At 39.3% G+C, this 60,725-nt stretch overlaps 6 protein-coding genes and 1 non-coding gene across 8 annotated transcripts; 5 read left to right on the forward strand and 2 right to left on the reverse strand.

Annotated features, from left to right (window-relative positions):
• Positions 1-5,152: 5,152 nt before the first annotated feature.
• On the forward strand, positions 5,153-8,379 carry LOC122825395 (alpha-1,6-mannosyl-glycoprotein 2-beta-N-acetylglucosaminyltransferase). Its single transcript, XM_044106811.1, has 2 exons — positions 5,153-5,237; positions 5,340-8,379. The coding sequence occupies exon 2, from the start codon at positions 5,598-5,600 to the stop codon at positions 6,858-6,860; it is 1,263 nt and encodes a 420-aa protein (XP_043962746.1). The 5' UTR covers positions 5,153-5,237; positions 5,340-5,597; the 3' UTR covers positions 6,861-8,379.
• brox (BRO1 domain and CAAX motif containing) lies at positions 5,218-21,742 on the forward strand. 2 transcript variants are annotated; one of them, XM_044106813.1, is made up of 13 exons: positions 5,218-5,237; positions 10,005-10,138; positions 12,363-12,469; positions 13,043-13,139; positions 13,281-13,376; positions 14,987-15,059; positions 15,222-15,327; positions 15,628-15,717; positions 16,273-16,358; positions 16,458-16,539; positions 17,684-17,834; positions 18,381-18,540; positions 19,407-21,742. In XM_044106813.1, exons 2-13 carry the CDS (start codon positions 10,038-10,040, stop codon positions 19,488-19,490), a joined length of 1,233 nt encoding a protein of 410 aa, XP_043962748.1. In that variant the 5' UTR covers positions 5,218-5,237; positions 10,005-10,037; the 3' UTR covers positions 19,491-21,742. The 2 variants fall into 2 exon arrangements, with proteins under 2 accessions (XP_043962748.1, XP_043962747.1); XM_044106812.1 differs by lacking the exon at positions 5,218-5,237 and adding an exon at positions 9,389-9,538.
• A 536-nt stretch (positions 21,743-22,278) lies between these two features.
• On the forward strand, positions 22,279-24,556 carry LOC122825398 (protein FAM177A1). Its single transcript, XM_044106814.1, has 5 exons — positions 22,279-22,819; positions 22,903-23,070; positions 23,153-23,207; positions 23,283-23,377; positions 23,564-24,556. Exons 1-5 carry the CDS (start codon positions 22,796-22,798, stop codon positions 23,750-23,752), a joined length of 531 nt encoding a protein of 176 aa, XP_043962749.1. The 5' UTR covers positions 22,279-22,795; the 3' UTR covers positions 23,753-24,556.
• A 2,490-nt stretch (positions 24,557-27,046) lies between these two features.
• On the reverse strand, positions 27,047-27,128 carry trnas-gcu. The gene has a single exon. It is a non-coding gene; the product is annotated as a tRNA-Ser (tRNA).
• A 1,333-nt stretch (positions 27,129-28,461) lies between these two features.
• Positions 28,462-34,947, forward strand: mep1a.1 (meprin A, alpha (PABA peptide hydrolase), tandem duplicate 1). The gene is made up of 14 exons (XM_044106815.1): positions 28,462-28,693; positions 28,777-28,801; positions 28,892-28,936; positions 29,014-29,054; positions 29,217-29,292; positions 30,089-30,206; positions 31,053-31,228; positions 31,316-31,537; positions 31,637-31,783; positions 31,870-32,085; positions 33,172-33,636; positions 34,138-34,311; positions 34,401-34,473; positions 34,552-34,947. The coding sequence occupies exons 1-13, from the start codon at positions 28,640-28,642 to the stop codon at positions 34,448-34,450; spliced, it is 1,809 nt and encodes a 602-aa protein (XP_043962750.1). The 5' UTR covers positions 28,462-28,639; the 3' UTR covers positions 34,451-34,473; positions 34,552-34,947.
• A 1,401-nt stretch (positions 34,948-36,348) lies between these two features.
• On the forward strand, positions 36,349-42,664 carry mep1a.2 (meprin A, alpha (PABA peptide hydrolase), tandem duplicate 2). The gene is given in 16 exon segments (XM_044106817.1): positions 36,349-36,367; positions 36,370-36,447; positions 36,450-36,541; positions 36,641-36,665; positions 36,749-36,802; positions 37,192-37,229; positions 37,308-37,383; positions 37,469-37,586; positions 37,746-37,921; positions 38,376-38,597; positions 38,829-38,975; positions 39,081-39,296; positions 39,411-39,857; positions 40,112-40,285; positions 40,368-40,572; positions 42,047-42,664. Coding segments are annotated over 16 exon segments (2,250 nt in total). The 3' UTR covers positions 42,210-42,664.
• Positions 42,665-42,807: 143 nt separating this feature from the next.
• Positions 42,808-56,909, reverse strand: adgrf3b (adhesion G protein-coupled receptor F3b). Its single transcript, XM_044106816.1, has 18 exons — positions 56,782-56,909; positions 54,787-54,844; positions 54,625-54,637; positions 54,294-54,431; positions 53,377-53,529; positions 53,156-53,217; positions 53,016-53,074; positions 52,260-52,390; positions 51,077-51,307; positions 50,277-50,501; positions 50,058-50,189; positions 49,767-49,969; positions 49,308-49,496; positions 47,613-48,926; positions 45,602-45,643; positions 45,404-45,433; positions 45,222-45,304; positions 42,808-43,123 (listed from the first exon to the last, which is right to left on the reverse strand). The coding sequence occupies exons 2-17, from the start codon at positions 54,835-54,837 to the stop codon at positions 45,227-45,229; spliced, it is 3,051 nt and encodes a 1,016-aa protein (XP_043962751.1). The 5' UTR covers positions 54,838-54,844; positions 56,782-56,909; the 3' UTR covers positions 42,808-43,123; positions 45,222-45,226.
• Between the last annotated feature and the right edge of the window lie 3,816 nt (positions 56,910-60,725).

Genomic DNA, 60,725 nt, shown 5'->3' on the forward strand with positions numbered 1-60,725 from the left:
ATGCTTAAAAAAACAAAAACAAAACCGGTTAGTTTTGGCTTGACTTTCTAACCAATATGTTTGACGATTAGGTGTTAAGCTCCATACATACACTGTAAAATGGATTAGAAGATTGTACACAGGTGTGACCACAAGATAACAGATCTGCACATGAGGTAACAGCTGCAGCAGCCACAGTTAAAAACCATGGCAACCATGTTTTACTTAATGTTTTGCAGGATGTACTGTGTTGTATAATAGTAAAACACATTACACAGGGAATTGGACTGTGCCTGGTGTCTTTTGGGTGTTCTGATGCAGATTTAGTCTCAAATGCATAATTGAAATTTAAGTCTATTTCGGTAAAACGTGTCTTAGAAGAAAAGGTGAAACTTTGCTCATCTTTCCTATTCTGGAGGTATGGTGCAGCCATTTTACTCCTGTCATAAAATCTAGAAATGGACAAGAATTTAAGGTCTGTGTTTTAGTAAAGCCAGACGTATGTAGGCTGGAGAAGAAGTTTGAAGAAGTTTAAACAAGTCTCACTGGTCTGGTGTTTATCAAACAGAAACATGTTTGGTAATCATAACTGACCCAAAACAGAAAACGTTTTGTCAGATTTTATTTAAAACGTTGAGAAGAAAAAAAAAAAAGTAAAACATTTAGATTAAAATGTCTGTTTTAGTGTGGTGTATGTTACTAAATGCCTTCCGAAGTAGTGAAACTAACAAAATGTAACAAAATGTGTTTTGCCTGTTGTTTCTCCTTGCAACTGCTCTGAGCAGCTCAACACCAGGAACTTTTCTGATCATTTAAAGCAAAGAGAAATCCAAACAAAGGTCCAAAAACGAGTCCAAATTTATAACTGCAAGTGTCACCAGTTTTACTAAACCTGGACCACTTTCCAGGCTGCAGTCAGCAGACTGCAGAAATCATTCCACTACTTGATTTGATGTTATCCAACGCATTCCCACCCGACCTCCGACTGACAAGATCAAACCTCCTGACACTATTTGCGTGTTCCAACTCGCCATCCTGTGCACAGCAGAGCAAATCTTTCACAAACATTCAGTTGCTAAACTTGATGTAAATTTGGAAACAATTTTCCAGCCAGAGAATTATGCAACTCTCAAATATAGACACTGTGTCCAAAATGCCTCCTTTCACTTCCTTCTCTTGTGCAGATGATCTCTAACCGGACATCCAGACCACCTAACTTTATTACCAAATGAACACAGTAAATATGAATGTCGAATTCGTATGTAAAAAATCCATCCATCCATCCATTTTCTTACACCCTTCTTCCCTAATGGGGTCGGGAGGGTTGCTGGTGCCTATCTCCAGCTGCGTTCCGGGCGAGAGGCGGGGTTCACCCTGGACAGGTCGCCAGTCTGTCGCAGGGCAACACAAAGACATACAAGACAAACAACCATGCACACACACACTCACATCTAGGGAGAATTTAGAGAGCCCAATTAACCTGACAGTCATGTTTTTGGACTGTGGGAGGAAGCCGTAGAACCCGGAGAGAACCCACGCATGCACAGGGAGAACATGCAAACTCCATGCAGAAAGACCCCGGGCCGGGAATCGAACCCAGGACCTTCTTGCTGCAAGGCAACAGCTCTACCAACTGCGCCACTGTGCAGCCATGTAAAAAATAAATTTAAAAAATCTAGTAACAACAGGCCCCTTCTACTTCTCTGGGACTCTTCATTAACTATGAGGTACAGGATAGAGGATAGAGATATTTGCATTTGCTGCAGCTGCCATTAACAAATAAAATGCTAATGTTGCCATAAAGAGGATCCACATAACGATGAAAAACTAATGTCATGATCTGGATTAGTTCTACATATTGAACATACTACACCAGTGCAGTGAACGGGGAAAACGGGGAAAACGCGTAAAATGTGTTTTAGGCGCCTACGTCGTTAGCTCACTCTCGACTTTTACAGCATGGCTGCATGTGAACCTTTGAAATGTGATAAAGCTGTCGTACAAAAGAACACACTCATGCCTGCTGGTGCAAGCGAAAGATGAGCAGAAGTGGGATGGCACATCTGAAAAGCCTTCACGCCTTTCACTACGAATGAATCAATAAAAGCACCAAACACCCAGTGCTGGCAGTCTGACGAACCCTTCACCAGCTTGCCTTTTTGATCTCTTGCCCAGCAGTTATTGCAGTGAATATGCAGAAATGTTAACTGATAAAACTCAGGCGACGGGTCAAACAGGAAGTGGCTCCATGGATTAGTTCTCCAGAAACCCCAAATCATCCAGACAGTTTTCATAATAACTGATAGCTAGAAAACTAGCTCTTTTTGTAATGTTTAGCTTAGTACCATATCTGGGCTCTTAGCTATTGAGAAATTATTACTTCCTGGAGGCGTGGACTCTGTTGTGGTTTTAAACGATTGGATCTGATTTTACCCAATCATACTAACGTTTGGCTTTAATGCACCACCTTGGTTGTGCAAGGCGCTACGCTATGAAGCTAAGTGGAAATTGCCTGCGCTGTAAACAACCACTCGCCAATGTCAAGAGAAAAGTGCCGAGCCGAACAAGATGGCTGTAAATAACCGCATCGTCGCCAGCAACAAAATGTATTAAACAAAACAGACTTAATGGCTTTAAGTTGTCTACTTTGCTAAAATCACAACAGGTAGACTACAGTTCTAAAACAGTGCAGAAAATCGATGTCATCGTTCCTTCTTTTCACTGATTGGTCCTGTTGAAATTCATCTTGAGAAATCGAGTTCAGTGGGAGAAATCACAGGCGAAACAGTGAAGGGTGATGAGAATCAAGTGGAATTATTTAGGAAGCCAATGATCAGGCTACTGAGTAGTTCCACAAGTTAAGTTTTCCTACTGCAGTTTATCAGCAAATTTGTTAATTTAGGAAACAAAAACAGATCAGATATGGTGTTTCTCAAGGCTACAGTACATATGCAGTGGGGAGAATAAGTATTTGATACGCTGCTGGAATTTCCACTTCCAAAAGTGGAACTTCCATCAAAAGTGGAAGTCCTACTTGGAAGTGGAAGATTCTCCACTTCCAAAAGATTGAGAGAGCTTTAATTCTTTTTAAAACTACACCTACTTTGTAGTTTTAAACTACACCTTAACAGTGAGAGACAGAATCTAAGAATAAAGCAGAATATCACATGGTGTGATTTTTGAATAAATCATTAGCATTTTACTGCGTGAAATTAGTATTTGATAAGCCTCCTGAAACTTCATAATTAGTCCAGATATCTTTACAGACGTTCCTGTTGGTTTCAGGTCTGGAGCCCGGCTGGCTGGGCAACCCCGGGACTTTGAAATGGTTCTAAGTTACACTGTCTGTGTGTTTCAGGTCATTGTCTCGCTGGACAAAACCCATCTTCAGTGCTCCCACTGAGGGAAGTAGGTTGTTGCCCAAAGTCTGTAGAGGTTTTAAAATGTATTGTTGGTTAAAAGCGCAGGATAGTTTTAGACCTAAATACTTATGACTTAGACTTACTGATGATGTGGCACCTATCTGGACGCCTCCAGGCCTCAGAAACTTGTCTACTCCATGTGTTGTAAGGGAACAAAGGAAGACAGCATCAGGTTTCTGAGCTCCTGAGTTCTGGGTCAAACTGAAAACATGAGATGTATAGAAACTGTTACTTTTTTTTTTTTGTTAAATATTATTGTTCACGGCAATTTATTTATTTATTTATTTTAAATTCACATTTTATACTTTCTCTCTGTGCAATGCCTGAATCATTTTGTCATTGTTATGTTGTATTTCACTCACGGTGCTATTTGTTGTTTTATTGAACGTTATTCTGTGAAATTTTGAATTGCTAAGTACAAATGACAGACGGTTGTTGCTCTAACATACCTGTCAAGTTACCTTTTTCTCTGAACGGTATAAAAAATAAACAGCATCAAAATGAAACGTTATTAGCCCAATCCCAGAGTTTGAGTAAATGTACTTCCCCCAGGCCTTGAAGCCAAGAGATGATGCAAATGTGTGGTGTTACATGATAATATATTGCAGGACATATTTGCATTTTCTTATCCAAACCGAACAGTCCTGTTCTTAATAATGTCCTTTTTAATAAAATTTTAAAATGTTTTTGTTTTTTCTTTATGCACCAGTGCTTATCTCAGCTCTCCATGCGACAGGATCTTGTTGCAGCATAATACTGACCCAGAATCTGACACAAGTCCCAGCCTCTCTGGTTCCGTCTTCTGTTGTCTCCTCCTGACAGGGGTATCAGGTTTTTCAGGCATAGCCACGACCATGCTAAACCAGCAAGACTTGTGCAAATAAACCCAGGGCCAAAGGGTTTGGATGTTCTTTTATCTTTTTAAATGACATAAAAACAGAGAGCTGTCCAACTTTATTACTCCACAGGAATCCATTACCTTACACTGACATTCTAAAGATTAATATGTCAAGGGGTCCTACAGACTTTACAAGAAAAAAAAAGAAGAAAAAAGACACTTCCAGACTCAGATCTCTAAAGTTTACTGGCGGATGTTTCGGCCCTAAATATGGAACCTGACAATTTCGGAGACAGGAAGAACGACAAGAGAAGAAAGACACAAGAAAGAAAACGGGAAACATATTGAGAGGGGGACATTAGGGAAGATTGAGGGAAGAAGCCAAAAAAGGACACAATGAAGGGCAGCAGTATGAACAATAGGAAGGATAGAAGAATCGGAACACGATGGAGACAAGGGAGAAATGAAAAGATGTAGAAAAGAAATAAATTAAAGGACAAATGAAAGGAGGGACACATTGTGGAAGGACAGAAGAAGCAAAAGGAAGGATAAAGACAAAGAATGAATGAGAGACGCAAGAAAGAAAGTATAGAACAGAACAAGTGTCAATAGTGGGAAAAGATTAAACACAAAGTGGAGCTAAAGACACGTTTTAGAAAACGGGATAAAGAATAAACTACCATCCTGTGGTTTTTTCCATGTATGTAGAACTGGGGGGAAAAAATCAGTTCCATAGTTTTTCTAGTTTACACGTAGGAACCCTTTTTACGAACAATGAAGCGTTATGAAGGTAAGAGTTTTCAAAAGTATCCTGCTCGTTGCAGATTACATTTCCTTCTCATGTTACATGACCTAGGGCAGGACAACGATTGGCTGAGGAGCAGCTCGCGCTCTCTTCTCGTTGGCTAGATTGTACACGTCAGCAGTCAATAACTTGCATCACCGTTCTGTCATTCTCTTCCTGGTATTAACGTGTTGACACTTCACTCTTGGCTCGGGTAAGTGTGTCCACTTCTTTTTTTCGAAACTCACAACAAACTTGTGTGAAGTTTGTTTGGTTGTTTTTTTCTCCTGAAATGTTTTTTTTTCCCCTCCACAAGTTCTTTCTGGGGGCGACTGCTTGGGAAAATGACTCGGTCTTCCAGCGGAAAGACGGCCGTGTTGGAGAAAACGGTTGTACTCGGATTTTGAGAGAAAAGCGTCACGCGACGTTTTGGGGCTTCCTTTGAAGAGCCGCACGAGGAAACGGAGGGTCGCGGCGCGGCGCGGCGGGGACTTTTAACGATGCAGTCGCGCGCGAGGAGGTGAATTAAAGCCATATCTGCTGAAGTCCAAAGTTTGCTCTCAGGAAGGAAAAGATGAGGTTCCGGCTGCTCAGACGGAATCTGCTCCTGCTGCTGGGAGTTATCTTTGTACTTGTGACTCTCTTGTTTTCAACACGTGTGTTGGTAATTTCTGAAGACGACCCGAGAGCAGACAGCTCCAGGAATGTGGACAGTAATGGAAATCAGGGAACGAATTCTTGCGAGGTATTTCATTTCGGCTCTGTGTCAGAATTGACTCAGTCCGTTTACAGTGCCAATTACAAGCAGTGTGTCCACAATGCAGACAGGTTTCCCGGGGAGCCCCAGCTGGTGCTGGTCGTGCAGGTTCACAACAGGCCTGAATACCTCCGGCTCCTCATCAGGTCACTGGAGACAGCTGCTGAGGTCCACAGTTTTCTCCTTATCTTCAGCCACGACTATTTTTCACAGGAAATCAACACAATTGTGCAAGGGATAACTTTCTGCAAGGTACTGCAGATTTATTTCCCCTTCAGCACCCAGCTGTATCCCAAAGAGTTTCCTGGGCAGGACCCACGAGACTGTCCCAGAGACATGTCCAAGGACATGGCTCGGAAAACAGGATGCCTCAACGCGGACCACCCTGATTCGTACGGACACTACAGGGAGGCCTTCGTCACTCAAACCAAACACCACTGGTGGTGGAAGCTGCACTTTGTTTGGGAGCGAGTTCAGGCGATGCAGGGCTACAGCGGCTTTGCCGTCTTCCTCGAGGAAGACAACTACATCTTGCCAGACTTTTTCCACCTTTATAAATTAATGATTGAGTTTAGGAAGACAAGTTGCCTAGACTGCGACCTGCTGGCTTTGGGCAACCACAACGGCGTGATAGATTTCACCAGCATGTCCGATAAGGTGTTGACCTCAGGATGGATGTCGACTAAACACAACATAGGCATGGGCATATCTAGGGAGGTTTACTACAAGCTGATGGGCTGCAGCAAGGACTATTGCACCTACGATGATTACAACTGGGACTGGACTCTGCAGCACCTGTCCGGAACCTGCATATCAAAACCCCTTAAGGTGCTGGTTGCGCAGGGCTCCAGGGTTCTACACACCGGAGACTGCGGCCTCCACCAGAAGGACAACTGCAGACCAGAACAGGCCTCACAAAAGGTACGGGAGAGCCTTCAGAAGGCCAAGGAAGGTCTGTTTCCTCCACGCCTTGTTCTCAGTAGGGCGGAGCCAGTGGAGCACAAGCCGCACATGAAGAACGGAGGCTGGGGAGATGTCCGAGACCATGCTCTATGCAACAATTATTCCAAACGTCTATGAGCTCCGCCTTTTCATTGATAGTCTACAAATGTGCCATCTTGAAGAACCTTCCACGTGTGTCTCGGGGGTGTAAGGGATTTTGGGTTCTTTTTCTCTCAACCACCAAAGTCATCGCCCAATGATTATGGGACAAAGTGCAAATTTGCATGCTGATCGTATCTGAACTTTAATTTTTCATTTCGCCAAAGTTCCACAAGTGCCAAAGTCTTTGCATTGTGACTGCAAGCTCAGCCTTTGGCTTTTCTGTCTGCCTCACAAGCCAAAGCATCCGGAGATGTGATTCAATGTTAGATGAAACAGTATCAAGAGGGTACATTTTACACCGAATGAACTTCCTCTCGAATGAAATGCCTTCGTATTCTGTTTATTTGTAGGTTTCTAGGAACTCGTTTCAGGAACAATTTCTGCTTGTGTATAGCTGCTTGGGGGAAGTTGTTTAAAAGTGTTTCCATGGGCTTATGATGGTACGATTGTAAATGAGGCAAATGTAGAGAGTTGGTTTCAAAAAACGTTTCTCTACCTTCATCAAATTTGATGAATTTTGGGTTTTGCTCATCAGCTGTTGGAGTTCCTTATTTTGTTCACCCAATACAATATGTGTCGGGTAATGTGAACTGTTTTCTGTACTGGACAATTGGAGCATTTTTGTTCTTTTCCTGTTTTATTGAACTCGGGTTAGAGAACCAGAAAGTACTTTTCTCTTATGCTCTTATTTACTTTCTGATAGGCCAAAAAGTGACCTTTTGGAAGCAGGATTTTGGTTCTGCAAACATCAGGATCACCTGCAATGCTGCTTTTCTGTATTTGCACCTTCTATGTTCACAGATTGATTTTTTTTTTTTTTTTTGTTAATGACAACAGAATGGACTAAAATGAGAATTTTATTTAAGAAAAAAAAATCCTTCTGTTTCATTATTATTATTATTATTTTTTTTTTTACATGATTTTGTTTTTGCCTTTAATCTGACCAAAAGTGCCTTGTTTGGAGATTACTTCTTAAAATGTGCTGACTATTAAAAAACTAAGTACTTACACCGTATTGACAATTTTGGGAGACCTTTTTTTTTTCCTTTTGGTTTTTTTTTTTTTGGGGTTCTGGTGGTTTATTGATTCAAATCTAAATGTTGATTTACATTTAAAGCGATTTGGTTGGGGCTTCTTTCCTGAATCTGTTTTGTTGCACCTGATTTGTAGTGATTGTGAAGTGAATTTCTGCTTGTGTTTTTTTTGCTGATAAGGACAACTCGATGTCAACGTTGACGTTGGGAGAGACGGTAATGACAATCCAGTGCACAAGTAATAATTTCCATTAATTTTGTGTGTGGACTTATTAATGACTCCTATTTTTTGAGTATGAATCAACCTTTTTTTTTTGGTCACTTTTTTTCCTATTGATTTGTTTTGATCATCACTTGAAGTAGCAGGATGTTATTTGTTTGTCAGATGGGAAAAATACTTGTGAAAAACATGAACTTTTGTAATTTCTTCAAAAAATTATAATAAAAAGTTTGTAAAGTGATATTGCATGTTTTTTTTTTCTTTTAAAGCACCTCAAACAATAAAATATCTGGGTTCAGCTTCTGGCCCCTTTTCATGAAATTTTAGAAATACGGAAATATTTTATTGCCTAAAACATACTTTATGGAATAAAATATGTTTAGATGGTATTCCACTAGTAAATTTTAACAGGGTCAAGATAAAACTGCCACTTGAGGAGTTTTGGGTAGAATGAACAAAGCAGTTTTTATCTTAGATATAAACTGTTTACATGATTTGTACAGTTATAGCTTAATTACTGTTCTGAATAGATAGTTCTTTTCAGCAAATGGCCTTTTTTGCATCTGTATCCTACAGCTGGTGATTAATCAATTACTTAATTAGTTGACAGTTATTTCAATAATCGATTCATCATGATTAATCCGATTGTTTCAGCTCTATAGCTCAACTGTGCTTTTTTTGTGGCAACACGAGAAATCAAGAAAAGCGAGGATCATGGCACAAAAATGAATGGGGCAAAAATCCAAATAAATTACAATTAACGAAGAACGCTGGTGTGAGCTGAATTGTGAGTGGTGCTGAAGGAAAAATGTTTTGTGAATACAAAGCATGGCTATTTGTAGTGTATATGGCAATGTGGACAATCAAAATATACAAAACTAGTAAGTATGCTGAAGTTAATAACCATACAGACTATGGTTGCATATGTGCCTAGTTGGTTAAAAGGTGAAATTATAAAATATAAAACAAGGATCATGCAGCTCAGCACGAGTTATCTGTTTGGCCTCAGTTTACAGAGAGACTTTTTACAATTCTTCGTTTAATCTTTTATTGTCAATAGAAGATAATGACTAATTTTAGAAGCACAATATCTATAAATACATTTATTATATAAGGTATGTTTAATGTCCTAGAAAAGGAAGAAGGCCTTAAAATTATAACTGTTACAAGCAAAACTCCTGTCAAACAAGAAATGCACTGCGTGTCGAGTTTTACATGTCAAAAGCCGCACAGAAAGTGAGCAAAGATCTGAACTGATTTTGCTCCAGTATGCCACGTGACAAGAGCGCCCGTTTTCATTGGTCCGCCTCTGTTTCGTGTTTATTTCCGGAAGTGAGTTAGTTGTCACTGTCAGACTTTCTAGGCAACCAAATCGCTAACCTACGGCGACGCATTGACAGGTAAACAGTCGAAGTTCAGCTACATTCAGACCAGTTCGTGTATATTTATAAAGCCATCTCATAACTCTGTGTTTACCCTACCGAACTATTCCTGCTTGCGGTTGTAGATTTAGCCAGTTAGCCAGTTAGCTGTGGTTGCTCTGTGTTAGCTGACGTCATGGACTTTTGTCTTTATCTAGTAGGGAAAATAACACATTTGGTCACAGTCCACGACTGGGACAATAGTATGGGTCTTTCTGTGATTTGAAGTATGTTTGAATTGACGTGAAAGGTGTTTTATCAGAATGCTAACACGGTGAGATGTATTCACGACGTCGTAAAAGTAACGTAGGAGCCCTTCTCATTCGCTTACAAATGTCGCGTGTTGGAGAAATAATCAGTGAAACGAGCTGTTTACGAGCTAGTCTCTATCCTAGACACACAGCAAACGTGTTGGTGTCATTAACCTGTTGTCACTGTGTTGTAGCCTTCCCTCTGTAGGTCTGCCCCTGTCCACATAATGGCCCATTGGTTTCACAGGAACCCACTGAAGGCAACAGCGCCGGTGTCCTTTAACTTCTATGGTGTGGCAGGGAGCCCGGCTGCCAACAAGATATGCAAGTAAGTCTAATGTTCACCAGCTGAAACAGAGCGACGTTATCACCGATCATGGTCCTCTGCCATGTTACTGTTATACTTAATATACAACACTTTGGCATTGATTTGATTATACATGTGGGCTGACCACCTAAATGTGGCAGCACACTCAATATGGATGTAAAATAGCACAGAAAACTGAAAGACACGTTGATACACAGACATAACAGTAAGATTTCTACCAGGTTAAAAAAAGCAAAACAAAAACAACAACAACAACAAAAAATGCAAGTGTTTATCAGTTCACTGTAATAATTGCTAATAATTCAAAAATATTAGAGGGAATAATTGTACAAATGTAACACCTTGATAAAAAAAATAAAAAAAGATGAACAAAGGTTAGAAAAAGAACAAATCCGAACTAATGCAACAGCTATTAAAAGCACCACAGTTCTAGAAAGATTAATAGAAATATTAGGGAACATTTAGTAATAAACAAGATGTCTTTCCAGCTGGAAAAAAAGTGACAGGTGTATTCAACAGGGTTTGATTGGTGTCAAATTGTAATGGTTTATCGACTTCCCAGGCTGTAGCGGACCATGTTGGGGTTGCACAACATGTTCTGGATGTGTCATCACCACAGTTTTAAAGCTACAGTGTGTAACGTTTAGATAAAATGTATATACATTTTCCATATTTGTTGAAACTATCACCATGTTGTTACAGTGCGGTATGAGACAGACAGTCTGTGAAAAAATGTAGCTCTCTCCCACTACTAACTAGAAATGATTACCGCTACTATTATAAAAGATAGATCATCTTTTTCACAGATGATCTATTTCATCACAACCTGTCAGGTAAAATGTGGAATATATAGTAATAATTTCAAGAAATATGTAAAACAAAAAAACCCAACACACATATATTTCTTATAAAAGTCACATACAGCAGCTTTAATGTGAGGATTTTTTTAGAAGGCGACAACTGTCTACTGATGATGCAGATTTTGTAAGTTTGCATATTGCACGTCCAGCATCATTGTAGCAAATTACCAACATTATCCTCAACACTGTGGTAAACACGAGACAAGGGGACCGATCTACATCATGCCGGGCGGTTCAGAAAGGAAGTTGGAGGATCCAGATTTATACCCAAAGGGCTCAAACTACCGATCCTGTAAACACAGACGGCTCATTTCAGTAATGGCCAAAGCCGCTCTACCAGGAGCAGCTCAGTTTCCTGTTTCTGTCTCTCACTATATCAACACGGACGTCTTCAGATGCTCCTGTGTTTCTGTTCATCAGACGCGCAGCTTTAAAGAAACTATTAAATTCACACACATTAAGCTGGATCGCAAAATAAGGAAGATGTTTTGAATGTCCCCATACTCCGCTCTGAAAGCACCCTTTATCACGGCCTGTTGAGGTTTTAACCAGAAATCATTTGAATAAAAAAACCCAACCACAAGCAATTGAATCCTCTTCACTTGGTAATGGAAGCCAGTGGGAAAATGACAGTGAAAATAATAATCCTAATATTTTTTTGAAAGGTAAATAATCTGATGTGATAAATAGTGTTGTTGATTTAACAGATGGTATCAGTAGAAGACATCTTCTTAAAAAGATTTCCTCACCTGGAACATAGAATATTGCTTTGTGGCCCCTCCCCTACCTGTTACTGAGCACTTCAGGTTGCTGAAAGGTGGTGATTACATTGACTGTGTTTTTACCAAGTAGAAAGATCAGATAAAATATTTCCAGTTGCAAAAAACAGACGGTCATAGTTAGGGACCTAAAGAAGAGCCATCCATGACTTTTATTAAGCGGCACTGTTTTAAAACCACAACTGGTAAGCTAACACCAGTTAGCTGGAGAGCTGTTCTACATAGAAATCAATCAGGTAATGCATTTTTGTTTTAAAAAGAGTTGTGGTGATGTCATCATCAGTCAATCTGTGCTATTTTTAGATTATTATACCATCGTGAGCCTCAGACCAACCCATGTCTAGTACAGCAGGTGTTTCATAACGCTGTGGAAACTGACAGACATTCTGGCGCTTCTTAGTATTTTTCGTAAAATATTTTTAAGGTCAATCAAATTTGGTTTATTTCTATTGCATTTCAATTCAGTCACAATTGATGGTAGATGTCAAACAGAGAATTTCAATCGGTTATTCATTTTGAACAAAAGTCTGCTGGTGTTTGAGCGACGACATCGTCAGCTGATTTCTGTCCGTGTGACGCGTTTAGTGACCTGAGGACGACCAGAGCGAGGCTGCTGGAGATGTTCACCGACTCCACCTGCACCCCGGAGATCATGAAGAACGCCTCGGATGCGTACTTCTCTCTGCTGCAAGGCAAGTGCACTCACGTCGGCCATGTTGTTTTCAGCACGTTATTGAAAGCTATTGAAGGGAAATAAGCGCAGAGGTCTGTTTTTACCTTTCAACGTTACATGTTGCCCCCCCCCCCTTTGTTTTTTATTTTATAAGAAACTGTAAAAGTACTGTAAAGAAAACAACAGAAACAAGAAATGAAATTGTTTATCAAGTCCTTCAAAAAAGGGCTAGTTGAGACTAAAGCACCAGACTGAAGACTTTTGCCATCTATTTTTTGGTAGAAAGTTAGAGCACGTAACAATAAATTGTGCAAATTAAAATTTCTGTTAGTGCGTCTAAATTGATTTATTGCTTAAAACATGATAATTTTCTGGCAGGTCGTATTTATTTTATTCACATAAAACCATTTCCTTACAGTAGACTATTGTCAGTGTGGGTTGTTATCTTCTGCATATGAAAAGCGAGTTGCTACACAACCAAAATGGCAGAAACGCAAAATTGCCAGATGCTACCCAACAAGCACCCTTGTGTTTCATTCCTCAACTTGCACCTGCCAAACGTCTTCAGTGTTTGTTGTGCCATGACCAACAGGCTTCATCTCGTCCCTGGATGGAAGTACACAGGAGAACAAGATGAGGTTCATCCAGAACTTTAAGTGGACCGACACCTTACAAGGAAACATCCCAAGGTATCAAACAGCATCTTTGAGGAAGCTGTGGAGGTTTTGAGGCCCCTTGTGGACAGAGTTAACCTGCTCTGATCGACATAATGTTCAGATTGTTTTTCTGTAGAAATCCTAACTCCTGGTTTCTGTTTGGCCTGCTGTTAGTGCCCAGCAGGATGCCGTCTTTGAGATGGTCTCTATGGCCTTCAATGTAGCCGTCTGGTACACCAAGTTTGCCTCAAGACTAGCTGGGAAGGAAAAGTAAGTGTTTTTGTTGCTTTTCCAGCTCGTAAAAGCAACAAGTTTTTTGCAACTCTGTATTATTAATACTTCTGTATTAGTATTATTAAAATTGGCAAGTTTTGGAAGTTTATAGTGAAATTACTGCCAAGTGTTGCTTAAGCAGTCTGTTCACCAGCTGGCTACTTTATTAGGTACACCCTGTTAGTACTGCGTTAAAACCCTTTTGCTCTCAGTAAAACGCCCTATGGCTGCATTCACACTAGCCCTGGTTAGCCTGCTTTAATCAAACTCTAGTTTGTTTGTCTGGAATGTCCAGATTGTTTGGGAAGGAACTCTCAAAACAAACAAATGATGATGTAGAACAAGATGATGACAAGAGATGCCTACATCTTGTTTTGGTTGAAGTGAACTCTGGTGCGGTTGCCTAGCGCTAGCAAATGGAAAGGCTTATAGTCTTTTACCAAAGACAAAAGAAAAATCCTCCGCCTGCTAAAATTTGACGCAGTTTTATTCACATTTTGTGAAGAAGGAGGTCGCGCTCAGTGTCTTCTTCAGAGGTTTTTAATTTCCTTCAGTGGTTCTTGGTGTAGCGCCACCACTATGAGGCGAAAGGGTTTGGTTTGTTTGACACAGTTCAGTGGGTGAAAATGGAACAAATGCTCCAAGTCATTCTACCAGATTATCAGGTGGGAAAACACCTCAAGTCTTCATGACATTCAGACAATTAAGTTTTTGAAGTCCAAAAAGGTTATACACATGCCCAAAAAAACCAGGTTGAGATCATTAAATTTTTTTAGCATCCACTTGCCTTGGTGGTGCAAGTAGTAAGCGACAACTCTTGGATAGATGAGAAAGGACCAAAGTGTGAGAAGAAAATATCCTCCACATCATTCGACCGCCACCACTAGCTGAACCGTTGATACAAAGCAGCATGGATCTGTGTTCCCATTTTTTTAACACTGGATTCTGACAAGCTGAAATCCAGACCGGTCGGACCAGACGATGTTTATTCAAGCTAACTACCATTGTCCAGTTCTGGTGAATGTGAGGGAAGCGTGGCCTGTGTTTAATTTTCTGAGCTGACAGAAATGGAACTTGGTCTCCTGCTGCTGTAGCCTGTTTGTTTCAAATTTCAACTAGTGGTGTGTTTAGAGATCAGTTGAATCCATTTCATTTATAACTAGTTTGAACTTCAGGAAGTTATCTAAATGCTTGAATGCACTGAGTTGATGCGGCGTTATTTACTGATTCAGCGTTTTATGTTGATAACCAATTGAACTGATGTACCTAATAAAGTGGCCAGTGAGTGGATCTGTGCAGTAGAACAATGCTGTTGTCACCGATTGTTTTTGTTTTTTAGTGGAAAAAATGCAAACAGAACTTCACACTAGGGGAAAAAAAATGGATATGCTACTGTTAAAAAGTTTGAAATTAATTATTGATTAACAAAATGTTGTTTCTGATTTAAACCTGTGAGATTTGTAATAAACTGCCTGGGCTGTGTGTTTGTTGACCGTTTTGAGCTGACAGTTGGTTCCCCTAATCACCCAAATATGCCAACTGAGCACACAGAAAATGACGAGGATATCCTTGTAGCATACTGACGGCCATGTTTGCCTCTCTGAAAGCATAACGGAGCCCGAAGCCAAGGACGTCCACAAGAGCCTGAAGGTTGCTGCCGGAATCTTCAAAACTCTCAAGGTGAAGCGGATGCACCGCCAGTTTGAACTTCAACATTTATTCTGCTAGGTCTTGGCACCAACTCTGCATATTTCTGAAAGCGAACACGTGACAGATCAATGAGCTGTAGATTGAAAAAAAAAAACAACAAAAAAACAAGAAGTTTTTGTATCTCTCCTGTAGGAGGTCCACGTTCCCCGCCTCATCACCCCGGCTGAAAAGGGCCGAGATCTGGAGCCCAGAGTGATGGACGCGTACATCATCCAGTGCCAAGCCGAGGCACAGGAAGGTACCACTGGACTAAATCACAAGGGAGATGATAAGCCTGACCTTTAATTACTTGGACTGCATCTCAAGCTTGATAACACAATGTTTTCTTTAACAACAAATAAAACTTCATCTAATTTTTCTGACCATAAAATGAAAGCAGTGAATCCGGTCAGTTTTTAGTCACATCTCTTTTGATCCACAACATTTGACTCTTCTTTATTTCGATTTTTTTTTAATATGTAAGTTTTTGGTGCTGTGCCGAATTGTTTCAAACAGAGCCGACTTTTAAAAATCTTAACGTTCAGTTGAATTTTTCCAGTGACGATTGCCAGAGCCATCGAGCTGAAGCACAACGCCTCCCTGATTGCAGCTTTGGCTTTTGAGACGGCCAACTTCTATCAGAAAGCCGGTCAGTGTTTTTATACCAGCAGGTAAAAAAAAACACAAAAAACAACAAAAATAAACAGCATATTTATAACCAGACATCAGCACCTCAGAGGGGTTTTAAGTTCATTTTCCTTGCACTTTACAAAAACACAAAGTCTTACCAAGTCTTATTTAGTTAAAATTTCTTAGCACACTTGAAATAAGAAAACGCTAATTTAAAAGTAACATTTTAGCAACATATATAAACTTGTTTTAAGTCAATAATTTGTCAATATAGATAAAAAACAAAAAAAACCCAGACTTTTTCACATATAAGATAAGTTGCCTGCCCACTCGGTGACATCTACACATCTGACGTGCGGTTACCAATAGTAACCCCACTGTTGATTACTTAGCAACTTTGTCGCTGTATTTTGCAGGCTTTAAGACAAACCCCCCCCCCAAAAAATGGCAATATGGCACTTTACACTGCCATATTGTTTGATAGCGTAAAATGTTTCTAACATTTGATCCTGTGTGTTTATTGTTACTCTGATAGTTTTGTGGTAAAGCCTCGTTTCTATCTGTGCCGGTGCAGACCACACGCTGAACACCCTGGAGCCGGAGTGCAGCAGCAAGTGGAGGAAGTATCTGCAGCTGAAGCAGTACTTCTACATGGCTTATGTAAGCTGACACACATTTGCAGCTCCGCTTTTAGCTGAAAACAAAACCAAAACGCGTTTAACCATGAAATGTCCCAACGGTCTCTGCTTTCCTTTGCAGGCGTTCTGCTACCACGGCCAGACGCTGCTGGCCAGCGACAAATGTGGAGAGTCGATAAGGTCCCTACAGGAGGCCGAAAAATGTACGCGCTTCTTTAGTACTACGCTTTATTGAGAGCATACGTTGTTTGTAACCTTAAGAGATGTTACGCTGTAACTTTACACATGCCATCATGTGTCAGTGAGCTCCATGTTGCGGCGTTTGTCATGTCTGATTCAGAACGAATGACTGCCAGTGATGCCACAGGTGCTTCCTGTGTGTTTCCTTCTTGCTTCCTGCCACTGTGTATTCAAAGGGGCAGTATTATGTATTTTCCAGGCACATGGCGCCATTTTATAGCTAAATTAAGTAACTGTTAGCGTCTGTTGCTATATTTATCAAATTTGACTTAAAAGATATTTGACTTCATAATCTAAAACCTTGAAATTGGGCCGCTGTTGCTTTAAGAACTCCTGCTCTTTTTGAAAGTCCACCTTCAGGAACTCATCACAACACGACTCCTTTATAAACCCTTTAACAATGTTTTTCATCAACTTTATTTATAACGCACACAGCGGAAACAAAGCTGTGTGCTTTAAGTTATTTATTTAATAAATGAGATAAAATAATTTTTATCTTATCAGTAATAAGATAAAAGAAATGATAATAATGGAGCAACAAAGCTAAGCACACAATAATGAGTTAAAAGCTAAATTGAAAACATAATAAAACAATACAATTAAGTGAGTATAATCAATACCAATACAGATTAAGTAAAATCAAGTCTCAGATGAGTTGAAAGGCAATGAATAAAAATAATTTTTCAGACAGGTTTTAAAAATGGACAGTGAAGGGGCTTGTTGAACCAACGTTTCACTGAGAAGTAGCTCCTATAATGAACTCAGCAGATAGTTTGACAATTGCTGCTGCCGCTAGTCTGAAGGAGCTGAGTGGGGAGTCACAAGGGAGGGCTTCTCTGTGAGGCAGAAACTCTGAAACCGCCTCGAAACTTCTGCTAGGTCCAGCCAGATGTTTTGCACAGCTGAATGGTTGCCACGGGAGACTTAAAGGACACGCATGAAAGAATCAAGGCAACACTCCAGATATGTTTTTCTAGAGGGAATAAAACATTTCCATCATACTGCCCTGTTATGTACACATCCAGTCATGAGTCGTGAGAGGTCTTTTCCTCCCTGACCCCGCTGTGCCCCCTGTATGTTGTGGGTTTTAACACAGTGTGTGTTCAGGTTACTCCCGTGCGGAGGCGCTGTGTAAAGAGTACCGTCAGACCAAAGGGCCCGGCACCACGGCCAAGCCGTCAGAGCAGCTGTTCTTCCTCAAGCTGGGCGCGCTCATTAAAACCACGCTGGAGAAGTGCCAGAGAGAGAACGGCTTCATGTGAGTCACACACACACACACACACACATCTTAATGCTGACTCAGCTGCAGTGCACTCTGGTGGTCTGTTGTTGAAACACCTCTGCCTGACATGAACCAGAGAAGCCTGTTACATTTTGAGTTTACAATAAAAGAATAAAAAGTTATATACAAAGAAACAGAATTTCACACAAAAGAACAGAAATGTATATTTTACGTTCAAAGGAGTGGGTAGAAGTATCAACTTGTTTTTACATTCACCCCTCTTACATCAGTAGCATTGTCCATTAAATTATTCAATCATATTAACTTGGGTGTAATATTCTTTCTTAGTATTTGCTCATAAAAGTTTAAAATGTCTAAAATATCTTCAATAGATCTTTGGAGACATTTGAAAACACAATGTTAGTGTTTTAACAATTGTTGCTGTCGAAACTCTTGGCTGTAACTGCAGCTGATTGAACGTTAGTCTGTTTTACAGCAAACAGCTGAGAAGAACGTGAACAATCCAATGTTCTCCTGTTTATTTTTTGTTTATTTAATATTCTCCCGGATGTTGTTCCACAGATACTTCCATAAGGTTCCTGCTGAGCCTCCCCAGCTGGAGCTGAAGGCGAGCTACGGTCTGGCGGAGCCGGTCCCCTTCGAGCTGCCGCCCCTCAGCGAGCAGTGCACTCCTGAGGTCTACGCCACCTTCGACCTCACCAAGGGAGCCAAAAATGACAAGGTGTGCCGTTGGTTTCTGAATCCTTGCAGTAATCTACTAACACCCCGTGTATAAAAGCCTCGCCAGTGTTTTAGTTCCAACATCATTAGAACTCTTTAGTCTTGAAAGGTGCAGTAGGAAACTTTTGTAAAAAAAAAAAAAAAAATTATTATTATTTTGCATATTTGTTGAAACTATGTCACTATGTCCTGAGAGCAGATGAGACAGATAATTTGTGAAAAAATCATGCTCCTGTGTCTTTGCCATGTCGTCCTACTGCCATCTGCAGAAATGTACAGCTCGGTCAGAAACAACCAATCAGAGCCAAAAGGAGGGTCTTAGAGCTCACAATCATCCTCTTGTAAATGCTATTCATCCCTTCCTCTGTGCTTTTTTTATTATTTAGCCTTTATTTAACCAGGTAAATTGATTGAGAACAAATTCTTATTTTCAACATCTTTCTGCTACGCTACAGCTGGTTCCACATAACAGAGTCTGTCAGGAATAGCTAAGAGTAGTTAGTATAGCCACTGAGGATGGCGGATAAACAATGAGTTGTTTCTCCGCCATTAGCAAATTAAGGAGTGTGTACATGAGGATGATTGACAGCGTTAAGATCCTCCTCTTTGCTCTGATTGGTAGTGGTGTATTTCTGCAGATGGCAGTAGGACAACAGGGACTACTTCACATATTGTCTGTCTCACGTTCTGCTGTCATGACATTAACAGCTTTGAGAAAGATGTACAAAACACGTCTTTGTAAAATTTCATACTGCAGCTTCAAATCACGTTATGCTAATACGGCTTAATTCAGACATGCTAAACTGCTTTTATTAAAAGCTGACCTCATACAGTGTTCATGTCTAACCGTGCTCTACTGTCCACCAGGCCAAGCCCAAGGAAGAGGAGGTGAAGCCGGTGAAGGAGCCTGATTTGAAGCCCCAGAAGGACACAGGCTGTGTTCTCTCCTAGAGCCTCCATCTTGGCATCAACCATGCTGAAGAAACATCGTTTATAAAGACAGCACCTGTTCATCTTCCTCCATAGACTTTTTTTCTCCCGCTATTAATCCTTGGTATTTTACATTCATGCTGAAACATGTTCTTTATATTTGGATGTGATCCACTACCAGAACAATCTGACTCGTGTAAAATCTGCTCCGGATGGTATGGTAGGCAGGCCCACAATCCACTCCTATCTGTGTGCTGAAACCTGCAAAAGATGGCAAGTCGAAGCTCTAGTCCAAGAAAAAGAAAAGAAAAGAAAGCCCATCCCATCTGATTTTCCTCTGGAGTTGAATTGAAGGCATGCAGTGAGTGTGTTTATCGTGTGTGTTGTCGAACGGGAATATTGTGGCTTGTTTTGGGATTAGGACTTTTACCAGACGCATTTCACTCTGTCCAAGACAGTAAATTCTCTAAAACCGGTTGAACACAGATGAAAACAGATGGGTGGACCAAACCACCCTGACCTATGAGCTGCAGGAAGAGAAACAAATTTCATGTGTTTGGTTCTGTAGCACGATCCAGAATTTCAACCTGAAGAAAAGCAATTATTGCACTCCCAAGTTTGGAACGTTCATCGCTACAGGTATAATTTATCCCAACTGAGTAAAAGCATACGTACAATCCTTCTGAGTACTACCTGAACACAGAGTATCTGAGCTGAGGGTTTTTCCCACTATGACATTATCCAATCATTAATAATGACAAGAAATCCAAGAGACACCGGACTGTGTATTGATAGTGAATTTACTTTGTTTTAGCTGTAGTCGATGATTTATTTGATTTAGATCAACATGTATTGTAGTTTTTCTTTTTTGTATATGACATTAAGCTGTTTTCTACATGTACTGTTCCTTTAAGGAGACCCTACTATTGCTGGATATGGCTAAATATTACATTGAGGTGACAAAACTCAGACACTTATGTGAGCCTGTTTGATATGTTTTGGTTCTTGAACACTATAGGAGACAATCTAACACTTAGCATAGAGGTCAGTGCAGGTGAAAGGCAATGTTTTTGATGGATATTAGAAATCAGCATACGATGCTAACCGTGTAACCTTCTCAGTAGCTGTTGTCTATAGTAGGCACCTTCTTCTGTAGGTATGAACTGAGCGGGTGATGGTCTGTTACTGATATCACCGTATAAAACAGTCGCCAACATTTTCTATTCAATTACACTTACAGTTTAAAGTCCTTGTGTAGAGAGTTGTAAAAGAATATCCGTAGCAATATTCTCCCTGTTGCTACGCACGGCTAGCCATCTAGCTTAAAAGAGGTTACTGTAAGAACAACTAGAAACGTATCCAGAATTGTTCAGCCTCCAGCTTTCTAATGTAAGGAACACCTAGAGCCAGAAAAAATATCAATTCAAGTTACATGACAACGAGTCAAAATCAAACTGACACTGAACCCATCACTCTTTCTAAAACTAGCTAGCATGCTAACAGAAGCATGTACTGTTAGGGCAGATCAACATCGATGCCCGCTTCCTGCAATAAGCAAACTACTACTGATTTATTTGGGTTGCGTTTTCTGTAATTTTCCTTCCGGCTATGTTTTAAAATATTGGCGGTAACAATATTACAACTTAGAAAGTGGGAATTATTTTGAAGCAGGAGGAGAATATTTTTTAAAATTCAAATCGGTTATCATGCTATGCTACCATTCTTCTTTGAAAATGTAACTTTGTAAATGTAAATGCCGCAAAGAGATGGTATGTTTTAGACTGGGCCATCATGTGTGGCTCTAAAAGACAGAAACAGCAGAATCTGCCTCTGCAGTAGTTTTAGATCTTCCTGCAGGGCAGTTTCACCGGAGTCGCCCCCTGCTGTCTGATCTCTGCCCGCTTTGACAATGAAATCTAAATCAGTAAGTTAGAAACCGCTGGAAACTTGTATAGACTGTAAAAAGCTGCTTCCGTGCACTAACTTAACCCACCCTGATGTATTCATAGCACATTGGACCCTCTCTGCACTTTATTCAGCAGATTTTAAAGTCGAGCTGGTTTAGACACGTAGTTCGTTGCACTTGGAGCACCGGATTTAGCTTCTTGAGGTGCCGAAGGAGTCGACCCAGTGCTAATTGTGCGCATCCATTCTTCGTGAGGGTGCTACACCGTTGCTGAAGTGTACACACCTTCTTTTTCTTCTTCCTCCTCCTCATGTGGTGTCCTTCATGTAAAATGTAACCCATATGGTATTAAACCAGTCAGAAAAGTTGCCGTCTGTAACGTGTTGTCTTTGCACATCTTAATGCAGCCATAATGTAAGTTTTGTTCATAATTATATTGGTTGAGACATTTTTATGACATTTAAATGCATATTAAAGTCACAGTATAGTACGCAATAGTACAGTAAAGTAACAGTTACATACAGTGGTTCTGAAAATGCTACCATGCCCCACTGTAGTGTGCACTATTATAATGTCTTTCTAGTATGTTTCTAACAGATTTATTTCTCAGTTGCATCCAAGAGGTCAATTTTATTTATTTATTTCAAAATGGTTTTTAAAAGCCAGAAAACAAGTAGTCAGTAGTAGGGCGACAAGAGAAAAATAGTTTACCGCTACTTTTCTGTTTGAAAAAGAAAAGGAAGACGTGAACAGTTCCTATAGAAGTGAGTGAACTATATTGTACGTTCAGAGCAGAGAAAAACAAGGTGGTGATCTGATTTGCCCTGCAGACGTCTTGGTTGGAGACGTAAGAATCCTTCACATGTGAGTTAATATCCAATGTCTTGTTTTCTCTGCTGACAAACTGTTCAGACGTTGGCAGCATGAAGAAAATCATGAGATACTAAAAAAAATTAAATAAAAAAAATCATGAGATACTGCCACAAATGTGTCTGGATCTTAGTGACAATGGAACTGATGACATCACATGCACTGTAAGGGCAACAGCTGAATGACCCTCGAATGACTGATTGTTTATGTATTGTATTCTTTTATGACCCCATGTTAAGTCCTGTTCTCATGCCGTGAGGAATAAAAGAGGGTGTGACTCAAACGTACTGTGTCAGACAGAAGGTTTCCAACGTTTGGCAAATAGACGTGACAGTAAACTCTTGACATTCCTCAACGATAAGCCCGGCCTCCAGTGACGGCTCTCGTCATGAGTTAAGGTTCGCTCTGTTTGTCCTCTCGGGTTTCAGGACTCATCCGGTATCCTGCAGTTGGATTTTCTTCACAGACACTCGACGTCGATCGATGCACTCAGTGCAGCTGTGGTATTCTACACCACTCCATAAAGACCGGGCCTCTTATTGCCTGAAGAATGAACACAGACAGCCAGCAGGAAGTGAGTCGTGTAATAAGTGAGAACAACTCTTGGTGTTTCAGTTTGAAATAAAAGTTCATGCAAAAATCTCTCCAATCCGTCAGGTTTCTCCACAAGAGCAGGAGACCGAGTTTGACGGTCCACCTTTGCAAAAGCAGAAGAGGATCATCTACTTCTCCAGCGGTGAAAGTCTGGAGCTGGAGGACTCTGAAGAAGACGAGGCAGAGGAGCAGAAGTCACACAGAACCTCCTTTGAAGAGCCAAAGAAGAGGGTGGGAATCTGTTCAGAGGATGAAATCTGTTTACACATCAAAAGTGGTAGATCATGTGATAGATGTGTTTTCCTTCACTCAGAACCGGCTGTCGTTTAAGAATGTTGCCATTCTAGTTGGGAGGATGTCACTGCTGGGTATGTAGCACTGCAAAAGTCATCAGACTAATGACAGGAAGACTAACGAGGCGCTTTCTGTCTTCCTAAAACCAGCTTGTGATTTCCTTGGAGAGAGACTGGCCGGAGCTCTTGGGCTGAATGGAGCCAAATATCAACATGCGGTAGATCGATATTACCGTGAGCAGAAGGTAACCTGCAGCTCAGGAATATCGGAAATCTAACCAGTACGCAAACGTGACTTTTTTTTTTTTGCAATAGGCCGACACAAAGTAGAGCATAGCTGTGAAGCAGTGAATCTCCATCCGGCTCACCTGATTTCATACTTTATAAAACCAAATGTTTCCTGCAGTCACAGCTGAAAGTCTGTCTCACAGATTACAGGTCACCATTTGGGAGATCAGGCAGAGAACACTCAGCTCTCCCCTGGGCTAGAAGGGGGTCACTATGGAGCCACGGGAGGCGTGAGGAGTTCCTCTGATCCTGGCGAGAGCCGCGATGACGGACATGGAGACAAACACCAAGGATGCCAAAACAGAGCCTATCAACGCGACGAGGACAACTAGCCATAAAGCCGCAGAACTGAAAACAGAGAGGAATGTGAAAACCTGACGTGCAATGTGGATTTCGGTTTGATACTTTAATAATAGCCAACGTGTTTTGAGGGAGAGCAAAGACATTGAGGAAACCGATGTCGGTGGCAGAAATGCATAAAATGCATTCCTAGGATTCTGGAGGTACCAGAGGAAATGCTGCTGAGTCCATTGTTTTCTCTACGTGTAAGGAGAAAAAAGGAAAAAACAATGGCAAAGACCTACCCCTCCCCAACCTATTGCTGAGTGCAGCTGACAACAATAGGACTGTTTCCACTTTTTGGAATGCAGACGAGGAAGACAAATTCATCACATGAAATTAAAAATACGAGAATGTTAACAGCTCGGCCACCTCGGCAGATTGCCTGACTAATTATTCTGCTAATATCAGCATCGCTATGCACAGTGAGCATTTGAAACTTCTACTATATTTAGCCAGATTTATTCTGTATTTTTGCATAAGTTTGTATATTTATTGATTCTTGAGAAGAGGGACACAACATGTCTGCTGGACAAAGGACATACTTTGAATAAAATATATTCAAAATATAACTTCCTCAAATAACTGAATAAACTGACCTGCCAATGTCACCACATCAGTGGATGTATTCATGGTGTTTGCTGAGTGTTTTTTATTTTAAACATTGTAGTAGGTGGATGGTGTCTGTAAAAGTCATTGTCCTGGAGCAGAACTCGATACATTAACATGGTTTAAAAGAATTCTAACATAAAATGTCATGACAACTAAATATAAATATTCAAATAAATAATTTCATAAGTATCAATACATGGAGTTAAAAATCTTTTCATGTGTTTTCAAATTCAATTGAAATTGTTTCCTGAGAATCAGGCATTATTGGAGGGCATCAGAAATTCTGAGGACCCCATGACCACTTCCTCATTGTTCCTTTGCTAAGAGAGCTAGGTAGCTCTGGTAGGCTAATGTTATTGTTTTTTTCTTCTTCTTCATTCCTAAGTTGTTCGTCACAACCATATTGCGTCAACACCTCAAGTGACAATTTACAAAATGTTGATGGAATTTTGTGACATAAATGCTTAACTTTGGTATATTGTAAAGATTTCACGGTACAACATGGCCTCCTTCAGAACAACATCATATAAATGTTTGGCATTTTGCCCACCATCAGATCTTTGACTCTTGGTGATGTGGTTGACAAATTTACCTCATTTTAATGTGTTTTACATAAATGGCAGGACTTCACATGCGTCAAGTATTTATTTTCAAATATGTTTCTGTTTATCTTCAACAACTTGTATAGTTTAATGGTTTAAATTTAACGCGATTTTATTAGTCCTTTAATATTAAAAAGATGTAATTTTTTTCCTGAGGGAAGTGTTTGCTGATAAGCATGTTCCGATTATAGAATCGTATGTATTTCAGGATAGGATGGCCAGAGAAAAGCTATCAGTGGAGGAATAGAAGACAAGAAACAGAGAATATCAGGAGAGAAGGAGAAAAAAAAAAGAATGGCCAGTCTGAGCTGAAGGAAGAGTTTATAAGAAAAGAAAGGAAACGATGGAGAAAGAGAGCACCACTGAAGCTGTTGGACATCATGCCGAGAACTTTGTCAACACTGTTAGACAGAAATAAATTATAAGATTATTTTTTTTTAGAAACTTCATAATAATAATTTTACTATCTGTGGTGTCTTAGTTATTTTAATTGCTGAATTCATACATTTTACAGACAAATGCCTATCAAGAAACCAAATGAATATTTAAAACAAAAAACAACAGAGCAGACAGAGATGACGGTGGCAACGAACTGGCAAGTAAAAAGGAAACACTGAGACACATGAAATGACATTTAAGTTGAAGTAAAAGCTGAAATGTTGTACAGCATGAAGAGAAAATGTGAAATAAACATAATTAGATTTTAATCAAATGAGTATAAACGAAAAGATACTAAGATAATGATAAAGATAATGGTCAGGTCCAGAAAAGATTACTGGACCTGACCATTTTTACTGGTCAGTAAAGAATTGGACCTGACCATTTTTACTGGTCAGTAAAGAATTGGATTACATTAAAAATAACAAATATGCATTAAGAACCTTTGTATAACTTGAATAATGTTAAGGTTTTTTTTAGCAGCAGTTTAGATAAAACCTGAAATTTTCTGTTTAAATGAAAGCATCTGTATAATTAAACAGTTTTATTTTTTTGTTTGTTTTAATATTATAAAACTTTTGTGTTTTTAGTCAATATTATCACACCATTATACCCGTATGTAAATCTTCTTCTTATATGTATTAACTTGATTTTGTCTCTGTTCCAGAAGTTAGCTCATTGTTGAGCTTCACTGCTGTGAAGAAAAACGTCCAAGCTTACGGCTTTTCCAGATCCATCTGTGATACATGAGCACCCTCTTGTGGCCTCCACAGGAAATGCTCAGAATTGCAATAAATATGAGAGTACAGCGTGAAGCCTGATGTTTTCCGTATATTTCTTATTATTTTTTTCACATTATTTTTATGTTTTCAGTAAAACCCGATGGATGTAACTGAGGACAGTGGTACGGGTAAATACTAAATTTAATCAAACCAACTAAAACTGATAAGCACTTATTTTACGGTGACGTCCAAGCACCAAGCAGAAATAGAATAGAAAATAGAAATAGAAAATCTTTGTTCCTCAGTAATCCAAGCCTCCGTAACACCGAGACGCATGTAGTTCATATCAAGGCAAAAGTGATAAACAAATCTCACATATGAAATTTAATCATTTGTAGTCACCAAAAAAAAAAAACAACCTTCCGTATGTTGCACAACGCGACAAAGTAGCGTCTAGGTAACATCTCCGTCCATGAACATACGTGCAAGCCGTACGTAAATTACGTGGTGACATGATGTAATTTGTTAGGACTTTGTTAGGAATTTACCGTGACAGTCAGATTTTGTGACTGCAGAGGGCGCCGTTTAACAAGCTGAACTAAAATCAGTTAACTTTGATACATGCTTTTGAAAGAAATGTGACAGCACAAAAGCTTAAAAGTTTTCTAAAAAATAGTTTGACTTGGATATAGATTTTCATATGACTTAATACAAAAGTCATAAAAAGCATTACGCAAGAACAGGTGAAAGCCGTATCTTTTTATAACTTCTAGCAGATCCTCTGGTTAGCGCAAATCATAGGTACATTCATACATCCAAGAGGCCGAGTCCAAATAATAATTAAAAGATAGAGAAAAAAAAGGAAAAATGTAATTACGATTTAGGCCAAAAAAAAGAAAAGGTTACTGGATTGCGACGAGGATGGGATTCGAACCCACGCGTGCAGAGCACAATGGATTAGCAGTCCATCGCCTTAACCACTCGGCCACCTCGTCTTCCTGGCGACAAATGCATAACATTCAGAATTTTGAAAATATCTTATTGTCATGTTTTTTGGTTTTTCTTGGCCAACTAAACCTAAACAAAACTCTGCATTTTGTTATAGCTAGGCCAGATGTAGCTGGCAGGAGAGGCTAGCATGCTATTCTACTGTGGTAATGCTAGGCTGATCCGGACCAGCTTTTACCTGCGTTTCGTTTGCCTCGGAGCTGGGTTTGGCAGCGTTCCAGTTGCATAGTAGACACTGTTCGCAATACCTTTTGCAAACATCGTTTTAAACTTTGTTTTTCGATCAGCAGACACCGCTTTTAATTTCTTCAATTTGGAGTTGCAAGCCCTGGATACAGCTTAATTAATTTTAGACAAGTTTTTCTTATAATAAAACGCGTTTCCGTCCGACTTCGTAATGCGTTCCAGTTCATTTTTGTGACTGGGAAATCGTAATTTCAAAGTTACGATTGCCCGGAAATCTGAAGGAACACACATCTCCTTCTGCTTCTGTTATTATACAACATTTGCTGCATATAGCAAATATGTACACATTTGCTACATGCAACAAATGTAGCAAATGAAAATTGTGAGGTCATTTGTTGCAACGACCTCGCAATTTCAGCCGGTTGCTTTTGAAAGCAGAGAAGATATGCTCAGTTTCTGAATATTTAATTGGCCATGGAGTTCAGAGCGTTTTCTTATCCCTTTCTGTGTAAAGTTTTGGTGCTTTTCATTTGCAAAAGAAAAAAAAAGCCTCAAGATATGAATTCATATTTATTTAATTGAAAATGGTTAAACAATTTTACCATTTGAAAGAAATAAGAACTGCTTTTCGTAATGTCTACTTAAATGGCCAGACATTCTGAAATCAACAAAAATGGCCTTCTGAAAGACCTGCAAGGAAGATTTTGCAGTCCATCGAGAATGTCAAATGATGATCTATAGAGAATTCAAAGCCTCTAGAAATTCCCAGTGTATTGGGATCTTCAATTCTTTCTTTCACCTTAATTAAAAGGCTCCCGAGTCAAAAGTGAATATAGGAACCATTAGTTTTTCAGTCATTTACTGTAATCTTCTAATCAAATATCTATCCCTTTTCACATTTAAGGCATAGTCATCTGGTATAAGTTTCTTGTAAACTTGCCAATCAAAATCTGCTGAATCTGAACAAACTTAAACACTCCTCTGGAAACTTCACCAGGATTTGCAGTCAGTTGGTGTTTTTTTTTTTTTTTTTATTCACCCTGGAATATCTCATAATCTTCTTAGTCATCTGGATTTATGTTGCTAGTTAACATTAGCGTCCAATATAAAATGGTTAGATTAGATAATATCCTATCGGACACAGTTCAAAAACAAACAAGCAGTTGTGCATGTGAGAACCACTTACTATAACAATTAGTAACAGCGAGAGTCAAAGTCCTTTGGTTCATCGTCATAAACTTGATCCCCTTCAAACGCATCAGAGCACAGACTTAAACCAGCAGCAGCATTTAGTCACACACTTTCTGTCACAATGGAGAGAGGACTCTTTCTGCTGGGACTTGTGGTTTTGACTACATCCTTCACCGTAAGTACTGAATATATGCAGAGTTCATCGTGAGTGTTACTGATTTTAATTGCATTCACTTCCACTGGATTTGTTTTGTTCAGATACCGCGTTCCCGTGAAGTACACGGTACGTAAAATGGGAGAAAACTTCTATCATTCTTTAAAATAACAATAAGATACAATTTGTCAGGTATAAACCCATGTGTATGTATTGCAGAGGTGTACGAGAATGGCGAAGATGAGAACCCCATCCTAAACATTGGTGAGCAGCGATATTGCTTGACTTCATAACATTAACTTTAAAAGGAAGATGTTGAATTGTGGTCACTTTTGCTGCAGATTCTGATGCCGACCTCTTTGAGGGAGACATTTTGCTTCCTGTAAGTTGGAACCAGATGATTTTTCTTTTGCTAAATCATGTTAATGTCAGTAATTACTGAGAGCCATTAGTCCTTGTACTCCTTAGAGACTAAAGGGCAACATGTCTGAGATAAGTGTGTTTTTTTGATTGGGTGTTTTACTTAAGTGACTTTATGTTGCAGAAAGAAAGGAATGCCCTGGTCAACCAAAGATATAGGTGGAAATTTCCAATCCCTTACATTCTTGGGGATGATTTAGGTGAGTTCATATAAAGTGGAGGATACTCTCACTGAATGATTGTGTTTAAACATCATCATCATCATAGCTGATTGAGTTGAAAGAACAGATTTGATAATTCCAGAGAAATAAATGCTGTAAAAGCAGACTAACATATAAATACTGCTGAATGAAATATTAAGTCAACTGGTAGCTTATAATGTGGAGTAAATGGAAATTTATATAGGATGCAATTTACTTTGGATGCAATACCATCAATTGTCCTAAACCTTTAGCTCGAAGATGACCAGCATGTTGTAACTCATTTTATCAGGATAATAATCCCTGAGATGAATGAGGAGGATTATTCCAATTTGATCATTCCGTCAGAATATTTTCTGTTGATTTGATTTCCAACAGTCCCAGAACTCAGAACATCCACTCACATCTTTACTGAATACTTCAGTTTGGCTTGTCATTTTTTAAGCCAGAAAAATATGCCTAAAATTATTTTTAATGATATTCAAATATATATTAAAAAAAAAACAACCCATATTTTTGTGGATTATCTATCTAGTTAAATTTTTACTAATTGGGCAAATGGAATAGAAGCCAACTGGTCTTTTTAATTTCTTTAAAACCCTGTTGACCTATTCTAGAACTTAAGATTGCCTTATCCATATTGACTGAGAACATAAATTAATAAATTATCAGCTTTGAAACATCTATCAATATCTTTAGAGCCTGTGAGTGCCATTAAAGACCATTAATTATTCTTGGGATATGATTGTTCACATTGTACTTGATCATCCTGTCAGTTCCTTTTTCCTTTGTTCAGATCTGAACGCTAAAGGTTGCGTCCACCAGGCGTTCGAGATGTATCGTCTCAAGTCTTGTGTCGACTTCAAGCCTTATGAGGGAGAGAAAACCTATATCAAGTTTGAGAAGAGGGGAGGGTAAGGTAGTAACTCTGTCTTTTCTGTTCAATCCATGTCCAAAATGTCAAGCAATATCCAGAAGTTTTGTCAAAATGGTATAAGCATTACGAACTGTTCCATGAAAACCTAATCAACACAGGCCCAACTATCACTACTGTGTTTGACTGCCTGCATGATGTTCTTCTTTTCAAATGGGTTAGTTTTGAATAAGATGTAATGGGGCACATACCTTTCAAAAATTCACAATTTTGTCACATCAGTCCACAGGCAAACACCCTTTTCATCATACTGTGACAATAGTTTTGTAGTTTTGTGCGCAAAACTTTGTCAATATTTCGCTAATGTTGAAAAAACAATTTTGAAATTGTGGCGTTTCCGTTGAATAAGAAGTCACACAAGTTTGTTCACGCATTAAGTCATTGAAAAAGCTTGCTGGCTCACCATCCTCCTGCCACTTCCTGTCATCTTCTTTGTCTTTCAAGAACATCTGATTGTTGATCAAGAAACTTGCGTGACGCCAAAAAATAACGTTTTGCAATTGTGCGCAAGTGTATGGCCAATAGAAACGCAGCAGCAAACAGCATTGGAGTGACATGTATAGGGTGACCAGACGTCCTCTTTTTCCCGGACATGTCCTACATTTCAGACCTAAAAAATGTCTGGGGGGAATTTCAAAATCGTCCGGGATTTTGGTCAACTGCCCCAAAACACATTACATAGCTTACAGTGCATTGTGCAGTTATGAAGTACCCCTGCTACCCCAACAAAAAAAAAAGTGTCCTCCTTTTCAGAAACCCAAATCTGGTCACCCTAGACATGTATTTATGGGACATTCTGTCTTTAACCAGCTCCCTCTCCTGTCAGGTGCTTCTCGAGCGTTGGTGACCAGCAGAATGGTCAGATCTTGTCTTTGGGAAATGGCTGTGACCATAAGGCTGTGATTGAACATGAGCTGCTGCACGCTCTGGGATTTTACCACGAACAGTCCCGTACAGACAGAGACGACTACGTTGACATTTGGCTGGACCAGGTGACACCAGGTACCTCCGGCACCTGAATATGTGAGGAATGAAATGAGAGTTTGAACATTTTTTGGTTGTTTGACGTATAAATAAAATTCTCCACAGGACTCGAGCACAACTTCAACAAGTATAACGATGACTTCATCACCGATCAAAACACGGCGTACGACTATGAATCCGTCATGCATTACCGACCCTTCTCTTTCAACAAGAATGAATCCATTCCCACTATCACTACCAAAATCCCAGAGTTCTACAACATCATCGGCCAATACCTTGACTTTAGCAAGATGGACACCCTGAGGCTCAACCGGATGTATAACTGCTGTATGTATATTTTGCAAAGTCAGCTTCTTATGGACTTTCTAGCTAGAAATATAAATCCCCAGAAATAAACATTCAAGTTGCCCCTCTCTTTTACCCTAGCCGGCCCCCTCACCCTTCTGGATCAGTGTTCCTTTGAGTATGCAAGCATCTGTGGGATGATCCAGTCTTCTAATGATGATGCCGACTGGGTCCATCTCAAGAGCAGCGCAGGGGATGAGGATCATACGCTCCTGGGAAGGTGCAGAGGTCAGAGTTGAAGAAGTTCACTTCTAAAACCCAACAAAACTGAAGTTCAGACTATTTTAAAAGACTCCTCTTTCACTTATCTCCAGATGCAGGGTACTTCATGTACTTCAACACCCGGACTGGAGACTCTCTGCAGTCTGCTCTACTAGAATCCCGAACCCTTTACCCCAAAAGGAAGCTCCAGTGTCTGCAGTTCTTCTACAAGATGACTGGAAGCGCGCAAGACAAGCTAGTTGTATGGGCAAAGATGGACGATGGCACGGGCAATGTCCGCAAAATGAAGAAAATACATACTTTCTATGGTAAACAGAGGACATGTTTCACGGTTGTTAACAGGAGTTATTTCTTTAAACTCGTCAAAGCCTGTCTAATCTGATTTGCATGCAGACAGGATGAGCCAGAGTGAAACAAGTGCACAGGTGAATTAAATATAGTATTCAAATTAAGGTATTTTAAAAAAACTCTCAAATAGGAGGCTCTCCATCAACCTTTGAAATATTGAATTACCTAGTGTGGTTTTTTTTGGTATGGTATCAGAACACAGTGAACCCTGGTATTCGTGGGATTTAGTTGAGACTCCTCCAAAAAATCCTTCTAACTGCTTATTTGAATAGTTGGGACTGTATAACTACCACAGAAGCTAACATTGACAGTCCTCATTGTCTCTGCTCTTGGGGACACAGTCAATCAACGGCATTGAAAATGAAAGGTACTCCTGCATTGGCTGCTGCACCATCCCAGGAGCCAAAAGCATGTCAAGTGTTACTGGGCCTAATCTGAGAATAAGTGGAGGTCCACTGTACGTAAAGTTTTATACAACATAGACATCAATTACAGGCTAATAAATAAATTTAACATGTAGTACTTTTTTTCTCACGTTCCTATTTTGAGTAATCAACATGAATGAGTTAAAAGGTAAACTTTCAAACTTTCAGATATGGATTTTTATCAACTGTTTAAAACAAATTTGCCCTTCGAGCTGCCATTAGACTTTATGCTAAACTAGGCGAATTGTTAGTGCTGGCTTGCACGCATTGACAAATTATAAACCTGAGAACACATGTTGGCTGATCACAGTAGCAACTTCTTTAAATTGCTATTTAGGTTAAGCTAGCAGAACAAGACCAAACATGTTATAGTCCCCTTTTTATTTTGGCATATCAAGCTAATGTCTTTCTGTGTCAAAAGTAAGATTCAATTTACAGATAAAAGTATACTTTTCACATTGTTGCAGAGAAAAATAACAGTACTGAGAAACACTAGGCCATATTTGGTGCCTTACACAATATAGTGTCTACATTTGAAGTGGTAAATGTGGAAGAATTTACCACAATGTCTTTAAATTAACTACGCTATTTCTTAAACATTAACCTTTGCTTTCTACCCAGCCAATTCTGAACACTCTTGGAAGATTGCCCACGTTCCATTGGAGATGGACGTTAAGTTTCGCTATGCTTTCCAAGCCATGCGCGGAGACCCCACCACTTCCACTGGAGGCATCTACATCGATGACATCAGCCTGACGGAAACGCACTGCCCAAACACTGTGTGGACAATCCGTAACTTCTCCAAGATCATGGAAATGGCTAATGTCAACACTGTTCTTGACAGCCCTCGCTTCTACAGCCGTGAAGGCTATGGTTACGGCATACGTATCGTGCCGTTGAGCAATTACAGTGATTACACTGGGAACTACGTAGGTCTCTACTTCCACCTGACCAGTGGGGAGAATGACGCTGTGATGAAGTGGCCAGCTGTCAACCGACAAGCCACCCTGGTGGTGATGGATCAAGACCCAGATATTCTGCAAAGGATGTCTTCTGCTCGCAGCCTCACAACTGATATGGCGACAAGTGAGTATGTTTCTTTGTCCTGAGGGAAAAGGGACCGACATTACTCCATGACAGTAAAAACCATGGTAAAAACGATGGCATTCCTGTGTAAGATGTACTCATACTGTGATTTTACTCCATCAAAGGAAGCGCCTAATAAAAACAACACCACACTTATTACTTACTAACATCAATCAAACAGCAGGTGGTCAGCATCTATGTTGTTATTTCTCATGTTAGCTGTTGCAGAGGTGCATCATGCTGCCATGGGATTTCAGGGGGAGGAGAAGTGAGCAGGATGAAGACAGACCAATGGCACTTTGGGCGTAAACTTAATTTGCTGGCAGTGCCTGCATAGCACTTTTGGGAGACAGAATTTACTTTGAAAAGAAATGTTACTATTGATCTTTATACCTGCTTTCATCGGTAATGTTAGTTACCTGTCAACACAGGCTGTTCTACATCATCGTTCAAGCTGTGGAATCGTGTTCCTCACTATCTTTCTGTTCTTGTTGCTTCTAGCATCAGATGGACAGTTTTTGTGGGACAATCCCTCCAAGGTCGGCACATACGATACCGCCTGTCAGTGCTACCGAGGTACATCATGGGGCTGGAGGAACTTCATCAAGCATTTTGACCTCAAGCGGCGCAATTACCTCAAGGATGATGACCTCATCATCTTTGCTGATTTTGAAGGTTTGATGTTTTTTTTTTGTTGACTCATTCAGTGAAAGGTTGAGATCTAATACTCCCACAATGCAAACAAGACTTTTCCTTCTCTACAGACATAACATCACTCATCAAAACAGAAGTTCCTATTGTGTCGCACAACTAAGGATTTTATAACACAACAAACTGGTAAGCAATTACAAACTGTATTATTTTATTTAGACATCAATGCAGATACTATTGTGAAATGTTTGTTTTTGTTTGTAGCATTTGGTTGGCGTACGTGGAGCTGGAATGAGAAGAAACATCTGTGAAGATGACGGCACAAGATGTATTACAGGATATTACAATGCATTATGAAATGTCAACAAAAGTCTTAAACAAGAATGTGGTTTGCTGTTCCATAAACAACTCTCATGTATTTGTTTTGTCGCTTACGAGGATGTATCTTAAAGGAAAAAAAAAGAAAAAAAAGGAAAACCAACTGAAGGGATCTTAAGAAATATAATACTTATGCAAAGTACTAATAAATTGTCCCTCTACATTTTTCTTACTTTAGGTGAGATGTAAACAGACACCGACTAGAAAGTTACACGCAGACTTGAGTTGGTCCCTGTCTTCAAATCAAATAAAATCACTGTCAACCATTTGTGCAGCAAAAATGTTTTGTTTGTGCCGCGATCGTTTTAAAAATATGAGATGTTTTTAGAGGTTATGGACCGTCAACCAACCCCTTCGCTTTCACAAAAATCAAAAATGACGTCCAAGAACGCTGCTGTTTTGTTTTGAAGATATTCAGGATATTAATGAACGTTTAAAGGTCAAAAGGTCAGCCAAATCGCCCACTAACTAACCCAAATCAAACAAAATCGGTGCCTAATATTGATGGTTTTAACAGCTTTAAATCCAGGTTTTTAACCATATAGCGTTTTTATTAATTAAATGTTAGCTTCCTTTTTGCATTTTATAACTTTTCGTGTGTTTTAGTTTTTTTTATTTGTTTGTTTTGTACCTTTTTGTCATAGCAAACCTTTGGTTTCCAGTTTTGCCTGCTTCACCTGATTTTTAAGTAAATCTTTGCACTCTCAGGATGTTTTTTCAAGTAATTTTAAGGAACTCTGAAGCACAGGAACATACTGCTACTATCAGGCTATGGCAAAATCTCAACATTTTCACTGCTTTTGACAGTTTAGCAGCGAGCTGGAGCCAACATTACCCAAACACAACAGCAGCAAACATCTTCTTCCTGTTGCAAAATTGGAGGCTGTCAGTAACCATTTACATAATATAATAGTAATAATACTTTTATTTGCAGAGCACTTCTCTACACAATCAAGAGACTATAGGAATCAAGCAAAATTACAAACAGCACACTAAGTACACCAAACAAAATCATAAAAGGACAACACTTAAGTAGCATGTTAAAAAAAAAATAAATTAATTAATAAAACAGGACAATAGTCGTACATTAAAAGGTGTTTTGAAAAGGTGTGTTTTAGATGTGATTTGAATGTGGATAGGTCTGTATAGTCACAGATGTGTGTGTTCACCCGACTAATGTGAACATCTTCATTCTAAGCTGATTTCACAAGCTAAGGTCAGCTAAATTAGGCGGTAGATATCTGTCAAGCTCTTAGCCGTCTACCAACTCCAGTAGTTTTTTTTTTAATTCTCAGAAAACTAATGTTTCTTCTATAAACAAGAGAATTGTTAACCACAATAATTTTACAAAATCTCACCCAAGAGAAACTTTAAACCTTCTCGAATCCCATCCCAGCAACGCAGACGCCTAACAACTTTTCTCACTCATCAACCGTCTGCATTTGTGACAGAATAACATCTAAATCTAAGCATTCTTTTTGGGGACCGAATGTTTTTTGTTACAAAGTGTTAAGTGCAGACAAGAAGTTGCTGCTTTAGTTCAAAATTTTGTGAGACAAAAGTAGGATTCGGCTTTCTAACACTCAAAGCAAAACCCCGAGCAGCTTTGTAGTCCGTATCGCTCCATCTGCATATCTTCGGTTCATAGTTTACAGTTTATGGTTGTTATCGCCTCCACATGCCATGTCAGCTTTAAAAGCTACACAAAAAAGTTACTCATTAAAAATAACAACCCTGATCAAAGTTCCTCCTCGGCTGCTTTCTTGACTGACATGTTGACACTGTCAGTCAGAGAATCATGCTTCTGTTCAACATGGGACCTGAAGGCAGATTGAGGAAAATTGCTGTTCTGATTGGCCTTTTTGTCATTTTCAAGGTAAGTCATGTTAATGAATCTCACTTTTCTATACAAAAGTTGAAAGCAAAGGTTTGGCTACGCATTTTGGATTGAGAAGACCTTCTCGTTGTGTGCTAGGTGGAGGCTGCTCCAGCAATAACTGGTTGGTGTCTAATCGTCCACATTAATCAGGCAATTTGTTGGCTACTTTTTGTTTTGAGGTCTAACACTGACTTTATCCTGTAGATGATGAAGCAGATGCCGGTGAACTTAGAGATGACATTCTTGAAATTAACAGAGGTATTCTGTGTTGATTTTCTCTGCACTGACATGGTCTAAATCAGTGGTCCCCAACCTTTTTATTACAGCGGACCGGCCAAAGCCTTCGTAAATTTCCGCGGACCGGGGGGTGGGGGTGGGGGGGTGCATGCGCGTTGTGAGGATCGTCGAACGGGGGGCAGGGGGGTGCCAAGACTCAACCCTCGGCATCCGGTGTACGACTTTTCAAAATAAAAGCTCCTCCAGACTCAATACATAGAACGGACATATTTTATTAGTTCTTGCGCGGCCCGGTACCAATTGGTCCACGGACCGGTACCGGTCCGCGGCCCGGTGGTTGGGGACCACTGGTCTAAATAACTTCCACTACCTGCTAACACACAACCTTCATTTTATTGCCCACATTTCAGGATTGACACATCTGTTTGAGGGAGACATTGCTGTCAATGTAAGTGAACGGAGAGGATGTGTAGAAAGTGTTTGTAGAGAAGTCAAATATTGATTTTTCTTGCACGGTGTTCTGTAGCCAAAACGAAACGCCATCCTTGATGAAACAAGAAGATGGACGTTTCCCATACCTTACATCCTAACTGATTCCTTAGGTACACATTTGCACAAGTTGCGCAAATTGTCATAATTTGATAAAACACAAAAGGAAACACACTTCCCTTTTCCCTTTTGATTTAGATCTGAACGCTAAGGGTGTAATTCTTCAAGCGTTTGAGGAATACCGCTTGAGATCCTGCGTGGATTTTAAACCCTACGAGGGAGAATCCACCTACATCTCATTCGTCAAGCTCTCTGGGTGAGGGACTAGCTTTGTAGCTAACTAGGTTGTTGCTTAACTTTTATGGGCCAGTCATTAAGTAATACAAAGATACCAAGATGTTCATTTTCCCAATTGCTAAGTAAAACTCAGTAAAACTCAGAAGCGTACTTACTGCTTTCTCTGTAAACTATGCAGTTGTTGGTCATATGTTGGAGACGATGGGACAGGCCAGAACGTGTCCATTGGAGACCGGTGTGACACCAAAGCTATAGTGGAACACGAGCTTCTCCACGCGCTGGGCTTCTACCACGAGCAGTCCCGTTCAGACCGAGATGACTACGTCAAAATCTGGTGGGACGAAATTGAAGAAGGTGGGTGTCTGTTGTTGTTTTCATTTCACATTCAGTCGAGGGTAAGTGTGGCCATTTGAAAACCAGTTGGTGAATTTCAGTAGAGCTGACTGGGAGAACTGTTGCAGTAAAGCTACTTGTGTGGCAGCCTATTACTGTAAAAATCTTTCTACAGTGGATAGAAGCATAAAGAATTGTTTGCTTACCCCTTACGTTGCACATCTTTCACATTTTTCAATGTGACAAACTTTTCCATACCATTGGCAAAACTAAAAAGAAAAAAACTTTTTTTGTCTGCACGTGATTATCACAAATTAGGCATTTATTTTGTGCTATATTTTTTAATAGCTTTCAAAAATGTATTAAATATTACTTCCACATATACAAATGGTGTATTATGTATTATGGTAGATTTTCTACAGTCATCTCCTGATCATACTTTCATGTCGGTGATAATGTAGCTCTGTTCTCATAGGGAAGGGGCACAATTTCAACAAATATGAAGATGACTTCATCACAGACCTGAACACACCGTATGATTATGAGTCCATCATGCACTACAGACCGTTTTCCTTTAATAAGAATGAAAGCATTCCCACAATTACAACCACCATACCGTACTTTAACAATGTCATTGGTCAGCGGCTGGACTTCAGCGAAGTAGACATCACCAGACTCAACCGCATGTATGACTGTGGTGGGTATTTCTACTTTAATACTTTATTACTTTATCATACATTACAGATTTGCCTTTGTTTTTGCTTTTTTGGATGGGTAATAACTTAAAGGATATAAGCCAGTCTTTTAAAAGAAAACACCACTTCTCCAAGGTTACAGATAAATGTGGGCATCTTCGATCGTTGTATGGATATTGAGAATTTTCACCTTTATTAAGATTCCATTTTGTTTGATATCAAACATGTTTCAGCTGAGACGCATACTCTGTTGGATCAGTGCTCTTTTGAGCTCATAAACATCTGTGGAATGATCCAGAATGAGGACGACAACGCAGACTGGGTCCAGACACTAAGCAGCCCAAGCGACGGGGATCATACCCTGGAGGGACGTTGTAGAGGTACTGCGGAGGTTTCATAGTCAAAAAAAAAATCTTAAACCCAAAAAAAAAATCACTCAGAAGTGATATAACATTTGTCATTTACTGAAGCGTGATCTCTTTCAGATTCTGGCTACTTTATGAAGTTCAACACTTCTTCCGGGGCAGTGGGCAGCAGCGCCTTGCTGGAGTCACGCATCCTCTACCCAAAGAGAAGTGAACAGTGTCTCCAGTTCTTCTATAAGATGACCGGAGCAGCTGGGGACAAACTGGTGATCTGGATCAGAAGTGATGATGGGACGGGAGCCGTGAACAGCATCAAAAAGATCCACACTGTCACAGGTGTGTTCCCTTAAAAATGAACTTGCATTGAATTAGGAAGGCCCAGTGATTGGGATGACTAATAAAAGTAATCAAAGGATTAATAACTACTTTATGTTTATGTTTGCTTCTTAGGCGACGGGGATGATGCCTGGAAAATTGCTCACGTGAATCTTAAAATGTCCAAGAAGTTCCGTTACGTCTTCCAAGGAATCAGAGGCTCGGCCGGCTCCTCGGGCGCCATCTTAATCGATGACATCACTCTCACTGAGACCGTCTGTCCCAGTCTTGTCTGGCAAATCCGCAATTTCACTGGCGTTCTCGCCACAACTCCCGTCGGCACGCCTGTAAGGAGCAAATGTGTTTATAACGCAGAGGGCTATTCGTTCGGAGTCAGTGTCTATCCGAATGGAAGAGAGAGCGAATACCCGGATTATGTCGGCGCTTCATTGCACCTCTGCAGTGGGGAAAATGACGGAGTGATGCAGTGGCCAGCAGAAAACAGGCAGGCCACCATTGTAGCACTGGATCAGGATCCAGATGTTACACTGAGGATGTCTTCCACAAGAAGCTTCACCTCAGGTAGGCAGAGATGGGCAATGTTCAATGCACTGCTGGTTCCAACCAAGTCAAAAATGTCTGTTTATCTGATGAGCTGTGCTTTCACAACTCTCAAAACCATATCCCATAAATTTTAGCAATTGGTTATCGCACTAATTGACCTTTCACTTCTGTTTGGTTCCTTCAAAGAATTTGCGGCCTAACATTAATAAAGCATGGCGATTTTCTGAGTAGTCTAACCTGGGTTTCCTTTTCCTTACCAATTTTTCACTTAGACAATAACACCCGCTGGGACAAGCCGACCGCCACGCCTAGTGCAGTCTGGGACGAGAGCTGCCAGTGCTACCGGGGTCAAGACTACGGCTGGAGTACGTTCATATCCCACAACCAACTACAGCGGAGGAGCTTCCTCAAGAATGATGACCTCATCATAACCGCTGACTTCAATGGTTAGGATCCAAAATGCACTTTTCTTCTGAGGTGTATATTTCTGACACGGCAAAGATGTTTATCCAAACGTCACTCCAACAGATTTGACCCACCTGATCAAGACTGAAGTACCGGTGCAGCGCTCCGTACAAAGCAGAGACCTCCCGGACAAGAAGGAAGGCCGCGAGTTGGAAATGAAACAGGAAACGTCAAAGCACAGGGAGCCGCGTGCCGCCGACCTCTGCCGCCCTAACCCCTGCCTGAACGGAGGCGTGTGTGTGGAGGCTGCAGGCGAAGCCTCGTGCAGGTTTGTGCTTTCATGTTGGATAGGCACGACATCCGTGTTCCTGCAGTCATATTTTGTTCCTATTCAATTACCTACAGAAGAGGTTTAGAGCCACCCAAAAGCATAAAAAGTAAAATCTGACTTTAATCAGAATCAGAGCTGTTGAGGTTGTTTATGCACTGTGGGCTAAATCTAGTTTTGGTGCAAATCCTGTAACAAGGAAGAAACTGTTACATGATTATTTTCATAGACGATGCATGTTATTGTTTACATTCAGAAATTTCTTGCCTGAATACAATACAATTGTCTTCATTAGTTTTAAAGTGAAAAAAAGAGAATTCTTGATTGGATACCAATTGGACTAGTTAACACAGGACCAGTGTGGACCTATATGACATTTTCAAATTTGACATGAACAACAAATCTATGACATCATATCAGATTAAAACATTTGTATGGGTGCTGTGGTGGCAAAGCACAACTCACATATGGATACCTAATGCAATGGCCATTGCAGGTTTGTGTACCGCCCTGGCGACATTTGCCCCTTCCCTCTTTGTCATCACTCTCTCCCCTGTCTGACCACTTTCAAACAAAGGCCAGTAGAGCCTACAAAACCTTTAAAAACATTGTATGACTCTTGAATATGCTTAGAAACGTCCATTTGATTTAGATGAGTTAGAGCAGGATTGGCTCTAAAACAAAACAGGACAGTGGCTCTTGACAACTGAGTGTCTAAAGAAGTTTGATCTGTTTCCATGTGATTATTTCATAGCAGGAGCCTCGGTTGACTTTAAACAAATTGAGGGTATTTTTGTTTCTCTGTTGCCACAACTACTTGTCTGTTATGGTTACCAACCAGATATGCGAAACTGGTATAATGTCCACAGTGTAGTCTTATTTATGCTGCATTCACATCAGTCCTGTTTAGTCCGGTTTAATTAAACTCTGGTTCATTTATTTACAAAGTCTGGTTCGTTTGGGGAGGTTTGAATTGAACTCTAATGCGGACCAAAAAAGTAAACTCTGGTCCACCTCAGTCTCTGTCCAAACCCCTTAGTATTTACCCAGAAAGCAAGGCATTCTGGGTAAATACAACCCAAACAAACTCTTGAGTATAGTGGGAGAAATGGCTGGTGATCTTTTGCCAATGACAAAAGACCACCGCTAAAATCTGATGCCACTCCGTTTTTGTTTAGAGCGTTGCATTTGTGTCTTCTTCAGGGGTTTTTTGAGTCATTTGTTTAAGCAGTTATCGGTACAGCACCACCAGAGACGAGAGCGTGAGCAAGTCTTTCAAAGGGTTTGGTTCATTCGACAGCAGCGCTTGAACCACTCCGGCTGAAAATATAACAAATGTTGGAACTTTAGTCCTGAATCGAACCAGGTCAACCGGACTATCAGGTGTGAAAACACCCTTAGTGACGGCAGTTCAAGGTGGAAGAGGAGAAAGCATTAAAATATGAACGGAAATGTCTCCTGTCTCTTTTTCCAGGTGTGCAGCAACCCAGTCCACCTTCTACTCTGGGCCGAGGTGTGAGGAAGTGAAAATAGACAGAGGCATCCTGGGAGCTCTCATCGGCGGCGCGGCTGGAACTGTGGTTCTAACGTTGGCCATCTTCGCTGTCATCAGGAGATCTCGCAACAACCCGTTTTAAAAAGTTCGGGTTCTCGTTTAGCACAACAAAAAATTGGAGCGGTTCTGGGCCAATCTTTAAACATACAGAAATGTTTTACATTAAGAAATGAACTCTTCCATTCTTAGTAGAGACACTTAAAGCCAGGAAAACTCAGAACATTGATACAAATGGATAGTTTAGCAGAAGTAGTTTCAAAACACTCATTTAGTGTACAATAGGTAAAAAAAGTAAATAATTTCTGTTGCAATACAGGTTTTTATTAACTTAATTAATTTAATAATATTGTTTTAGTAGCACATATTGTCACAGTAGCAGATTCAGCAAATAAAAATGTACGACGGCGCTTGAGTTTCTAAACATCTTTATTTCACTATAACTTCTAATACATACAGCAATATACAAATATTGTTTACAGCTTGTAGTTCCTCAAACTATGTAAATTAACTTTTTTTTTAATAAACCGATCACAAACAGACTTGATAAAATTGTACTTTGGTCTATATACATTGGTTTGGAACAGAATCTAAAAATTTGCATTAAGTTGCTATTTGTACTGAGAAGCATAAACAGTCACTGTTTACTATTTGCATTATTTAATTAAAATTATAATAAATAAAAGCTCCACACTGACCCAAAACCTAAAGAAAATATTGGCTATTTAAATGCATCTTTTGTCTCATTGGTCAGTAACACATTTAGAATGTACTTCTACAGTATATATGCATCATTTTGGAAATATCACCAACTCACTGCTAATTATCATTAGTCTTCTACTTGATTGTTTTTTGATTATGTTCTTAGAGCAACCAGCTACACATTTGGAACAGTCTACGGATCAAAAATCTACTACATTGCAAACTTCAAGAAGTGTTCTCTCCTGGGTCACAGGGGGGCGCTGTGGTCGCCAGAGCTGCTCTTACTGTTTCCGCTGTCTGTGGCACACAAATAGCGACATTTAAGACCAGAAAACAAACTTTAGAAGTTCAAAATGTTAAGTGTGTTGCCGACTGACTTCTTTAATTAGAGGGTGATCTGTAAAGCTAAGTGGATGTTTTTGGTAACTCTTAAAGACGAAAAACACTTGCATGTGGTGCTGATTGTGTTATTGTTTCAAGATCAGACTGAATAGCTAGCAAACAGATAAAGTTATTAGCTCATTTATCACCAAATAAAGAAGAGATGGTAACCTCTTGTGGACCATGTCTTTAAACCTGATTTAGCGCCCAGATGCTATGTAGCGCTGTGCCTCCTCCTTTCAGTTGGTCCAACCAGACAAGCGAGTCAGCAGCGCTGTCGGTTCCATCGCTCTGGTGTTTACTGTGCCACTTTATTTTCTTAACCAAAGATCACCCCCATGAGCCAACATAGTCGTATAATATGGTACATGCTGAGTAGACTGACCAATGCAAATCAAGTTCTCTAGAAAAACTGTATGTGATGTCATAAAAAAAAATACATCGTCAAGAGTGTCTGTAAGGTTGCAAAATGCTGAATGTTGCAGTTTTATTGAATCAAATTTTTATTAACTGTCATGGTTCACCTTGACAGTTCACCACACTGAAGCTGAATGTGGTGTGAAGTATTAATGCTTTGAAGCCTAAAGGCAAGTTTTAAATGTAGCGTGAAGCTTTGAAGTTACATTTCAAAATAGTGTTAGCTAAAATTAACAAGCCAAGGATGTGTACCAAATTTTTAAACCAGTGTAAACGTAGAAGGAGGACACTTATGAAGGTAAAGAAGAAAATTTAACAATTAGTTGCATTAATAAAATATTATTTCTTGCCATTCTGAATTTTACAGTGTTAGTTGCTAAGTAACTGTATCAGTTCTTATCTGCTCTGGCAGCCTGCAAGCTGTTTACTTTACCAACAAACATGCTAACACTCATTGCTAGCATTTTTCTCAATCAGTTTCCTTAAAATCAAAAGCTGTTTGCGGTATTCCCTACAGGAAAAACTTCCAGACAGCTAACTTTATAGTTTTTTACTAGATGGAATCAGTTAGGAATATTAATTCGCTTTCAATTATCAAACAGCTAAATGACAGCTGCAGGTAGAGGGAGTGTTACGTTACCGAAAACAACCTTCTCTTGCTTCACATAGAAGACTTTAAACTTTAGGAATGAGACAGTAGATGTAGCCATTTAACAGATCTATGTCTAGATTTTGATTTACCAATCTTTATATTTTCTCTATTTCTACTATGACCGTGTCTGATAAAACAGATTTTTCAATCCAAACTATAATTGTTCAGTCTCTGGTCTCCATTAAGAATTTCCTGCAGCATCCCATGAGTATTTAGTCTCAGTTTTAGACCATTGTAGCAAATCCGAAAACAAAATCAAAAAGTAATAATATAATAAAGCAACATTATAATAACTGTAATAAAATGCGACTACATTTTTTGGTTTCATATGATATCAATTAATAATTTCTACCAGCAGGGGGTCAATTGGAGTAAATTTGGTTTGATTATGAGTCAAGATAGAAATGTACAGCTGATTTTACATGAGCTGTAAGCATTTAAATGTGTATTGGTCTTTATATTTCATAAACATATTGAAATACAGCAGAAGACAAATTCATATATAATGCGTACAGAATGTTTTGTCCACATGGTTTGAAAGTATGAAGTAATATGTAGGTATGATTGGGGTTAAGATTTAGTGGGTAAACTGACCTGAAGTACCTAAACATACTCTTCTTCTAAAACCTGGTCATTAGGAATCTTAGTTCATCAACAGGTGTTAGGGCCATGATGTTACAGATCACTTCATATAGTTCCACATCATAACACTTCCCCCAGAAACTGTACAGCAGGGACTAAACATGATGGTTGTGTTACCATTTACTATATGGATCAGTGAATCTGGCTGTTTTGAATAAATGACAGCATCACTGTCATTTTATCAATACGTTGAATAGGTCCACTTTTATAACTTCTACCTTTCTCCTAAGCCTTACATTCAGTAACATTAGCTTTTGATCTCAAATTGAAAGTCAATAATAGACCACGTATAGGAGATCTTACCTCCATCATTTGTCTTTTGTGTAGAGTGTAGATGAACTATTAGTCAGTTTCTTGGCACCATCAGTGTCTCGTCCAGTTTTTACCTGAGGAAAGACCCCCCCCAAAAAACAACATGATTTCTTCTGGGTGTTTCCATCATATCATAGCTTAAAGTATTCCAGCTGAATAACTACAGTACTTACCATTATGATTCTAACCACTTCCTGCCTCACCTGGGGATAACATAAACAAAATGATGGTAAAAATTGTCTTTCCATACAGGGGACGTGGTAAAACGTAACATATGCTCACTTCAGAGTCACTGGTTTTTTTTTTTGGTTTCATTTCACTTTTATGTTGAGTAAGAAGTACAGCGCAAAGTGTCTAAAAGGCAAACCTACCTTCTGCTCTCCCACAGCACCTGTTAGCAGAATGAAAAGGCCCTGAAAGAGACAAAAGCATATTTTACAAGATTTCTATCCGGTGCCACTACCTTTAAAACTAATCCTGTATTTTTGCTTTCTTCTCCATCACTTAGCCTGTAGATTCCACTGTGTACATAACACACTCACTATCGTCTACCTTCTGACAATGTGGACATTTTACATTGTTAATGTTGAGTTGAGTTGTGTTGAGTAGACCATGCTTTTCTCTTTTTTTTTCTTTTCCATGGTTTCTGGCTTCCCTGTTGTCTGATTGTGAAATCTGCCTCACTCCTCCTGAGTGTCAAGCTGTTAAAAATGGTTTGTAATCACAAAATTAGCTGCCTCTTACATTTTGTCCATGTCCTTTAGACATGATTAATGATTGATTTGACCTCCAGATCACATTAATCATACAGCATCTGAGTTTTAGTCACCTCACTTTTTGTTACTAAAGGTGAAATTGTAAAACATTTTTTTAACATTTTCACCCTTAGTGGTGTTTGTATCCTGTACAATTCAACTGAAATTTAAAGAAATCAATCAAATAGGGGGGCAACAACCTGGGTGCTTCCATGGAGATGTCTTCAGGTTAAAGCTTAGTGGAAAGACCTTTTTACTAAATTTCTATCATCACTTTTGGGGGCTTGTTACAGCTTCCTGCATTTTGTATATTATCTAACTTTTCTTAGTCTACCTTAGAAAAGTTCTCAAAACTATCAGATAGTGAGGACATGTCTGATCCACCGTCCTCTTCAGATGAGTGTTTATTATATTCTATTTGGAAATATCCAAGTAATGGTGGGTCAGAATTTAAGACAGCTGAATCACATTGTGTTTGAGCAAAGCACAGCACTGGCTTAAGGGTGTGCAACATTTTCTTTCATTTGAATTGTGTCGGAATAGGTTTGAAAGTCTTTCTGGAAAAAGATGAAATTTTAACAGGGATAATATTTGCACTTTTACGAGCTGCTGCGCATGTAGCTTACATTCAATGCAAAAGCTGTTTCCAAAATGTTATTTTGGGCACCTTGTGAGTACAGTGGCTCACTGTTTGCTGATTTGCTTATTTACCATCAGATTACAGGAGAAGATATGTACAGTTCTGACTTCATCATTATGAATGTCACGTTTACTATTTCAGCCTCCCACACCTCCTTGTTGGGTTTATAGTAGGCCTGTCTTTCAGTCCGTGGTTATGTCACTGTTGTTGGTCTTACAATGGAAAGAAAAGGCTTACACACATAGCATTTTTCAAATGGATCCTGTATATATTTATCAATATGACTGTATATATACTACTGACTTTAAGTTTGTCAAAAATTAGCCAAACTATTATTAAGTTTGGGTTAATATCAACTGAAACTGAAGCCCATTTCACATCATGGTACTGCAAAAACAATATGTAAGCGCCAAAAGGCCTTCCGTGTAAGGACAAGATCACTGGTGCTTTTAAATAATGAATTATCATTAACGGCACCCTCGTTCGGATCGGTACGTCTGTCTTCGCAGTGCAAGATTGCTGTTTACAGCTCAGGCTTCATAGCGTCGAACTGGCACATTACAAGTGTCACAGCCAAACGTCAGCAGTTAGCTAAAATAAAAAACTTCAACAGAGCGTACGCCTCCAGCAAGCAATCATTCCTCAATAGCTGATGGTCCAGCCATTCTGTACGAAGCAAAACCAAGAACAAGGAGCTGGATTTTTACCAAGCTAGCAACTCCCTGTTGTTCTATCGACTGAGAGGAAAGCATTTTAGGTACAAGCAAAATTGTTGTGGACCTTCTCCGTCATGTTATTTGCATCAGATCCTGTGTTTTGTGCTCACCTATTAGCAGTGGGGTGTATTATTTATGTGTTGCTTTCAACTCCTCCCTCGCCCATTATGTGTTGATTTCTTTCAGTTGATCGTAAGGTGTACGAAGCGTGTGAAGATCACGGATCGACACAATGATGTGAAAGGGGCTTGTGAGTTGCATAGTAAATTACCTGAAAAGAATTGAGGATGACGAAGGCGTAGTCAGCAACCGGATACAAGGAGCTGTTTTCATCCAGCATAAGTAAACCAAACCCAATGATCCACGTTACTCCAAAGACAGGAGCTAGAAAGACGATCACTTTGAGAATGCTCTTGGCTGTGTCCTTGTCATCTGATTTGCTGCTGTCTGGTGCAGAGGTCTTCACCAGGGTGACAATGACAACCACCATGGAGAAGAGATTTGACAAAATAATGGTTCCCACAGGAAGAATAAATGCGTGAATGGAGCCCTCCAACAGCCGGACATATGTCAACCAACAAGACTTTCTACAGTAGTAGTCCTGTTCTTTGTATTTGTAATACACATAGCTGGCTCCCACTAGTGCAATTGGTACAACATAGCCTACAATGCTGGAGAGGTACATGAAGACTCTTTTCCTGACTGGGCTGAAAACAAAGATGAGTTGGTGGACGAGCATCACACTCAGACAAAGCATCCAGCAGAACATTGCCAGGTAAAACAGGTGCTTGCAGACGGTGAAGGTAAAGCACCAGGTATCGGAGAGTTGTTCGGGTTTAGTTGAAGCCAAGAAGCTGCAGTCTGCGAGCAGGCGGAACACGGCAATGTTCACCACGGCTGTGTGACGGAAATGCGACAGGTTCGTCTTTGTCACCGCTGACCACACCAAGGATTCGACGAAAAGAAAGATCAGCAGGGAGAAAACAGACACACCCAGTCCAATGTTTGTGATCATGTCAAGGATCGTAGTATCCTTGGTGGTGTCGCCTTTGGACATGAGAACAGAGAAGGAAGTGAGGTGGTTGCATTCGCAGAGTGTTTGGTTGTCATCGGTGACGTTGGCAATGCAGCCTTCGCTGGACCAGTCTTTTATATTTGTATCCCAGAAGACACAGAGACGTTCTGTGGCGGTTGGTTGCTCGTCAGGGAAGAACATTTTAATCGTAATATCTGAATCATTGTTGCCTTCGAGGGTGGTTGACAGCACTATACTGCTGTGATTTTTGCCTGGAAATTTCTTGTTTTTCAATTTTTCCATCAGATTCCTCACGCCCATGGTTTTCATTGTTCCATTGGTCTTGTTCAAATTCACATCAATGCCAAACACAGAAATGCTGCAGTCATCACTTGAGCAGAATTTGAGCTCCAGGTTTGTACTGTTGAAACCCTCACTGGTGTTGATCTTGATGTTCTTCACCAAAGTCTCCACACTGGAAAGGTAGTTTGCAGACATGCCGTGACGGACTGAATCATTTACCCCATTCCAGCTTGAGTTGACCATATTGCTGGCTGCATCAATTAAATCCTGTAAGATATTAGGAAAACACACATGCATGTTATGTGGTAGTCAGGTTAGTACATTGTCAGTTTGACAGTAGGATAAAAATGGTAGCTGAAATTAACTTTTAACTGATCTACAAGGTATCCAACAACTGCTGATGAACTCTTTAAAATTAGTATTGTCCAAATGATATTTAGTTGCAGATATAACCTACTTTATATCATCATTTTGAAGGTCATATTGTTTACTAAAAACAACATGCTTTCTTTAGTAATCAGTGTGATGATTATGCCCAGACATCTCACAAATAGATAGTGTAGATATAAAAACATTTATGAAGAAAGAAAATACTTAGAGTAGAGTTTTACACTGAAACTGAATTATATCAACAGTAAATGATCTTACAGGAAACACTGTCTCATCCAAAACAACGTTGACTGAAGCATTGGCCATCACTCCTATGATGCCAATGGAAGCACCAATGTCAGCAGTGTCAGCACCAGAGCCATCGGAACTTAAACTAGAGCTGTTCTTGATTCCTCCAAATATGTCCTTAGCCACTTCCTGTGTGGCTCCAAGTCCACTCAAAAAATTCTAGAAAAAACATCAACAGCAATAGACAAGCAAATATTAGTATGCAAATCCTGCAGAAATGATAATGATTTTCCTTCTGCGTCCTTAGTGGTGAAAAGATAAAGGAAGGTGTTACTACTTAACATCTTCGATCCTGGCAGAGGCTTACAGTTCAGCAATTTGCAAACTTTGTATTGATTTTGAAAGTCTAATATAAAGCATATGCATTAAATCATTTCTTCTTTTTGAGTAGATAAGTGGGACATTCTGTGTGGGTAAATCCAAACTCACGTTAGCTGCGTCTGTAACTTTGCTCAGCTCCTCACTGATGCATTGGGAGAAAACCTCTTTCCATTCTCCCTCTGGACCACATTGACGTGACTTGTACCCTACCCTGCGTGGTGGACAAGTCCGATTAAATAATGTCACTCCAGCCGGAGTTTTTGGCCAAACCTCGTTGTTGAGAGTCTCATCTTTGCAGAATTTTGCAGTGTCTTGAGAAAAAAAAGGATTAATGTCAGTCAACGTAAAGGCAAGTTAGAAGTATTGTGTCAACTGTGTTAAGTTGAATGGATTCAATACCACGAAACACAGGGATTTCCACAGATGCATTCTTATCCTGGTTTAGGTTGTTTCGAAAAGTGATTTTCACAGGTGCTACATTAAGCTCACACTCCACCCAACCGTTGTATTGAAAACTTATTTTATTGGTTGCTGCAACACAAAGATTGATGTTTCTGTCAGGAAGCTGATTTAAGTTTAAGAATAGTAAATGTCCAAAAGACTGTAGAATTCTCTTACCACTACTCTGTGGACCAGGTTTATTATTGTAGCTCCAAAAGTATGTGTATGGCTCTTCAGACTCTGGGATAGTTGCTGTAACAGTTATAGGAGGTTTATTGCCAGAACAATCTGCAATCAAAGGGCTAAACTTCATGGTAATCACATCCGGCAGGAGAACGACTTTTATGGGAATGCTGGCAGTGTGTCTGATTGTTCCAGTAGTAAATCCACACTCATATGTACCTGATGGGAACACACAGATACATTTCAAGGTCTTACTTTTTGGCTTTCAAATGACTGCTCATACATAGCTTGAAAACATTTGGTTTGAGACACACTTAAGCATAAAATGGTATTTAATGCTTTTGTAATCTAACTGGTAATGTTAAAAAAACAACAACAAAAAAAAAAAAACAGGGCACCATAGGGATGTTTTGAGGCTATACTGATGTGGATTCAGTAAAGCTTCTAAAAATGTCATCAAACTTGATCATAGACTTTTCTGCTTCAACTACAAGAAGAGATGCCGTTTCCCCGTTTTGTCACCCTTGAGTCCCTGTGTGTCTCTAGAAATCAGGTGAACAGGCAGCAGGAGAGACTGAGCTGAAATAATACTCCTGGCCCAGACTGTGTCATCCCATGTGAACCACCTGTCTGGGATTCTGAAGCATTTCTTCGTTATGACGTTTATTCTCCCTTTAGAAAACTTGATTACGTGGTAATTACATACAATACACACAGAGTTTAGTCTCATCTTGTATATCGAAGCTGGTTTTAGTTAAACATTAAGATAATCCAGGTAAGGTTGGTATACTTGCCTGTCCAGGCACCTGTTGCTTTAGTTACAACAAGTTTCACACAGGATTTGTATTTTTCAGTGACACAGTCCGTGTTAATTTGGGTCAGAAGGCCTTTGTTGATCGAAAAGCGCTCAAATGGTTTGCTTAGGTTCCACCCAGCGCTGCCTGTGGCTTCCTCCATTTGGCAGGTAAGACTAATTATGCCCTCATATTCCACTGTACTGGTTTCTGCAGAGATGTTTACCATTTCTATGTCATAGCAGAAGACAGAAAGATCAGTCAGATTAATAGACCAGAAATAATCCCATTCTTTAGTTTACAACCCACAAAAAAGTGCCTCTGCCATGCATGGAAGGCAGCATTTTGCACGAGTAATCAAGAAACAAATAACACATAGAAATGAACAACCGCTAGTGAACATTATAGAAAGCTTTTAGAAAAATAATTGCAGACATATTTAATCAGTTGAGATGTGAGGAACTGATCCGGTGCACTTTCAAAATAACCACACAAGCTAGAAATCATTTTCACACTTCGGCCTCGTCCACATGTAGCCAGATGTTTGGGAAAAGTAACACATTTTCACTCGCTTTGGCCTTTCATCCACACAGAAACTCAGTTTGACATAACTAAAAGTTGCTATTTATAAAAACCCAGACCAAAGTAGAGAATTGAAAACAACTCTTTATGTTTGCGTGTCTATATATGAAAACGGAGATTTGCGGTCTGACGCATTACACTCTGCAACAAGTAATGGAGTCAATACAAACTTGCTTTGACATGATTCCCAATTAACCCTATCTTGTGTTTTGTTAAATTTATATTTCAGTTAGCAAAATTGAAAAATGAAGCTTTGTTATAGCAATTTTAAACTACTATTTAAAAGTACTTTAACCTACATATCTTTCCACACAAGCAAACATCCTGGCGTTAAGGTTAATTCCTAACAGGAAGTCTTGGATGTTTTGGAGCAATCTGATTGGCTGACACAAGTTTTAGCTTTGTGCTTTTCTGCATTCAAAATAATGCTAAGGGCTGGATTTACGCGGGTTCACATGGATGAAAGCATTTTCCTGTAACTGATGAGGAAAATTTTATTTAATAATTTTTTCTATAAAAACATGCCTACGTGTGTACAAGGCCGGAAAGTGACATCACACAGATTATGAAATATGAAAATGGAACTGTGAGATTTACTGACTTTTAGTGTCGACGTAAATTGGGGCCGATGTCAGGTTGGTAGACAGAGCAGTCAGAATCTGTTGAAACGTCGGTACGTCTAATCTGACATAGACACCCATCTGAAAGTCAGCAATGGTCGGATCTGAAGGTCTGCAGAGGATTTGGAAAATATAATGAATAAAACATAGACAAATGGAAACAATAGAAACAGTTTGCTTTTTTGGCAGAGAACTGACTTCAAGGCACATAGTGCTTACATTAAGTATAATTATTTACTTCTTTACTCCCTTTCTTTCTTTCTTTCTTTCTTCCTTCCTTCCTTTCTTATACTGTCTTTTTTATCTTTTCTTTTCATTTCTGTACTCCCTTCCATAAACCATTGCCTTCCTTCCCTGCCATCGTTCCTTCTTTCTGTTTTTCTTCCCATCCTTGCTTCCTTTCCTTTTGTCTGTTTTTTTTTTTTTTTGTGGTTGCAAAAGTCTATGTTTAAACATGAGAACAGTGAAATTATCTGCAATTAGTTTGTAATAAGCTTCTGAATTTTGGAGTTAATTATAGATGTGGAAAGACAGCTCTGCCAATCTGAGTCAGAAAGGGTGTCTGCTGCACACTTTCACTTTTCCACGTGAAAGTGTGTAGCAGACTGTGTACAGTCATTAAAAGTGCAGTCATCAAACTCAAGGCACGTGGGGGAAAAAAAAGGTCTCGTAATATCAGTTGTGTTGCGTTTGTCAGCAAAACGACAACATCCAGGTGACATTTGCAGAGTCCAAACCTCGGCCCGGTGATATTCACGGATCCCACGCCATTCATCAAATTCAGCCCAGCATTAAGCTAAAAACAGAGAGAAGAGAGAAGTTCTAGCACTTAGCTGAATGTCGAATAAACCTCTTCTGAGACAAGAGCGACGCATACCTTCGTGGTTTGTACAGAAGTCCAGGACCCCGAAGTCAGCTGAACGGATCCATTGATGATAACTTCCAACAAATTACAAAAAATGAGAAAAAAAAACAACAAAACGTTTTGATGCAAAAATCAAAGCATGTGCAAAAGGTAGGGCATGGTTCAAATCTTTTAGATCTCTTAGGTAACTGGCCAATTTTCAAAAACTGTCAAAGACTTTGGCGGGCCCTTACCATCGAATTTCTCAACACAGATGGATGTAGCCTGGGACACATTTTTCAGACATGGAGTTTCGGTACAGCAGCCGTAATTGTAGCAGACCTCGTTACTCCAAGCGTAGCCTTTGGAGCAGTTGCAGTTGTAGTCTTCTCCAACAACCAGGCACTCTGGAGAGTGACACAGAAAACACATTTCTGCTACCAAAGGCACGAGAACATTAGATTGTAAAATCACTGGAGAAAAAGTTTGAATGATTTGATGAAGTGTTGCTTTGTTCACACTTCTACAAAAGTACAATTTCATAAAAAAATAATAATAAAAAACAAAGCAACAACTTGAGATGGTACTTCCAGACCAAAACAAATATTGGTAAAATTAAAAGATTCAAAGACTCAAAAAGCAAAGAATGTAGTTTAAAAAAAGCCAAAATACTGAGATCCTTTAAATCAGGGTGTCAAACTTATTTTCATTTTGGGCCAAATTAAGAACACGATTGCTCTTAAAGGGCCGGTTGTGCCGAATGTAACTGTTAAAAAAACACAAGCAAAAAAACCAATAAATTCTTACAATTAAATTACATTATTGATCGTCTTTTCAGTCCCTCCAGGATTTTGTGATTCTTTTTCATCATTTTTTTGCAATAAAAATCAAAGTGTTTATGATACTGATTTAGAAATATTCGCCCTTATTTATGACGGTAAATGCAACATTTTGACATCAATTAAGGCTGAGGAAGCCGTTTGGTACGAGTAAGAAAGTTTTTGACAAATCTTTGAGAAAAACCTGCAATAAACTCCCAATTATTAGCATTAAACAGCACGTGGACTTGTTGATTTTGTTTGAATTTCCACAATAATTCTCAAGAACCTAGAGAACAAATGATTGGTGTCATTTGTTGGCAAAACTACTTTCCTAATTTCAGATAGAATACCTGCGACCAGCTGGCTGCTGCTGATTATCACATTGTTTCCACCCACATTGAGTGAAACGGATGGGGCCCAACTCGCCAGGATGCTCTGAGCGGTCAGCGTGACGTTGCTCTCCACCATCACCTCCGCAACATAGATGTCTTGATGAAAGAGGAAGAAGACGAGTTGATAAGCACAGACAGAATGCAATTTACCGTCCTGATTAACATAACAGATTGACAGTCTATCTGGAATGACATAAAGTTATAGAGTGAACAGAAAGGAAGAGGTCTTGAGTTGTAGTGTTTGTGAAAAATTTGGTTTTTTTTTTGCGTGTGCTGTCAAATCTCTCACCTTGTGAAAAAACCTACAAAGGCAAAAAAATAAGAAAGAAAGAAGGAAAGAAAGCACCATAGTTAGTTTCTGTGTCAAATTGAGTTGGGCTTGCATTGTTTTCATGAGCAAAACAGTGCAGGCCGTACAAATAGAAAGTTTGAGAAGGAAGGTTGTCTCTACCTGGCACATGCACAGGGCGCCGACCAGAAAACCAAACTGTTTGGTCCACATTGCTCCTCTGATGGGAAAAGAAAGACCAAAGATTTTAAGAATGTTCAAAGAATATTTTCAAACAGGTCAGCGGTTTGTTCAAGAACATACATATGTAACCAACTACATAAAAAAAACAAAAACAAAGTCCCTGGCATTCTGGAAGACAATAAAGACATTCTCCTGAAATATCCCAGAACTGAGAGTTACTAATAATTCTCAAAAATAGCCTCAACTTCAGTTTTACTTCAACGTTACTCTGACAAGTCGAGGTGCATTGGATTTATGTGTGTGGGGATTTCCCTATGATATATTTTTTTAAAAAGAACAGTGCAGATCTCATGCAGTATTTTCCCTTCCTAACTGCAGCCAGAGGAGCAGGTGAAACCACATTCAAATGAGCAAATATGAAATACATAATGAATAAAAGCTGAATCTGCTCTACAACCAAAGCAGTCGAAATGTGAAAACATTAATGAGAAACGTGAGTTAAAAGAAATATATCTGTCTCCCTACTTCTGCTAAATCTCCTGGGTCACTCTGAAGATTTTGTATTTTTTTTCTATTTTAGATTTATAAAGCCTGCTTCCACTCTTTCATACACCTTAAAAAAAATCTGTTATTCTACGTTCCCCCCTCCTCTCATTCACTGAAGGTTTGAACACTCTATGTAGCAATTTCATTTCTTCCTTGGTCTCTGTTTATTTTGCTGTCTTTAGAGTTTCAGAGAAATAAAGATGATTTTTCTGTTTTCATCCCCTTGGATACATGTTGCTATGAATTAACACATTTAGTTAAAAACATATTGATAAAATAAACTACACTGAGTTGCTACCTTGCCGTAATAGACAAAGGATCCCAAGGATTAAAACTATTGTTTTTTAAAATTGCAATTCTGTTCTTGTGTCTTAGGGACCCAAAAATCAAGATGTAAAAAATGTAAAGATGTCGTAAAAACAAATAATGTGGTCTATATTATTTGATGGTTGTATAACCATCATATTAATGGTTATACAACCATTAATATGAGAGTCTTCCTCTGATTCAGCATCATCTCAAGTTGTACTTTCTGTTAAGGAGGAAACTTACTTGTGTGTTTTATAGCATATATTTGTGACTTGTGAATTTTTAAGTTGTTGTGTAAATCCTGATTAAAATACATTTTAATCATAAAATGTATTAGAATAAATGTTATGTTATAAAATGTATCTATGACATAAGTACAGTTAAATGCAGAAGATTTTCTGCTTCCAAAACAGTTTAGAACAACATAAACGTGCTGGTTTATGTTTAACTTCTTTCTGTCTCACAATTTCTTTTTACATAATTTATCAGCAGCCATCTGGGTTTTTTTTTGTTAGTTTTTTTTCTATTGAAGGTTGCGCAGTGAGTATTTTCCTAAGCAAACACGTTTGCATTACTTTGCATCTGAGCTATGACTGGCAGTAAACTGGTGGTTTTTCCCCCCCCCTTCTGATACAGGAAACTGTTAAATTCAACCCGCAGAAGCAGCTGTAAAAAAAACCAGCGCAGTGAAATTTCATTAAACGCAGCACATCCTTTAACCCACAACATTTCCCTGTTGCCTGATGCCTTCCTGCGGCTCATTGTTCCTGAAATCTGTCCGATGGAACAAGTTGGAGGTTTTTCTTTTGTGTGACATCACTTCTTCATTTATAAAAAAAAAAGAAGCTTAAAAACAAGTACAGTAAAATAATTTACTCTATAAGACAAAAAACCCCCCGATCCATATGAATCTATGCTCTCAGAACATAATATCATATATTTAAGTAGCTTTATCCCAGTTATTTCAAAAAAAAAAAAAGGACATTAGCTGCTACAGGTCAAAGTGCATTTCACCAAAATGAGTTTTAATGTTGCTATGTGTATGAACTTGAATGTTCACTCAGAAAATGTGTGAAAAATGCCACAAAGTCATTCAAATCAATCTAAAGCAACTCTTACCTTTGTTTGCTCCCACTGTCTCACAGGAAACCAAGATATGAAACGTTCTGACTTTAGCTAACCAAGTAAGGATGGAGTCCCATATCTACCAGCAGCTGATCAGCAGTCAGAATCCCAGTAAGTGTGCACATTCGTTTCTACCGCTGGCTTATGCTGAGCAGGGTGGTGCTGTTTTTTTTTTTGGGAGGGGTGGGGGAGTTGGATGCTCTTTCTGTTGGAGGCTCATTTGCATCCGTGGCTGGTCTCCAGTCCAGCCGGGCTGCTCAGGGCAGGGCCCGTGTCTTCAGGTTTTCCATGGACATTTGTCTACCAAATCAAGCCGTCTCCTTCAGGAAGAGCAGCCTCTGGTCTTGAGGCTGGTCAGTCTGAGGTTCGTTTCTTAAGATGGCCTCGTGACGCCTTGTTATCAAAGAAAGAGAGAGAGAGAGAAGAAAAAAGAAAAACACATTTTCCTACATTTTCCCATTTCCTGGAAAGGTTACCCCTTTTTTTTTTTTTTTCCAAAAACACAAATTTGAATGTTTCTTTTAATAATTGTTTTTTTTATTTTTTTTATTGGGGTTGTATGTGACTCGGTGTTCTGCAGTCGTGAAGTTGGAGACAAGTTGTGGAATTATTTTGCGAACCGAACAAAAATCTTTGTCCATATTCTGCTAACATCTAAAAAACACAATTTTGCAATGGCTTTGTTTTTCATTAAATAAGAAATTAAATTGAAATCACACACCAATGAGTTTTTTCACACGATACGTCATTAAAAATCAATAAGATAATAATAATTCAGCCGCGGCGCTCATCATCTGTCAGTCAATCAGAAATCTCTGTTTCCATTAAGCAGATTTTTTTTATTTTTTTTTTGTAATTTCAATTTGTGCAATTTTATGGTTAATGAAAACACAGCCAGTGTTCTGTCATTCTAAGCAACACTGTTTAAAAAAAGGTCCCATGTGTCTGAACCAAGGAAACAGCTGAATTTGGAAACCATCTGAGATGACTCATGTCTGAACTTTGACTGTTCCATTCTAACACATTCTCATGCTTTGATTAACCCTCCTGTTATGTTGTGGGTCGAATTGACTCTGAACAGAATAGATGTCTGATGTTCATTTAGAAATGCCACTACTTTAAAACAAAATCTTTAAATATCAGACCAATCCATATCAATGTTTAAATTAATTTCATGTGTAAGGATTGTTTTTTTTTTCTTTGTTGATTTTTCCAGTGGACAATAATGAAATCAAAATATGTTTTTAAAGGTAAAAGAAATAAATTATACTTATTGGTCTGTTATCTGTAGGAGATAAAGAACATTACTGCATTCATATTAATTGAAATGATATTGATAATTAGATACAGACATGATTTTGGGAACATGTTGGGATTCTGACTAAACTGGATGGTTTAACTCTCCAATATCAGCGTTCAATTTTCTCCACTCTGAACGTTTTGCACACAGGCCATGAAGTTACATTTTGGTACTTTTATGATTTACCACCTTCTTTTACCAATATTTTTTATACAGGGTGAGCCATAAGTTTCCATACATAGGAGAAGGTAACATGTATATTCCTTTAATATTTCAGATACCCAACAAGATGCGTTTGACAAAAGAGCAAAGAATTGAAAATACACCGATGGTTGGATCAGGACGCAGTCTCATGGTTGCTCGAAACTCCAACAGAGCATCACACACAACACTGTGGTCCAAGACGTCCGGCGATTACACAGATCCCACAACAACAACAAAACAGTTGTCTGATACAAAATGTTTATTTTTTTTCTATTTATCGAAACTTATGGCCCATCCTGTATAATTACAATATTTCACCCAATTCTCAAAAAACAAGAAAGAAAAATAATCACTAATCATAATCATAGTGAAATCAGAGCACATCAGTGCAGGACGCTAAAGACAGCGTTTAAATGAATCCCACTTCTGTTGGAAAGAAACATTATAAGGCACAAAAGGGAATCTTGTGCAAATGATGTTTTTGCATTTTCTCATGATTTACCTCCTCATTTCAATATTCCGATTTAAGGCACGCCACATGGTCCTGGAGAACAATGCCGACCCGACACTCTGCTCCTTTACATCGTGTGCTCACAATCAAGCCTGGTTGGCGGCAGAGTCGGCATTCAACTTTGAAAAAGTTGCTGTGGTTGACAAATTATTTCCTAGCTTCTGGTTTTCATAATTCTCAGTTCAACTTCAGGTTGGCAAACAAGCAGCAGCTGCTGGGGATTTGCATGGTGGCACAGACAACGTCATAGTCTTTGTCCCTCAGCTGCACGGAGACCGATAAATTCATCAATAATTAGATAGAAGAAGTGTTGACCTGCAGAGTGACCGCTGGTGACAATAGACTCCAGTCAAATAAAACAAACACCAGTGGAATCGTTCAAGGTTACCGTTTCTTGTTCAGAGGAGTTTGTGTTAAGGGCAGCGTACGTTCATGATGCATACAGAGACCATCCACTGACTTTCATTTACCATAACTTGCCCGGTTGGATGTATTGAAAATGAATTAGCTTAATGGAAACAAAGCAATCCAGAAAAAACTGGGTTTTTTGATCAAATGTTTTGCGTATCAAAACTGCAACGAAAACACATTTTTTCTCATCAAACGAGTCACATGATCATCAACTGGATGATGCCGCTGGCGCAAACCAAGAACAAGAAGAAGAAGAAGAAGACAGAAGGTGGTTGGAGGATCATGGAGCTGAATGGTTTTATAAATGACCTATCGCGTTGCTTTAATTGTGTTTCTTATTTAACGGAAATGCCACAACTGCAAAATATTGTTTTTTAATATAATATAGACAAAGATCTGTCACTCTCACACCCAAACACAAATAATCCAAACACTTTAAATTAATCCAAACACAGATTACTCTTCCATGGATGCGGCCTGCCCGGCTTGATGCTGGATCCAGTCTGGACTCATAAAGTCAATCACAGAATTAGGATGCCAACGTCAGAAAGCCTTTTAGCAAAGCAAATATTTCCAGGCATGTCAGTAACCATCATCTACAAATTAAGCCAGAGGTACCCAAAACATGACACCTAAAAAAAAAAAAAAAGAAAAAAGAAGGAAAAAAAGATGATGGAAATAACCATTTGCATGAGATTTGCTGCTCATGGTTCTAGAAAAGACTTTCTCCTGTCATGCCTGCTAAACAAACGATTGTCGGAAGTTGAGGGATTACAGGTAAATTGTTTTGTATGACAGCGTTGCCCACAGTCTCCCCCTGCCCCCCGGACCCCTCGCAAACCCCCCCCCCCAAAAAAACCCAGGGTTCCTTTTACTGCTAAATTGAAATGATGCATTTAAATCCGTGTTTAGAAATAGAAAGGATAGCGCGACTCATGTTTGGAGGCCTTGAGTCCTCGGCACGGCCGTCGTGGGTTCAATTCCCGGACACGATGATGTCTTCCCCCCCTCTCCTTACTCCTTTCCTGTCAGCCTACTGTCATATAAGAGACACAAGACCACAAAAAGAGAGACACCCTGGAGGGGAGAAAAAAGAAATAGAAAATTGAAGTCTGAAATAAGGAAAGAAAGGATGAAAGAAAGGCAGCAACATAAGGAGCCACGGTAACAGGTTTGAGGTTATTATTTTTAAAACATCATTATAAAAAGTCCTGAAGGAACACTGCGAGGAAGAAACAGAGAACACACGAGCAAAACGTGATCTAAAGTACTATGTAAATGTAAAATGTATTTTTTAAGGTCCCAAATATAAATTCTGTTAAAAAAAAACGTGACTTTTTTTTTTAACTCAGCATATAACTTAAATATTCCATCACACATAACCAAAGTGTCAGACAACATGTCACAACATTGATATAGCAGTAAAGGAAATGAAAACACATGCAAAGTAGCTGGCAGGTAGTGAGTAAGCAAAAAAAAAAACAAACAACAATTTAACAAGGTATGGAATAG

The sequence above is a fragment of the Gambusia affinis genome, linkage group LG22 (assembly GCF_019740435.1).
Source record: "Gambusia affinis linkage group LG22, SWU_Gaff_1.0, whole genome shotgun sequence".
NCBI classification, from domain to species: Eukaryota; Metazoa; Chordata; class Actinopteri; order Cyprinodontiformes; family Poeciliidae; genus Gambusia; species Gambusia affinis.

Bases quoted from the DNA above. Each gene is read 5' to 3' on its own strand.
- brox (XM_044106813.1), top strand. From the start codon at position 10,038: ATGGCCCATTGGTTTCACAGGAACCCACTGAAGGCAACAGCGCCGGTG. The intron at 15,718-16,272 runs GTCAGTGTTTTT...GTGCCGGTGCAG, and splicing joins CAACTTCTATCAGAAAGCCG to ACCACACGCTGAACACCCTG. The intron at 18,541-19,406 runs GTGTGCCGTTGG...ACTGTCCACCAG, and splicing joins AGGGAGCCAAAAATGACAAG to GCCAAGCCCAAGGAAGAGGA.
- LOC122825398 (XM_044106814.1), top strand. From the start codon at position 22,796: ATGAACACAGACAGCCAGCAGGAA. The intron at 23,071-23,152 runs GTGGGAATCTGT...TCCTTCACTCAG, and splicing joins TTGAAGAGCCAAAGAAGAGG to AACCGGCTGTCGTTTAAGAA. The intron at 23,378-23,563 runs GTAACCTGCAGC...TCTGTCTCACAG, and splicing joins GATATTACCGTGAGCAGAAG to ATTACAGGTCACCATTTGGG.
- mep1a.1 (XM_044106815.1), top strand. From the start codon at position 28,640: ATGGAGAGAGGACTCTTTCTGCTGGGACTTGTGGTTTTGACTACATCC. The intron at 30,207-31,052 runs GTAAGGTAGTAA...CTCTCCTGTCAG, and splicing joins AAGTTTGAGAAGAGGGGAGG to GTGCTTCTCGAGCGTTGGTG. The intron at 32,086-33,171 runs GTAAACAGAGGA...CTTTCTACCCAG, and splicing joins GAAAATACATACTTTCTATG to CCAATTCTGAACACTCTTGG.
- LOC122825395 (XM_044106811.1), top strand. From the start codon at position 5,598: ATGAGGTTCCGGCTGCTCAGACGGAATCTGCTCCTGCTGCTGGGAGTT.
- adgrf3b (XM_044106816.1), bottom strand. From the start codon at position 54,837: ATGTGGACCAAACAGTTTGGTTTTCTGGTCGGCGCCCTGTGCATGTGC. The intron at 53,530-54,293 runs GTATTCTATCTG...GTCACTCTCCAG, and splicing joins CAGCAGCCAGCTGGTCGCAG to AGTGCCTGGTTGTTGGAGAA. The intron at 53,075-53,155 runs GTATGCGTCGCT...CTCTGTTTTTAG, and splicing joins CTTCTGTACAAACCACGAAG to CTTAATGCTGGGCTGAATTT.